At 39.2% G+C, this 60948-nt stretch overlaps 2 protein-coding genes across 3 annotated transcripts; one reads left to right on the top strand and one right to left on the bottom strand.

Annotated features, from left to right (window-relative positions):
• Positions 1-402: 402 nt before the first annotated feature.
• Positions 403-27414, bottom strand: LOC139468657 (uncharacterized). 2 transcript variants are annotated; one of them, XM_071250779.1, is made up of 7 exons: positions 27322-27414; positions 18095-18218; positions 12136-12227; positions 11789-11890; positions 7083-7774; positions 6045-6124; positions 403-2035 (listed from the first exon to the last, which is right to left on the bottom strand). In XM_071250779.1, exons 2-7 carry the CDS (start codon positions 18180-18182, stop codon positions 1866-1868), a joined length of 1224 nt encoding a protein of 407 aa, XP_071106880.1. In that variant the 5' UTR covers positions 18183-18218; positions 27322-27414; the 3' UTR covers positions 403-1865. The 2 variants fall into 2 exon arrangements, with proteins under 2 accessions (XP_071106880.1, XP_071106881.1); XM_071250780.1 differs by lacking the exon at positions 27322-27414 and adding an exon at positions 22720-22770.
• Positions 27415-29089: 1675 nt separating this feature from the next.
• Positions 29090-29497, top strand: LOC139469645 (protein FAM133-like). Its single transcript, XM_071251873.1, has one exon. It carries the CDS (start codon positions 29090-29092, stop codon positions 29495-29497), a length of 408 nt encoding a protein of 135 aa, XP_071107974.1.
• Positions 29498-60948: the final 31451 nt, after the last annotated feature.

The raw sequence follows: 60948 nt of genomic DNA, 5'->3' as shown, positions 1-60948 counted from the left end.
TATTGCTAACAGCGGTGAGTGAGTGAGTGAGTGAGTGAGTGAGTGAGTGAGTGAGTGAGTGAGTGAGTGAGTGAGTGAGTGAGTGAGTGAGTGAGTTCCGGTTCCTGGAACGCATCACTTAAGAGTAAATAATGTGAATCCTAACTTCCAGATACCTTCAATCGATTGTGTTGCTTTAAGGTAGAAGCAGCAACACTGATTACTAGTGTAAAAGTCAGCATTATAAGCATCGTAAACAAGTAGGATCACAAAATGCTAACTGATAGCTAAAAACAATACAAAAAAATGTTATTATTTAGATTTTTTTATTCAAAACAAAACATTATTTCAACATTTCAACAATCATTACAACATTTGAACATACATATACATCTTGTAAATAAACAAAGTTGCCACAAATAATGAAAAAATCATCAATAAGTTGCTAACATAAACGATTGCACCAAAATGTCATGGCCTTAACAAATGCAACAATTCTGATGGCAGTTTATTGCACTTGCATTGTAAAACAGGAGAAGCAGTTTATTGCACTAGAATTGTAAAACAAGAGAAGAAGCAAGGTAAACGAGAAGATTACGCAATGATAAAAATGTTATTTATTGTGATTCAGAGCTGGCAATATTACATGAAAACATTGATCTTTTCACAACTGTTAATACGTTTATACAATTTTAGATTATGTAAATGCGTATCTATGGAACCGCGTATATTTATGTGTCAACGTTGTTAATCACAGAATTTAAAATTCTATTTTTAAATTACGACACCCCGAAGTCGGCGGAAAAAAATTCTCAAGGTAATAAACATTGTTTGCATCAGTGATTTAAACTGTCGCTCCAAAAAAGTATACAGCCAAGTGGTTAAAAATGAAAAAAAATAAAATAATGGTTAGTCGATGGTGATGTATCTGGACCTCATGCTTGCAGTGTTACGGCGATCATTTCAGCCTAGTAACATTTTAATAACTTTTATAATTGTTGGGTCAAATCCAATTTTGTTTCCAAAGTGTACAGTTTCATTTGCCCGGCAGTGTATTTCGGCAATATGAAATAAATATAATATTAAAGGATTATATAATATGAATTTTGAATAATGTGTTTTGTATGTAATCAATCTTGATCATGTCTTAGCGGAATTAAAATGTGTGTTCTTTGAACTATCATAACCTCGTATGTCCAAATAAAATCATCAAATGATTAAAAGACAACAAATAGAATGAAATATCACAGCGACGTTGCGTATTAATACAAAAATATGAAAATCATAATAAACGCTGTTACAAAAGGAGCATATTTGTGGGGAAACGTTTACCAGTTTCTTACCAACATTTACACGAAGCCAAAAGCGCCCCCCACCCTTAATATATCGCTCTAAACATAACGGTAATCATCGATACATACACACAGACGCTTCATATTTACACTGACAATTTCACATTCAGACAATATTTTTATATTCACGTGTGATCAGTCATGGGCTCAGAGGGTTCAAATAATACATTAAAGACTTCTTCATCCCCACGTCTACAGATCATGTCATTTTGCATGACATGTATTTACATATGCGTATTAATTAGTGTAACATTTATGTTTTTTGGCCTGAATACGGTAATCACTATATACAAAACAGCACTATTTTGACCGTTCATGACGCCATCTTGGCCATGTGAGGACATTTTAACTTCCGGTCACATGACATGTCCACATATTTCAAACACGTCCATACGCCCACATGATAAAATGGCCGTTTCTTTGGCTTCGTATTTAGGACAATGAATTATTCATCTGTCATTGAATTAAACATATGCGGCATGGTGATCTTAGTTTACAATGCTATCAGTCCTTGATATGATATTTTGATCTTGATCACTCGGGTTTGAATAATCGGTCAGTTGAACTGCCAACCATGGCCTCCGCATGCTCACGCGCACGCCGCCTCAATTCCGCTACAGATGAGTTCCGGTGCTCGTGCATCGCTAGAAATGGCGGCCATGTTGGTCGCGAGGGGTTGGAACACAGGCAAAATGGCATACAACCTGAAAATGAAAATATCCTTGTAAGTACATGTTTAATGGAGTCCTGGAATACATAATGCATCAATTTTGTATATAATGAGAAAAAATATCGAAATTGCAAAATATGGATCCACTTATTCTAATATATATTCTACGAAATAATAAAGATTGACCGTCAATGTCGTTAAGCTCTATCGGTTCTGTCCTGTGATGTTCACACTTCTTTTTATAACGTTTGAAGTTCTTTCAAGATATTCAAAAACCTCTATCTTGTCTTTTCAAAGTTGCGTTTTGGTGATTATTATAAAAATATCCCCCATGATCAATTCAAAAACAGATATAAACTTCATTCGTGCCACTATAATTTGATGATGAGTATTCTCAATAACTAAAAAAATTAATATTATTTGTCAGCATGGACATTTAAGTCATAAGAGCATTAAAGGCACCTTACAAAAGAACTTTACAAGGCATATGTTCAAAGGAAATGCATGCCATAATCGTAAATGATGCAGGTTCTGTCACTACATAGAAAACTGTGGTAAATGAATGTTTGATGTGTCAATCTCCTTTGGATGCGGGAGTGTCTGTCTTGTGTCAAACAGTGGTAACAGAGTAAGGAGTCCACGCGGTAACATGGGGGTAACATGTAGGTATCAAGGTGAAGGACGATAAAGGCTTCACTAACAACATTTCCTGTCAGTTATAGCATCAAGGTTGATACAACCATGCGGATTGGATATTTTTGCAATCTAAACATCCACCATAATATATACAAGCGACAAAAATCATTTCCATAATCATAAGAAATCGTATTTTGAACGATGCCGACTATATCATATGCAGCATGTTTACCATAGTTATTATAACATGTGTTCGCGCAAAGCCTATTGATCTACCTATCTATCTATTGATTACCGTTCTAGATTTATATTTTCTGTACAGGAACATCCATATTTATCCAAAGGATCATCACCCCGAACCAGAACTACGTCAATGTCACTTGTTAATTTTAGTCCGGATTAACCAGGTTGAGCTGTATATCGACTTATTTTCTATGTACACATGTATAGACTTATCGTCTATTTACCATGCAACTATGTGTAGACTTATCTTTTATTTACCTTGTATCTATGTGTACCCCTATCTTTTATTTACCTTGTAACTATGTGTAGACTTAGCTTTTAGTTACCATGTATCTATGTGCAGATTTAGCTTTTATTTACCTTGTATCTATGTGTACCCCTATCTTTTATTTACCTTGTATCTATGTGTAGACTTATCTTTTATTTACCTTGTATCTATGTGTAGACTTAGCTTTTATTTACCATGCATCTATGTGTAGACTTAGCTTTTATTTACCTTGTATCTATGTGTAGACTTAGATTATATTTACCATGCACCTATGTGTAGACTTATCTCCTATTTACCGTGTATCTATGTGTCGACTTAGCTTTTATTTACTTTGTATCTATAGGTAGACTTAGCTTTTATTTACCTTGTATCTATAGGTATACTTAGCTTTTATTTACCTTGTATCTATGTGTAGACTTAACTTTTATTTACCATGCATCTATGTGTAGACTTATCTTTTATTTACCTTGTATCTATGTGTAGACATAGCTTTTATTTACCTTGTATCTATGTGTAGACTTAGCTTTTAGTTACCATGTATCTATGTGCAGATTTAGCTTTTATTTACCTTGTATCTATGTGTAGACTTTATCTTTTATTTACCTAGTATGCATGTGTAGACTTATGATCTATGAACCTTGTATCCATGTATAGACGTGTATTCCATTAACATTGTATCCTTGTATAGACTTATCTTCTACATGTATTTACCCTTGTACCTATGTATAGACTTATTTACTATATACCTATCCATGTATCTATTCTCTGCCTGCCTGTGCATCCACTCATCTTGTATCTGTACGCCTCAATAATCTATCACAATCGCTGCCTGTCTACATACATGAAATGTTATGCTATTCCACTCTTACACATCATATGTTAGTTATTATAGCATCTTAGCCATAACCTTACTTCAACCAACGTTCTGCCTATTTTCATTTTGACCAACGATCTGCCTCGTCTTACTTTAACAAACGATCTGCCTATTTTTAATTTAACCAACGATCTGCCAAGTCTTACTTCAACCAACGATCTGCCTAGTCTGACATCAACCAACGATCTGCCTGTCTTAATTCAACCAACGATCTGCCAAATCTTACTTTAACCAACGATCTGCCAAGTCTTACTTTAACCAACGATCTGCCAAGTCTTAATTTAACCAACGATCTGCCTAGTCTTAATTTAACCAACGATCTGCCTAGTCTTACTTCAACCAACGATCTACCTCGTCTTAATTTAACATACGATCTGCCAAATCTTACTTTAACCAACGATCTGCCTAGTCTTACTTCAACCAACGATCTGCCTAGTCTTACATCAACCAACGATCTGCCAAGTCTTACATCAACCAACGATCTGCCCATTCTTACTTAAATCAACTGTCTGCCTAGTCTTACTTCAACCAACGATCTGCCTAGTCTTACATCAACCAACGATCTGCCTGTCTTACATCAACTAACGATCTGCCAAATCTTACTTTAACCAACGATCTGCCTAGTCTTAATTCAACCAACGATCTGCCAAGTCTTACATCAACCAACGATCTGCCAAATCTTACTTTAACCAACGATCTGCCAAATCTTACTTCAACCAACGATCTGCCTAGCCTTACTTTTCTTTAACACACAACATTGGCGATGTGACGATAAATGTGAACTCTCTCACTCTAATAGCACATTGCTTTGTATAATAGCACCTACTGCATCGCCTCCCACATCAATATAATACATCTTCACACAAAGCATTTCATAACACTAATAATGAAGTCGAGGCACGTCCAATCTCCTTTGTCGGTGTACAACACTAAATTACAGGCGAGTAATACTGCGACTTCACGCAGTGATCTGTGCAACTCTTGTCTCTCTCACTGGCTATCTAGTGAGCTTCTTGCTTCAACATAAAATATTTAGTACGCCAAGCACAGATACATTTGTTTTTTTTCTGTCGAAGAAACTAGCGGCAAATTAGGTTTGGATGAAAATTAAAGTTTTTTCTCTGCTTAAATGAGGTCGCAGCGACACTCAAGCGAATCTGAATGACACAGGTTTGGTGGCAAAGACCAAATAAATTGATTCCGCTATGCTTGGAGTTCCCCTAGGACCATAAGTCACTGACTCTTACGATAACAAGTCTAAATTTAATCTATTTTAAAATGTTTTAGTAAGATATAATTACATTGCTCAAATTGTATTATCGAGAAAAACTATCTAATTTACTCAACTGTATACGTGAGTAGCATGTCAAATATACGTATTGATTGCCAAGGAGACGAGGCGTTTAGAGGATTAGAATTTCATGGAAAACGTTTAACATCAATCCATGTTCGGCGTCACGCCACCTCGACTGAGGAATATATCTAGCACGGTTTGATCACGTTATATACAAGTTGGAAATGACGTTGATTTTTAACGTTAAAATTTAGTTTTCACGCTCCATGTACTAAATGACTCGATTGTAAGTTTTTTCGCAATAAGGTTTAACGGTTTTCCTCTGGCTAAGTAGATTATACGTCTTTTTATTCACAAGATGAGAGCTAATTCCACTTTTTGAACACCATAATAGGGTATTATTGAATCAAATGGTCTGACGTTCGTTTTGCAAACTCTGAGTATAACGTATAGTCAAGATATTTATAACGTAACAAACGTCAAGAAACTTTTTAAGTTTATAAGTCTCTTGCATGGACTACCCGCCGTGATACTGCGGGAATATTGCAAAAAGCTGTCTAAAGGCATACTAACTCACTCTTACATGAACGAAGACATGTTCTTTCGTAAAGCTTGTGTATATAGTTTGAATAAGCTACAGATATATAACGCCAGTTCCAATTGAACAATCATACCGAACTTGTTCTTATACAAGTGGTCCCATCCGGTTTGACATGCGTAGTACATACCTTTAAAAGCCGGATGTGGATAGTGTTGAAGCAGGGGTCTATGGTTAAAATGAGCGTCGTAACAAGGCTTCATGCTGGACCTGATGAAGAAATATAATTTTATAGTGACATAGTAGCACATGATTATTATTTTACACAATATTAAAGAATTCAGATGTAGGTGACCGAGGGAGTATCGTTTCAGACATTCTTAGCAGTATTTCAGCAATATCAAGGCGAATGACACTAGAAATGGGCTTCACACATTGTATACAAGTGGGAAATCGAACCTGGGTGTTCGGCGTGACGAGAGCGCCCTTTAACCACTAGACTACCCCACCGCCCCAAGTCAGATATAAAGTGGGTGACTTAAGTTTTACGCCGCTTTCACAAGTTGTTCGGAGAAAATGCAAATCATGGACACTTAAAGTAACCAACACACAAGGACCTGGTGCCATCAAATCTAGAAACGTAATCGGGGCGATACAAATACACAGCTAACGGATCCGCTCAACACAGCGATTGTTGATGCCTTACGCCACGTTATTTTGTCGTGTAATTTCGTTACATATTGATATGATAGGGACACGTAGATGTTCAACGTGGGTCATATTATTATTGACAAATCGTTATTGATGAAGAACACTTTACACTGGGGTACACAGTAATTTTTGATGTTGTCAAAATAGGAACTTTCTAAATAAAGAAAGAAATCGAAGTACACAGCAGTTTGACATACACAAATTTCAAAATAATCGTTGATGTTGAGTAAATAGGAAATTTCTAAATAAAAAAAGAAGTCAAGAAGACAGCATTCATTGATAAACGGTAAACGCAAATTTACCCCAAGGAACACGGTACAATTTCGTTACATATTGATATGATAGGGACACATATATGTTCAACGTGGGTCATATTATTATTGACAAATCGTTATTGATGTCATAACACAACTTCGATTTCCACGACACAACCGTTACAGTATCAGGGATTCGTCAGTCGGTTATAAAAAGGACAAACAACACGGGTATTGTTTCCGTGATTCATATTTCTGCTTACCCGTCAAACATAGGGAAGAACCCTGGCCTGGAAGCTGAAGCCACAAGTAGGGACTGGGAGAACGGGAGATGACCTGCGCTCACTTTGGCGAAGAAGTCTGACTGAGGCAATCCAAGCGACGGCATGGTGCTGACTGATGTCTTCAGACCTACTGGGGAGGAAGGCTCCCCAGGTGCCAGGGAGTCGAACTCAGACGGCGTGGGTCTGTTAGTATCCTCCTCTGTCTGTGCCTGCTGTCTGTCGTCTGCTGTCGTGCTCCGGTCGTCTGCCCCTTCGTGGTCGTCTGGTGTTTCCCGCCCTTCGGTATCTGACACACACAAATCTCGTGCTTCACCTTTATTGTCCCGATCAGATTCCTCCGTATCGTCTTTGATCACAAGATTTTCTGGAATGTCACTAGTATCTTGCGTTTCTGTACACACAATTGGTTTAGACTCCAAAACGGGTGACGCGACACCTGAAAGTTTTGTTTCCTCAGCCACAGTGATCTCCCCTGTTTCACCCAGTGTGTCCTTCACCTCCTCACTAATTTCCGGTCTCACACCTTCCTGTCCCACCTCTACACCTATATCGGTGTCACTATGCTGTTCTGACTCCTCACCCCCAGGCATATCACCCTTACCCCCCTGGGGCTGTTGTTGTGCAAATCTCTCACTTTTTCTCCACTTGGCGCGCCGGTTCTGGAACCATACCTGTGTGTATAAAGAGATTCACCATATAGACAAACCACTTTACATCGAAGTACAAAAACAATCGTTGAAATAGAAATTCAAAATAATGAAAGAACACACTACATTAGGTACACAGTAATTGTTGATGTTGTCAAAATAGGAACTTTCTAAATAAAGAATGAAATCGAAGTACACAGCAACCGCAGTTTGACATACACAAATTTCAAAATAATCGTTGATGTTGTGTAAATAGGATATTTCTAAATAAATAAAGAGGCATATGTATACCCCAGTTCCAAAAAAAAGAAAGAAAGAAAGAAAAAGAAGAAAGCAAATTAATTCTTTTTACAAATTAAAAAAATAAATATATAAAAATAACAAAAATAGTATACAATAAAAAAAATGAAAAAAAATGAAAACCACACACACACACATATTCCAATCAGTCTATGTTTTAGAAAACGCTCTTCATCACAGACTTGGATGGTGACTTTCTCAACGTTAACAATTAATTAAAAATATGACTGCAAGTGATACTAGAGTTATATTACCGTATATATTCAAAAGTTTTCCAGCAGTTACACTTTTCCAGTAAATATAAAGAGAAACTCCACCGTTCCCATCACAAGTGCCAAGTTATCATATACCTGGGTGCATTTAACTTTTCAATCAATCAGGACGAGGTATATTACCACTGGATCTGCATAATCATACTTCTTATCAAATGTGTTCATATGAAGGAAAATTAGATTTTGTTCATCTCAACATTTTGTTTACTTACTACAACACTAAATGGACAGCGGGGCTAAAATGTGTCAGAAAGGTTGATGTTCAATGTTCTCTGTAAGTGTTTTTGTAATATATGACGGGCCCTTGACCCAAGATGAATTTCTAGGGGATATAGATAAAGACAGCAGACATATATAGAAGTTCATCTTCGTCAAGGACTTGCTCATAGAAATAGATTCGCCAATAAATCGGCCTTTTTCACTCATGTTTTGCCAAACTGATGTATTTGATGATGTCGAAAGACCAACCCTTCCACACGTAAGAAAAACACAAGTTGTAAATAATTGTCAGCCATTTAAACCAATCTAATAATATTTTTAAGTTTTCATAAATAAATAAAAATGACATTTTTTGGTGGGTACAAAAGGGCCCCTTATCCTTCCACGCCCTTTTCTCTTTTAACGAATGTGTCTTGTCACCGTCTAGCGTGATGGGACAAAGTGAAGAGCGAGATAGTCGGGAAATGGAAGAGTTCGACACAACCATACGTGCTGTGTATCCAGGTCACTTGATAATGGAGTCACGTGCCTTGTCGTTTTTCGAATCCCTTTCCCAGCAGCATTAGCCTTGACATGTCGGCTGTACAATAAGATTATTTCCTAAAGACGTGGCGTGACAAAGATTATGCCAAAATGTCACTTTTGTTGACTCTTAATTTATTGATTTGTGCCAAGGAAAACTGGATTTTTATCCCCTACCATGCGTCCTCCCGTGGGCAGTTCCACTCGCGTCATAAGTCTGTATTTGCCTCATACCTCCAAACAACCTGACTCGTGGTCTCTCACAAAGCGCTTCAACTTCTCATCCAAATAGTCACGTGACCCATACCTTTCTCAGCCAAATCCCCAAATCGATGTAATTAGGTTTAATCTGGTTGGTACTGTCATCGGGCAATATTTCATGTGCTCAGGGTCTGAACGGTCTTGATGGGTATTTGTCCCTCAATTTACAAATGCATCTTGCTCATTAATTAGCCATTACCTTCTAATTTAATCAGCGATCCTTTCCGTTGTCATTATGGCGATTACCTCTGTTTCGCCTTCTTGTTTATTCTGACGACTGTGAAGAAGTTCCAAGGATCCTTAAGTTCCGCTGGGGTCTAACGTGAGATCGGAGTGTAAAGCGTGGAGAATTTTAACACTGAATGGTAGACCAAGTGAGCAGGCGTGAAACGGAGACGAAATAAAGCCATTTGGCTGACAAAACCACCTCCCTTCCCTCATCAAACATTAAAGAGTAGCTTGAGACATGTTTTTAGCCTAATCGAATCAAACGAAGTCAGTTTGTCAATTTTATTTTGAATTAAATTCAGGCGTTGGTGGTGTGTGCTTCCGCATCCGGGCACTGAGGCAAAGTAACTGTTTCTTCTAGCGCATTAGCTCCGTTTCGCTACCACAGCGGAAAGCTCTTGTCAATCCAACGTGCTCAATACAGGGGGGCTAAAACTTTTTAAATTGAGTTAATCTATTTGATTAAGACACAGCGAGGATGGTGAGTCGTCCTTCCGCGCATCCCGACACTAGCTAAACTCCGCACACCAACACGCTGTCAGGAGCTTGTCACACGTTCAACCAGTAAATCGAGTGAATCACATAAGGTGTCTACACATTTTGCCTTGCGATGGAAACAAATTACATCAGAGCGTAAATACCTCTTTCAACATCCCAGATTTACACTTCCTAATGGTTGAGATCTAATTGATCATATGAGATAAGTCGAGGAGAACATCGTCTTAGCTCTGGTTGTTTTACTTTCTCGGCACATGAATAAGTTTTCTACATGGTCGCCGAGTGCTATCGCCATACGGTGTCTAGAATTGATTCCACTGTATACAAGAAGGCTATCGGTTTAATGAGAAAAAGAATATCGGGTGCATGTAAAGGAATACAGGTTTTTCAGAAGGAATATCGGATGTATGAGAAAGAATAGCAAATGTTTGAAATGAATATCAAATTCATAAGAAATATCGGATTTACGAGAATGAATATCGAATGAATGAGAATGAATATCGGATTAATAAGAAGGAATAGAGTATTAATAGGAAGGAATAGCGTATTTAAGAGAAGTAATATCGGATTTAAAAGAAGGAATATCGGACATTTTTTTAAGGAATATTGAAAGTATGAGAAGAGATATCGTATTTATCAGAATATCCTTTGGTTTAGAAGGAATATTGAGGTTTTATGTAACAGTGCACCACCTGGTGATAAATCGTTGTGAATTTTTTCGCGATCACAAAAGTGAGTTGGTGTAATATACAATGCTATTGCAGGTCCCCGGGTGACTAAATCTAAATTACCGAATAGTCATAGAATATTATTTTCCTAGAAATGAGTGTTTTAAGTGTATCCACTGTTGAAATCTTATTGATTGTAGTCACATGTATTCACGTGTATTTGTGTTCTTTATAAGTAATATAAATGGATTTTAAAACTGATACCGGTCACCTTGACAATAAATTAATGCAGTTCGTAATGTAACGCAGCTTTTACTTGAACAGATCACAGCAAAAAGTTAATCTCCTTTTATCCTATTACCAGAAAGTAGTCCTTTACGAGTCCTTCCTAACACTATCAAAGACTTAGCTCGTCTTATTCTAAGGCGTATTCTTAAAGGAAAACTATGACCTGGTTAGTCTAAATCAAGCAAATAAAAAAGGTCATGATGTAGAGTGAGATTTTACGCTATTTAAGTTAAATGACGGTATTGTACCGGGGTAAGACAGTATGTCCATGGGAATCGAACCCGGGTAATTGTCGTGACGAGCGAACGGTTTGGAGTTTTACAAATCATTTTACCTCAATTAATCTGTCGTGCTATGATTGAGAATATGGTTTTACGCCGTCTTTAGCAATATTCCAGCAGTATCACGGCGGGGACACAAGAATTGGGCTTCACACATTGTACCCATGTCGGGAATCGAACCCGGGTCTTCGGCGTGACGAGCGAACGCTTTAACCACTAGGCTACCCGACGGCACTTTGATGAACTATAGTAATATGAAAGAATCGGGTGGTCTTTAACTTCTTTTGAGTAGTGTAATTACATTTCATAACGAATGTAAAGGACTCCAGCATCACACTGAACACCGAAGACACACAATTATAATGAAAATACCCACACATGTATTGGTTTAATTAACACATTATTATGTCAACTGCGATTGGTACTTGCTAGCATTGGTTAAGGGTTTCCTCTCCAAGACAGTATGCAAGTATCAGAGTACTAATACGTGGTTCCACTGACCTGAACACGAGCTTCTGTGAGATTAATGCGCATCGCCAGATCCTCGCGCATGAATACATCTGGATAGTGGGTCTGCGCAAAGGCTTTTTCAAGTTCCTCCAGCTGCGAGAAATGAAAACATTATATTATTATATTTATATTATATATATATTACATTTTCTATATTTGTCATTGTCGAGTTACTAATTTCATCATTTTACATTATATACATAAGCTGCCCACGCGGCACCGTTTACCCTCAGACTTCACAAATGAAAGAACGGTCTATAAATTGCGATCGTTGTCAAATTATATGCTAAAAGAATAAGTGCTGACACAATAAGTAACAACGCCGGAAGTTGACCTACCTGTTGTAAGGTGAAGGTCGTTCTGTTGCGGCGCTGCTTCCGCCGCGCAAACGTGTCGTCATGGAGATCTGTATGTAGACCATATGCCGGATCTGTGAACACAACACACGTATTGATAATATTTATGTGGAAATATATTGTCATTGGTTTTAAATTGTATTATGATGTTATTTTTAAGAACATAACAATAAACGCATGATTTTGCATGCATATGTGACAGAAACAATTCTGCTGCGACTGCGAGTGAATGGAGTTGTACGTGCTTTAAGGATATCTGGTATCATCCCTGTTTGATAGTGATTACAAAAAATACATGCCCATGATACAGTCGATATAATCGTACAATCGATGAGCAGAGACTTCTTATGAATGTGGAATGGGGTTTGTCGCTTTTATTGTAATAACATTCAACCATATTGGAAAAACAGAAATAGGATTCACATTTGGTTCAGACATAGGGAATCGAACCCGAGTCTTTGACTTGAAGAGCGGACGCTAAGAGGCTAAAACTCTGCCCAACTCCGGTGCGGCTAAAGGGAAATATATCAAATATTGCACACCACAATTTCATATGCGGCAACTAGCAAATGAACCTCTGAGGACTGTTTGCACAAAAGCCTCTAGTCTAGACCAATATGTGTCACTATGTGCAGAGGCGAGGATAGCATAGCTAACACGATGACATTTGTTGTTCAAAATACCGTGATTTGATATTACAATTTATCAAGTGGGAGGCAGCTTCACTCATTAATCAGTCTTTACGAATATTCAACAATAATTATGCCGTTTAGGACAAAACGTCAAATATCTTTTGAAAATATGTTATTAAATCAGGACTGGCGATAAATCGCTGAATGGCTGTCGGAAATGCATTGTAAAATAGGGAAATCTCATTCAAGACCTGCCTCTAACCCAATACACCGACGTGATAACGCTTCTGTTCCCTGATTATGTCCGAATCGCTTTTAGATACTAGGTAATCAACTAATTCTCACTAAACGAGTCTAACAAATCAAACTAATTTGTGACCCAAAACCTAATATTCACGCAAAAAGAGTCACAAATGACATTCTGTGATTTTTCACTACCTCTTGGGGCGACAGGACGCATCCAGAGGCAGTCGGGAAGAGTCATGCCCCGAATCTTGACGTCTACTATTGTGATAATTGCCCGTCAAGACTAACGCTGTTACGACCAGTACTGGCTCCCATATTAGGTTTATTAATAGCACTTCATTGTTGGTAATTGCTTTGAAGAAAAACTGATGATCGAAGAAGAAAAGAAGCGAAGCCGTACACAATGCTACTAATGAGCTTACAGTTGGGTTAATATACTGTTGAAATGGGCGTATAATAAAAATAAATGTCATTTCTTTTAGTGATGGTCCCAGACGCAAATGTCCCAAGGTGTCTCGAAAGCCGGAAGCGGAAATAGCAGCAATGCCTTCTGGTATATTTCATTGTCGTAACTAGAAAAATATACTTGAAAGGAAAAAATACGAAAGTTTGAACAATTAGCCCTTGACAGTTGTTAGTATTGCGGGAGTAGGTTAAACCCTACAACGGCCTGACAATTCAACGGCTTGAAGGTATGTGTTTGAACTTTCATAATGACAAGAAAAAACGCATTTAACAGTTATCCCCCGTCTCAGTTTCACCGCTAGAGGGCGTTGATCTGATTCTTGTCATCCTTATAATTAAGAACAACTTGACTCACGCTTTTTTCATTCTTTGTCTTTGAAACAATTTAAACAATTGGAAGAATACCATTGTCACAATTTTAGGAATTACATCAATCATTTTGAAACTGCTACAGCCAATGGCGATATCCTGCCATGAAGAATATGCCATAGAATGAAAGGTTTTATTTGTTCGTAGAATTTGACATGAACGTTAGAATATGAGATCCGGCTTTTTTTACAAAAACGAATGATGATTTAGAATTGAACATTACGCAATACACATTATACATTTAATTATTCCTATCATACAAATCGTCAGGAGATCGAAAATATTAACAAGGTAATATAAATATTGGTTACTATTGACAACCGGTTCGGGTTCGTCAGAAGCGTGTTTGTACGTATGCCTGTCGATTCCTTTAAACGACCACCTCTGATGGCAAGAACAGACTAAAACTAGATACAGCTATGAATGAAAGGCATGAAATGTTCCTTTAAACATACCCTAGAGGGATAATAAGAAATATTTTCCCACTAACCATACATCTTATGAGATATTATAAAATACAAATTAAAATACCCTCCATGGAACGAGATTGTAAGATCTAACATAATTATATTATTAATTATTCCATATCGGAATTATACCATGACTAACGTTTGACATTAACTATCGACAATATAAATATGCGTCATTAATGATAAATGCATCTTGTATGACTTTTGCAGGTGATAATGGTCCGACACGTTCCGACTATGGAGTTAATAAAGTGTCACCTGTTTTCGTGACACATTGAAATGAATTAACTTTTCACGTTCACGATTTACCCATTTCAGATATATGTATTCTTTACGATACCCCCATTCATACATTAAAAAATACACTTTGTTAAATTGATATTTAAAATAGAAATACATAGTAATTGTATTATACAATTTGTCAACGTGCATATACAGCTAAAAGATGGACTGTGCATTTTAACACTTAAAAAACACGCCAAATGTCATGAGTGTATTTTAGATACCATGACTCCATTTGCATGAGGCAAAGTATGTGAATAAACTACGTTGTGCAATAAGTCTATATATATCGTGAACTCGGTACCACATTCTGAGACGTCAGCGTTCTATGTATACATCGAAAAATTCAGATCTTTTCATCTCTGCTTTCATTAGGATGTTGAGGGTTTAAGAAACCATTATTCCAAGAATTTGGCCCCGGTGCCTAAGGAAACTTATTCCTAACAACATACGTCGTTTTACTCATCTAATAATGTACCAGAATAATAAACCCCTTCAAGACACACTTAGCATATAGAAATTGTTTATTTCGCGAGAGTATATAGACACACTCAAACGGCATAAAGCATTTGTTTCCGCAATCATCGCGCTAACCAGAGGAAGTCCTCCGTATCGATTGGAAAAGCTAATGCTGTCTTCCTAACAAGTTATTGTAGTTAAAAACACACAGCAGTCAAAAGATGCCACTTCGCCGGCAAAAAAACAACGACGGAGGACATTAGGACGTCAACGCTTTTGTGTATGTTTCCTTAACGAGAAACGACCGAACTAAGTAGAAAATTAGCAGAAAAACTGCTCCAGCAGAGCTTTCACGAACACATTAATGAATCAAATAGCATTTCCTCTCGGCCGAGTATCTGCAATTATCAGCTTACAAAGACTAAAATACCCACACTACGTTCAGATATTTCTTGTAACAACAGAAGCGTAGCGAGTCCAACCACCACACAAGGTTCTTAAACAGATAAAATAGAATTATATCATCATTGAATTATTTCTGGCTTAAAAAGCCCTTTCCTTGCGTCAGAGTGTCCATTAGGGGCCCGGTATAATAAACTTAGAGATAATTATGTTCTCTCTGGCATTGTCGTGCCTTTTGATCTCGCCTTTTGCCCACGGAGATTGTCGAAGGATGCCGACTGTCGAGGTTTTCTGGGCAAGAAGAACTATCGCCTCATGACTTAGTACTTGTCAAGAGCACAACACATGTAGGGTCGTTTGTGTGGTGAGACTGAATGAAATCACTTATAAAATAAACAATTTACTCTTTGTGTATTTTATCCGATATGAGCCGGATATTTTTCTATTGTGTGGGAGTCTTTATTTGTTGGGCTGTAACAACATGTAAATATAAGAAGTCGTGAAAGACAAAGCATTGCACCACGAGCTGATGGCGCTTATAATCGCCTTCAGGAGGTCTAGAAAAACATGCCAGATCAAACAACGGTAATGCTATAATTACTGCCCGATCTCAGGGTATTTGGTAAACCTATCCTAACCTTATTGATATTGATGGAATTTTTATGACAGTTTTTCACTATGGAATTCGAGCAGCGGATGTATTTACATGCCAAAGACCGTCGACTTTGATAACCGAAACACGGGCCTTGAATAACCTTGAATGTGGTCAGGTTAAATTATTGCAAAGTAACAATGTGATGTGATAATTTGAAAAAAAAGTCTCATAATTATGGGAAAATAACACTCGTGAATGCATGTACACGTCCAATTAATGTTTAGATAATGAAATATTTTTGTTTCTTATTTTTTAAACGACGCACTCAGCAATATTCGCGCTATATAACGGTGTTCTGTAAATAATCGAGTCTGGACCAGACAGTCCAGTGATTGACATCACGGGCATCGATCTAAGCAATTGGAATACAATGACATGAATCAACCAAATCAGCGGGCCTGTCCACCCGATCCCGTTAGCCGCCTCTTACGACAAGCATGGTTTCTGAAGACCTATTCTAACCCGGATCTTCACACTGTATTGAAATATTAGTCCATGCGAAGTGGGACACTGTTGATCCTGAAACCCTACATTCTAGACAATAACGTTCAGAAACATTTATCGGGGCTGAAATGGTTTGTCCGCTTGGTCAGCTGCTGCTTGTCTGAAGGACATCCGTGTATTAATACATGTATATCTTTGTCACATGTTTCCATGTTTTGATCAGAGTGTTATCAATAACGGTATGTTTGTGGGTGTATCACGAAAGAGTGTGCATGAGGTTGTGCGAGATAGGTACTGGAGCATGTCGACATGACCGCAGTGCGCTGATGAATGATGATGGTGCTGTCATAGACACGGACACTGCCGACATCGGACAGACTTGCACTTATACTGACGGTGTGAAGTAAGTACAGTAAACTACTGTTATAACGAACTCAAAGGGACTACTAAGTTTTGAATTCGTTATAACCGTAGTTCGTTATGAATACATATACACCATGACTACAGCAAGTAGTCGGGACCAAAAGCTAAGTTCGTTATATCCGTCAGTTCGTTATAAGCGTGTTCGTTATAACCGTAGTTTACTGTAGACTATGCACCCATAACCGGGCGAGGTACACAGACGGGGTGTACAGATACTGACCCTGGGCAGGGTTTAACAGCTGACATCCAGGACTTGCACACAAATGCAGAGATGTAGTGTTTAAAGGGTAGTGAGGGTGGGTGGTGGGGTAGATTGGGGTGGGGGCAGGAGGGGAGAGTGAGGGAGTTATCGTTGCGTTGGCATTATTTCTGCCATATAGCTTGAGGAGAGGAAGATGATGGGTGTGTGAGAGGAAGAGAAGAGTGAATGAGAGAAGAAGTCGGGAGTTGCTTGGGTGGTTGAGTGAGTGAGTGAGTGAGTATTGTTTTACGCCGCTTTTAGCAATATTCCAGCAATATCACGGTAGGGGACACCAGAAATGGGCTTCACACATTGTACCCATGTCGGGAATCGAACCCGGGTCTTCGGAGCGAACGCTTTAACCACCAGGCTACCCGACCGCCCCGTTGAGTGAGTGAAGGAGGGATCAGGTTGACGTGTGGGTGAGTGAGGGAAGGTGTCGAAGGATGGTTGATTGAGGGAAGGGGGGCGGGGTTAAGTGGTTGACTGAGTGAGAGTGAAAGAATGAGTGAGAGAAGCAGGGACGGGGTTGATGGGTGGCTGAACGAAGAAACGTCGCAAGCAGTGCGTGAGGAATTGAAGTGAAAATAATGAAGGGAAGAAGCGGATGTGTTATTGTGTGAGTGGGGAAAAAGAAGAGGAGATGCATGTATATGACAGAGAGGGGAGGGGAATGGGTGAGACGGGAAATTAACTGAGCCAATGGGTGGGTCTGGTTGGACTTATCGGTGAGTGAGTGAGTGAGTGAGTGAGGGAGCGAGTGAGTGGGCGAGCGAGTCTGGACACTGACAGGAAGACCAGTTAAACTGACACCCATATATACAGACAGTACAGTGACAGTCAGGGTACTTACATGGCGTGTGGGGCTGGCAGCTGTAGTCAAGCCCCAGGGGTCGGACTGCCGGGTGAAGCGACGGTGGACAGTGAAAACACGGGAACATGCTGCCAGGCAGACCTCGGTTTGAGTTGGGGAAAATCTACAATCAAAGACCGATAGTGTTACAACGCTTGACGCTCACGAGCCTGCATCCAGCCCTCCGTCACACTAGCAAAACCGGTAAATCACACTTAACCTGATATTGTTTAAATTACACTTTGAATTTCAAATGAGATATTCTGATACTAAACTTTAAAATATAGTAGCTATTTGTTATTGAATCATTTAGAAATCAGTTTTTTTGCCTTTATTCTATTTACAAATTTTATAATAACTGTTAGTGTGAAATACGCCATTAATAAATACTGGGAAAAGGATAACATATATGCCTAGATAATTTAATTTTACTTCTTTACTGGCAGAAATTCTGTAATTCTTAGTATTCTTATAGATAGACGTTGGCTAATATAGAAATAAACTTTTCCAGCGTCACATATTCATTGTTGCTCGTCAGAAATCAATAAATGAATTATATATCAACGAACAAAAGGCCCTCGTGGAAACAGGTTTGAAACAGTTTCCCAAAGGACAATAAATCCGAGATGAAATTAATGCCTGTCCCAAACACGTAACATTCCTGAATAATGTCCTATTGGAGAGACATATTGCCGGTCATAAAAAATACAGATCCGGTGTTTTCGTTTGCTTTTTTTAACCAGCCGTGTGCAATTAAATGATCCATTTCTAAATGCCTGCATTTCATTTAGGAGATACGTGTTGAAAGTTTCCCGAAGCGTTTCAGGTAATTGTACAGGTAGTAACGTTTTCCCGGATCTCGCACCTGAGAGGAAGGGTCACACCTGGAGCGAACAGTACCACGAGGCCGCAACCCCAATATTGAGTTTCCAATGAGGAAGTTGGTATAATTGATGTCACACGACTGTGACATATGTGTTAAATTCTATCAACCGCATTAAGGATTATATTGTATATTTCAGCTGTGATTGTGACTGCGGGATACAAACGTTGCACACCTGTGATATTCGTATAATGACAGGTGAAGTAAGAATTGGCATGAAGCGCATACAGAGATGCAATTACTGTTATATTAACTGTACTAATTCAGTCAGTGAGTGAAGTACACTGTACACTGGTTTAATTGTTTCAAGAATGATGTGGTTACTGTTATGTCTGTAGAACACAAACCTACATATGTTTATCACACTGGTTCATATTCGAGTGTAAGAAAATACAACCCAAATTTTATTTTAATTTTTGATTTAATTTCACGTTAATACATGGAATCTTGCTTCAAAATTTAGCTACACTTTTAATCGATAATCTCCATAAAAGAACATATTCATGTTCATCTTTTTACCAAAAAAAATAGTTTCATTTTAACACATATTCGGCTTTATAAATAAGCAATCGAAAACGTGTTGTAGATCACAGAAACATGGGATGATATTAAGGCTGCTCGTGCATCAGGTAATGCCATATCAAATGTCTGTTCCCTGATCCTGTACGCTATAGATGTTGGAAATGGGCCAATCCGCTGTTGACAAATCTCTTTCCCGTTTCCTAATAAATAATGTTTAACTCTCTTCATATTTTGAGTGAGCAGCGATTGGTGTACAACGCCAAAGGGTACAAACATTATTTAATAGATTAACAATATATCCACTCCCATTGTGCTACTTGCCTACATAGTGCAAAATCAATAATTATTTATGAATACGCTGAGAGTATTTCTGAAAAGCGAAATGTAACGGAACGGTTATCAATATCCCGTCTCGTCCTCCAAACATATTATATCGAAGCAATGTGCAACGCAGTTTAACGGTTTAAGAAGAACAGTTATACGCATAATACCCAGACCGACATTTATTCGAATTTGAACGGTAATAATCCACATTTGATAATAATAAAATTACATTATATAACTCTTAGTGTAAAGGGGGGATGCATACATTTCTTAAATCCCAAGTGGGGAAATTAGCGTTTTGGTCTATCAGTCATGTATAAACGAGATAATTCGAGAACAGTTCAAACGAATGGAGAAATATGACAAAGTCGACACAAGACTTGCTTGACGGCGGTATAAGGATCTATACCGAAATGTTTCTCGTACAGTATAATAACGAAGTTGTTTTCCACAAATTGTGTCTACTTTGTCATCCGTCACCTTCTAAGAAATGCCTATCAAACAAAGGAAATGTATGTCTTGCTTTTATACAATTCCTCACTATGCTCCACATGAGACATACTTAAGATATAAAGAAATAGGTGAGAAATAATATTTTCTTTCACCATTTGAGAAACACATTAGGCAAAGAGCAGATTCTAAATTTAAACTAAAATTGGAAAACACATGAGTTCCTCAACACTGTGAAATATTTAGCGTAATATATCTGTAGGATTATATGTCACATAATTGTTTTAATAATTTTGATTTTGAATTGCTTGGGGACACAGTCGTAAATTTGTCGAGTAATGTCGTCTTCATAATAACATTCTAATTCAACATAATGAGCCTCTTGAGATACTAGTAGAGTATTATATACTTGAAAAAGAGTCAATTGATTAATATAATCCGAAAATAGATTTTTCGTAATTGAATTTTAATTTCATTTTAGAATTTTTAATGCAAAATAAATCTGAACTGACTCGGGTTATTTGATAAAGATTGTGCAGATTTAATGATTTTTTATAACAATTTGGAGCTGAATATTAGCGTAATTCAAAACTCGTTAATATCGAAAAACATCAGAATATTCAATTATGTGGCCATCATCGTAGATCCACTGACTCTTTGATTGAGATATATGATACCAAATCAGATAACTACTTTGGAAGTAAACTGTGACATACATATGAAAATATAGATATAGTTTTAGATATTAAAACGTTTTTAAAAATATATTGGTGTTTTGAATATTTATTTTAAATCGGTAAAATAATATCTAACACTTTGCAGACTTAGTAATAGAGATATGTAGACTTTACAAACGTTTAGGCGGATGGTTTTAATCTTTGGTTCATGAACTGACGGGCATGTTAAAGCAATACTAAACACTTAAAAACTGGATTGGACCTAACAATAACAAAAGTTTAAAAAACAGTCGCCGAAACACTGCAAAAGCAAGGTCCAAAACACAAATATGATACCCGTTCAAATACTTCACCATCGAAAAACAACGCTTGATTGTTTCATTTTTAGAAACTGTCAAACATGGGTGCATACTTTCTTCCGCCCGGCAATCTACGTGATAACTTTGATGATTTCACTATTACCTCGTATTTTATACATCGTGCAAACTGACATAATATTAAACTGCATAAACACATTTTATATAGCATGCATATTAAACTTATGCACTAGTTCCTACATATTTGATACAACAACGAACTGATATCATATATGCCTTGCTAGAAAAGTAATAGAATGAATGCAATGTCTGTCAAAGGTCAGCAATTCAAGTGATACCAACATTTCACGTGAGACATGTATAAAGTTAAAAACGTGGCATTTTCTGTTTCCGTGTGCATCTCTTCCACAGAATTAATGAACAGTTATTTAAGGATCCCTTTTATGAATAATTACGCATATCTTAATACATTCAATGTATATGTTTTGTGTCAAAAAACCTCAACATTATTTGGTTTCCCCAAAACAACTCTTTATGATTTATTATGAAAGTTGAACAGTGTATTGAGAAAACATAAACAAAAGAAGCTTCAAAAATGAGATTTAAAAAATATGTTTGGCCGAAACTTCATATTCTTTGCTAAATGAATATTGAAGAGTACCAACTTTATAAGAGTACACAAAGATGTATAAAAGAATACATGTTCTATAGGCCAGTCTTTACGCATCTTGGATCCGTTCTATGCTGTAATATACGTGCAGTCAAAGGTATTTTATAACGGGCGTTGTAGAACAACGTGATTTCAATCTTCTGAGTTTGAATTATACATGCAAAAAACGAAGTGATTGCATAAAACAGAAGTCCCCCCCGGATATGGATGGCCTACCTTAACAGCAGTCGCTACACAATGGTTGTCAAATGTGAACTTCGTACGAGATGATAGCATTCATATATCAATTCACGTTTAGTCAATAAGAAAATATTCATTTGACTGGTAACACACGCGTCTATTGAGGTAACTTACAACAAATAATAGCCTTAAGAAATATATAGCGGAAACCCAGATGCTAAAGTTCAATGTTAAGGAATGGACAGATGAAATATCTGTCAGTGGACATGTCTGTCAGTGGAATTGTCTGAGATGTTTGCCGTCATTGTAGTCAGCTTTTTCACAATACAGCTACGGAGTGCTGTGCTGCAATTTCTTATACAAAAATAACTCAAGTGAGGGTTTTCCTATTAAAATCGTAATCCAAAAAGAGAATATTAAAAATGAAAATGAAAGTTTACCTGCTACAAGAAACGAATCAACACCATGGATGACGACACCCGTAGAGCTATGTCAAAATACAACAAAACAAATTCTATCACTACATGTAATGATTTAGTAAGTATTAAATCTAGTACAAAGTTTCAAAATCAAACTATGTACATGGCAGCGCGAATACTCACTGTGTTTCAAGTCAACCAATGGGATCGTAAAGACTCCTATATCTGCGGTCCTGCACCCTGTCGCGTGCGGAGCTCGTGCGGTCTGTTCTTTGACGAGACTTAAACTGACGGTATTATGTCCCTTGCCTGGGCAGCGGGCGACTGGGCCCGCCGGTCGGAGGTAATGCAAGATAGCTTCGCGTAATGTGATTTGGCAAGCATTTGCAAGCGATAGTGGCCTGGGCGTTATCACAAGCCAATGCGCTTTATCGGCGTTTGTTACATCGATGTAATCCCTAACGCCGATTTGGGGCCACTTTTCCTAATTCACTTTACTTGGTGTAAGTCTCGATTAATCAGCTAAATAGAGCAGTCATAATGAGAAATTGCGTTTGCCGCGGGCAAGCCTGCGCTCTCTCACAGAGTCAAATGATTAACCGGGAGCAAATTCGAGGACATGGTAATATAAACATATAATATACCAATTGCGATCACTAGCTGAGGCCAATTTTCAAATTTGTCATCAACGGTAGGTTTGTCTGAGACCGTGGTAGGAGGCTGACATGAGATTACGGGCCATAAATATTGATGACGTTAAAGGTACTATACAGGCACAGATATCTCACCCACTTTGATTTCGACCAATCCACTGCAATTTTATCACGTGCAAATTGTTGTATTGCTCTTAAGGTGATTTCGTTTCCCCATACTTTTCACGTAATTTCATCTTTAACTGTCGAAACCGATCAAAGGACATGAATAATATATAGGGATGTCACTCACGAGCCTTAATGGTGACGCTTAGTGAATCAGAGGCCCCTAATGTTTGATATTCTACTGATCAATTCCCCATCGATTTAAACATTGATGTGTACATGGTTTGACACGTGTCATTCGTCTTGCAATAGACACCTCGTCACACATTCAGTGATACATGTTTACGGCTGTACTTAAACATCGAGTGCTGATAGTCGTTAATATTTTATGGACGAAATAAGCTGTCATTCTTTGTTCATAAAATATAACATCTCGTACTTTACTCTCATTTTATATCTCATACAAAAGACAAGAAAGTTAAGCGTGTTTAACACATGTGAAACAAACGTTTATATTTCACCACAACATATAATCAAGTATTTAACACCTGATGAAGGAGTAAGCATATACTCCGAAACGTTGTGATCCTCATAAGAAGTTGGCATCCATAAATTCTCTTCCCTATGTGTATCACTTCTAAATGCCCTTAAAATCTGGATGTGTATTTATATTTATCAATACAGTTACATTTTTCGTTAAAACTTATTGAAATTGGTCTTTTATTTAAATTCAAGATAACATGTCATGCTGTACGATACACAACGAATATCATAAAAGGTTTGAACAGCGGATATGATTTGCAGGCCAAATATTATGAAGGCATAAGTTGACAACATATGAGACATGCTCCTGTTGTATTTGTCTCAAGGAGTGTGCTTTCATAGACATTTCAACAATATTTATGCAACCAATGTCTTTCGAATAATAATTATTATCATTCATATCATATCAGATTTATTACCCAGTAGGATATGGCTGAATCATGTTTATAGTACCCTAAGAACATTACTGTCCGTATCTACAGGGAATGTCTAAAATACACGGTTTTCGTTCTCAAAGAAAACTTTGAACATTCAAAAATGTAAAACATTGTAATGCGATGTCACAAAACAAGATACCTTCTGAAACGTTTTTTAAAATATTATTCTATGATTACTTATCTTTAATTGTTTAAAATAAAACATATACCTTTACAGCGCTACATTTAAGGATAAGATGCGCTGAGAAAAATAAGTCGTGTTGCAACAAGAACAAAAATAATTTAGATCCATTATGTTAGCTTCCGTCTATAAATAACTTTCCTTGTTTTTGATAGAAGATTAAAAGATTGGACCATTAAAATAATTAATGTGGAGGGAAGCGGTGTCTATTTCTCCTCGCGATAGTGATTCATCCTGGAATTAATTCTGGTCACAAAGAATTAACACATCTTCCATATTCTTCTCCATAAATATTTTCCATGTGTCCTTTATTCTTCCTTCCACCACTCTCCCTTGTCCCTCCCTACCTTCTTTCTATCACATATATATATATGAGCTTTAGTCTCCATCCATCACTTACGATGTCTGCCTGGAGAGAGAGAGAGAGAGAGAGAGAGAGAGAGAGAGAGAGAGAATGGGGGAATTGTGTATCTATTTGTATATTGTATATTCATACAAACATAAAACTATCCATAATTTTTTTAAAAACCATATGTACAATGGCGCCCTAAAAGGGCTTTATCGCAACTCTCAATCTCTGATTGTTCCCTTATTTCAGTACATGTGTATTCATCCTTTCTTCTTTTCATCCTTAAAATATAACTAATAACTTATACCTCCATCCCCATTATGATATTCTTTTTTGCTGTCCCATCGATGTTCTCCTCCCCGACCCCTGTTTCTGCCCCCCCCCCCCCCCCAATCACCTCCAATGCTGTGTACCTGTACACATATAAACAATCACAAATTCTATCTGATCAATACCAGTTTGCTCCCAAATGTTACATAGCACATACGATCGCTAACAAAATACAAATTTGTGAAAGGTTGTATTTTATTGCTTCAAGAGATCTGCATAAATGCTGTTTGCTGTCTTAGCGCTGCTTGTGAGATTTCATTCAGCGACAAGCCAAACCACGGTGAAGCCATCGAAAAAGACAAAAGACCGACTGAGACCTAATTCAATTTGCTTATTTAGCGATGTAACGCATACTGGCGATTGCCCGTAACCTAATTTGCGTGATAAATGACGTACTTACAAGTCTTGATCGAATTAAAATGATGCAAGCCTAGTCGTATCATTCATCAATTAGGAAAACTTAATAAGTCAATTACATTTTGAGATAAACACTTTTCAGGGCGCGACTTTGAAACTTCAAGATTTACTTTACCTCAAGGCTTGTTTTCGAGCAAAATATTCTCTCAAGGAAGCGAACTTCGGATTTTTAAAAATTCATGTTTTGCATTGCCCCATCTTGCAATAGGAGCTTAAACTGGATAAATGCAATTAACGTCGTTCGTTTCGATAGGTTAGCTTAAAAACAACATCTAATTGAATAATTAGATATAGTTTTTCATAAAATGGATTTTTCTTGTCGGCAGAGAAGGAAATAATCGTGTAACTGATATGACCGGTTTGGAGGAGGGATGTCTATTATTCCCCTTTCGTTTTTGTTCACTTGGGGCTTTTAACTAAATTATATATGCCAGGCCCGTCACTAAAGTAAGTAGAACGCTTTGCGTACCAAAGAAAGAAATTAGTCGCTTATATATCTAACAAATATGTTGGTCAAACATATTTCGGTGTGTGCTTATATCCGTATGATATACCATACTGCAAGTATATGCAAAAATATGAATCTAAACTAAAACTAGAATATAATATTTCTCTGCAGGTACTTTTAAAAGGAACTAATTTTCGGGAATTGTTAACGGACACATATTGCTTGGAAAGGTGAATGAAAAGGTGAGCGAATATATTTGTGTATATGCTTTACAGATTCTACTGATATATATATATATATATATATATATATATATATATATATATATATATATATATATATATATATATTATGAACAGACTTTAATGTGGATATAAAACAGTTCGGATAAACCTTTGAGTATAATTTACTTCTTATGGTTCTTCTAGTACTTGATATTAATTATATTTAAGTTCTATATTTTATCAACTGTCAAATTTTAATATGTATAAATCTTTAACATTAAGTACAACATAATCAAATCAATTCATGTTTGAATGTCATGTCATCACTTCACAGTGAAATCTGTGTGCCATGGCCAGGATTACGCTCCACGTATAACGGTATATAATTACACCGGTTCTTTTACTTTACGTCATAAAACTAATTTGTATAAACAGCTTATCTCAATAACCAACCCCCCTTTATTAAGCATTTATTTGTTAAGTGTTATTCATATGACAACTTGTTAAATGCCCCTTTATATACATGATATCTTAATTTGCTTTAGCCTCAGAGGATGTTGCCATTGAAATCAGCCCGATTGTTGTTCGACAGGCTATACCATACACACAATCATGAAATGCGGCTGATATTGATCGGAACAAATATCATGTAAAATGTGTATATCCGCCTTCACGCACGAAACAATAACGGTGAAAGTCTTCATCATGCCACGAGCTCGTTATGGGGAATTTAATGCTCTCTTCCTAGTTTATCTCCCTTTGTGTTCTCTGCAAAACTGCACTAGCAACTATTGTCGGTAACAGCGTATGAAGTAATGAACGAATTAATTCTACGTTCTCCCGGATCATATTTGTTGCTAATTATCTGTCATTAAACATCTGAAATTTATCATCAAATAGAGAAACAACGGAAACAAACAGTAGTAAACATAATTTCTTAAGAAGGGCGAAATTAACACCAATAGACACCCTTTTCTAAAAACGTGTTTTAAAAATTGAAGTGTTAAATATCAGCTGAAAGAAAAAGTTATAATTATTACCGAATGAAATATAACGAAAGAGTGCTGTATTAGAAGTACGTTATAGACGTGGTCTCACCTTGACAGATTATGATGTCTGTTTCAGTGTAAAAGGAAGTGACGCCTGTCACTGGTGTCCGAGAAGCCGTGTACACACGTTGTCAATATCAGCGATGTGCTCCTACTCGCGACGCGACGGATACTGACAATATTATATATCATCGTCGCCCGTCAACCCCTCTTTGATGTCTGGACACATGACAACAGGATTTTAATTAGCATAATGAGGTTTTAAACGCTCGCCGCGGAGGTCAGAGTTAAGAGGTCAGAGGTCGATTGCGATCGACCACTCGCAATGGAAACCTCTCCACGGAGGGATATTAGCCGAAGTTGGAAAACAAGGCCAGGTCGTCAAATTAGACTTGATTATGTCAGCCTGTAATCTAATATAGTCGGGATGAATCTTTATCAACGAGCGTTACAACAAGCCATTCGGTGGCGGTTTGGTTCGGTGATGGAAATGCGAAAATAATCTTGCGAACTGGGAGCTTATTGCACGCGTGTCATCCGTCAGGGTACAAGAACTCTTCACTGCTATTAATATCGCTCCGTGGGGAAAATTAGCACTAATCCCTCAAAAGAAAGAAAGATTCTTTGAGTTTATTCGACCCTCGGTGGAAGGAAAGCCGATTTACACGCGCATTTGTGTATAGTCGGTCTGCGATCGATAGTGTCCACTTCAAATTACTTTGTGCATAATTTATATGCGAGTAAGTCCCTTCCTCTCTCCCGGAGACATCTAACGTATGGTCATCTCACTGGACATGGCCCGCACGGCCTGATAACTCGGGTCCAGCGTTATGTCGTTCGTTTTCGGAGAGACGTGCGGTCGTCACAGCCAGTACTTTAATTGAGCTGTCACATTGGCGCCCACGGCTTCTCACTGTTGTTTTCACATAAAAGTGAAACATATTTTGCTTTGCCACGTTAAACAATCGCTAGAGGGAAATATGATCGAAGCTGTAGAAAATTAACTTATCATATGTTTAATTTATGCTTCACGTTGCCCGGGGGGTAATTTGCAATGAATCAACGCCCCGACCCAATAAATCAACAATTTTAATACGCACAAATGAAAGATTAATAGAATTTGAAGGAAAGTTTCATTCCGTTTGGCTTCGTGTGATCTTTTTTAAAACGACGTGACGTTATGAATTATATATTTTAAGAAAAAATATTATGTTATTTCTGAAACATCTGTTTTTCATTTACTGAGACCTCTGACAAAACACTTTCACGAAACTACAAGCTCCATGGTTTACTTGTACAGTACATCACGTGTAGGTCCGCGAGTACATGCACATTTATTGGTATCATTTCGTCCAATTTGTTTATTTAGATAAATTTTAAATTAAAATAAATGAAATGTATCACAAACTGTTATATAGTGTTATAATGTTAACAATGTTCGCGCAAAGCGAAGGATATTAGTTAGTGTTGAAAGAGTGCCCGTCAACCCGTGGCTTGTAATATACTAGGCGGACTATACTAATTACTTGAGTCTCCTATCCCATGTCTAGAATATATATCCAGGTTATTTCGCAATGACCGCACTGAAATCACTCATGAAGCTCAATTTTCACAATTGATATTCGTGTGTTTATTAAAGGCCATATTTTAAATGCAGGTGACCTGATATGATCGGTTCTCAGAACCTTTAAATTAATTTTAATGTTCTTAACTGATACTTTTCCTGTTTGTAAAAAAATATTTGAGAAACGATAATGCCCGATTATGTATTTCTAAAAAAGAACTACAACATTGCTACCTCTCTCGCAGCACATATAATGCGTTGTTCCCTGGTGATTGTTGATAATGTAACTATTCAAGCGCTACTGGTCACTTCGACCAGTTACAAGAAGAAGAAGAAGAAGAACTGGTCACTTCGACCAGTTACAAGAAGAAGAAGAAGAAGAACCGGTCACTTCGACCAGTTACAAAGAGAAGAAGAAGAACTGGACACTTCGACCAGTTACAAGAAGAAGAAGAAGAAAAAGAAGAAGAACTGGACACTTCGACCAGTTACAACAAGAAGAAGAACTGGACACTTCGACCAGTTACAAGAAGAAGAAGAACTGGACACTTCGACCAGTTACAAGAAGAAGAAAAAGAAGAAGAAGGGGGAGGAGGAGAAGAAGAAACAAAATATGATATTGATGTGTCATACTTTTCGTTTACAGTGTATAAAATCATGATAATAACAAAGGAAAAACTACCAAAGCCTTTCTGCTTACACAGTCGTACATAGGCAACATCGAGTACTAATAAAATAATGTACATGCATTTATACACATACATAGTTCAGGTATTTCGAAGGATGTGCTTGTGTAGTTTGCACTATAGCAACTATTATTTTGGACAATCCGTAATTTTTTTTGGTCATTATTTCAGATTAGTGCCCCCTAGTCGGTCTGCACTCCAAAGAGTTTTCTATTTTTTATCAGTTTTCTGAGCACGATGTGCTTATAAAAATACACTAAATAATTTATCGATACATTTAGGTGTATTTTTAAAACGATAAATAGTGTTCCTAGTATATTCCTCGTGTCTCACTTCGTTCAAACATTTAGCGATATTTCAGGAAGCGTTATAGGGAATACTTTCACAATGACTACAAAGTACAGCACAATTTATGGTGTCAGAATACAGAATACAGGTGTCATATTCTTCCAAATTGAAAACGGTAATATAATCTGTCGTTTGCTTCCAAATTATGGTGATAGTATTTTTCAAAGCAGGTTAATGTATTTTCATAAACACGCTAGCTATAAAGGATTATGTTAATCGGTTTAATGAAAAATTCGAAAGAATTTTTTAAAATATTGCGACAATATTAAAGCGATTCTGCAATGTTACAGGTATTGTTTAAACTGACGACTACCACTCCATCAAGAATTTCTACAACACTTCAAATCATACATAGCAAAAATGTTATCCCAGATAACTGTGACAATAACATAAAACCTCCATATACCGGGCGTTACAATATTAAAACATACAAAACAAGAACTATTTAAATGGCTATCAGAAACAACCCACAACATAAAAGAATGTATAAAGGACCTATTCTGTTATGGATGTGAAGATTAAATAGGTGGACTAACGAAAGAGTTAAACAAGTACAGGGACAACAATTAATTGTTTAGCAACACGGTGATAGGTAACACAATATTGTTACACGATACTAACGAAGCGCCATACAATCCGCTACGGTCGTTTACCACTACAAAACTTCTTTATCGACAACGTCTTGGCTTCTGGTTGGGTTGAGTTACTTGGAGTAGCCATATCGTCTCGCATCTAATACAAAATACAAGACTCGTTATCCTACTAACAATAGTATTCCCTGCATAAATATGAACCTGATTTTTTAATACGAAAACCTGAAACTGGCTACAATGATGCCTCTAAAAATATGTGTTGTTAATCATCATTATTTTCTGTCCCAAACGAAATTATTAAAAATACAATTTAATGAGGATAATAATTTGCATCCTTGCAATAACTGCATTTCGCGGACTTAAGTATTCTGTAAAATGGCAGAAACTGAATTCGCCAGTGCCTGTATCTTATCATTCCTAGTGTTTATAATGTATTGTTATTTATCGTAATATCTTTTTATGGTTCAATACTAGTTTTAAAATATACATCTATGATAATCTAGTTGTTTTACTGTCCTTTGCCGACAGGTTTTATAATAAGACTGTATGTATTATTACTGTATAACTTGATTTAGTCACGATATGGCTGAAATATTGCCGATGTGACTATAAATAATCACTCACTCACTCACTCACTCACTCACTCACTCACTCACTACCATTCCAGATCATACACACATAGGTGAAATCACGTATTGTTAAACAATAGAGCCAGCGGTTTGAACATAATGAACTTTGAAAATACATAATTCATGTGCATTTTAGTATTACATACAACAAACCCCATATGTTTCGTTTAATTCGCAATATATGTTTTGTCTACATTGCAAAGATATATGATTAATTTCATAAGAATGTATACAAAATTCGACTATTGCAATCATAATTGCCTGTGGTGTCTGGTATTTCGGAATAACCCATTTGCTTTATGAAATCTGTCAATTTGTAAATTTGAATTTTAGAAAAGATTGGTGTAAGTACTGTTGGCCGTTCAAGGAAATGCCACAAACATGTGTTTTCTGTCAGTCCTACTATCCCCCTCCCCGTGTCGCTTTGTGGTAAAGGGCATATGATCTACGTAGAATAGACAATAATACGTTACACTGTCATACTATCTGGACAGCATTCCATTCTCGCGCGATGTGGCCACCATTTTTCCAAGCTGCCATCCAAATTGTATTATGTCACTGCGTTGATCACAAGAGCGGTGTGCCTCTGCACTTTATCAAAATTATTAGATTATTTGGCGGTTCGTGGATAAATAATTTAGCTGCCATCTTTGTTTCATATCTATAATAATGTCTTGCATCAAACATAATCATATTAAAACATTTATCGTATTATTCAATTATATCACGTTTTATTGATGCCGCCTTGCTTGCCAGCCGACTTTGTATGAAGGGAATGGCTTGGAGATTGAACTTCATCGGTCCAGCTTGCTTTCTTACAGATAAGAAGGCCCTCCCGCTGCAAGTTTGACACGGAGCAGATCTCGCTTCTACAACGCCGTATAAACGAAACCATGCGATAGCGTGCCAAATTATTCTCTCAGCTTTATTATTTGATTAAGCGCAATTACGGATGATAAAAATTTGATTAGCTCTCTAGTTGAGGCACTGTCTCCGGGCTTAAACGAAAGACGAAGTTTGTCCCTACGACTGAGAAGCTTCGAGGGTAAATAATCTCTAACGCCTGACTCCGAGGGGGAGAGGATGGGAGGAAGCTCCATGCAGCGACAAACAACGCAAAACGTCGTCGTGAGTGATGATCAGACTGAGCTCGACTCAGACAACAGAAAGAAAGCGTCGCCCTGACTGTCAGTGATCGCTACCCAGGCGTTGCTCAATTACAAGGCTAATTGAAATGTCTCCTCTTATATCCGGGTGTTTTTCTGAGCGTTATTTCCGTGCAATGAAGTGTATGTTCGATTACTGGCTTTGTTCAAACGCAAAATAAAATGTTTAGGAAATTGTGAAACAAAAACCTAGTTGGATCGGAAATGTTTTGCAGGTAACTCGTGCTAACACATTAATTATTTGTTTCTTCTGGGAAAGATCACAGAACTGGGTTTTTGTCTCTGTCAAGACCCTGATGGGATTGCCCAAAGCAGTCTGCAAAAATAAACATCACCCGCAGTAGTCTATCTACCGCAGAAAGACAAAGGTCAACGGGTGGGTGACGGACTAATTTCACAACTGGCCAATCCCAAATTTCCTTTCTTGATGCCGAAAAAATACTATATGCGACTCCTGTGTCCTGCTGACAGCTAAGAACGCTATCGATTTGATAATTTGGGTTATGAAATCAACATGCAATGCGACATGGTTGTAGCCATCAGCAGACTGCATTAGACATGATATACGCAATTAAACCGGTATAACCGGACTGCGTTATATTTCTTTAATCAATTATGATTTATTGGGAAGATATAATTCTGTATACAATTAGTTGCGTGTTCAGAGGATTAGGATTAGAGAGAGAGAGAGAGAGAGAGAGAGAGAGAGAGAGAGAGAGAGAGAATGGGGAGATTGTGCATTTATTTGTTCATACAAACATAGAACTATCCATAATTTAAAAAAAACACAATTTGTACAATGGCGCCCTAAAAGGGCTTTATAGCAACTCTCTCTCTCTCTCTCTCTCTCTCTCTCTCTCTCTCTCTCTCTCTCTCTCTCTCTCTCTCTCTGTGTGATTGTTCCCTTATTTCAGTACATGTGTATTCATCCTTTCTTCTTTTAATCCTTAAAACTTATATCTGAGAGAGACTGTGTTGGCAAAAACTACATGCGTTGCAGTTCTTGTAGTTTGATTGAAGGGCTTCCTATTTGTTAGGTGAGGTGAAATGGGGTTTGTCGTCGTGTCCAAGATTACTGCACTAATATAGCGTCATTGGGGTACGAGTGCGTATGTGTGGCTGCTTGCACTGGTCCGATTTTATAGTGCTGGCCCACGGAGGTACCATGCCGCAGTTTAACATGAATACCCCACTCAGACACAATGTACTGACTCCGAGCCGACCAGTCCTTTTTTAGCCTCCTTAATGCCGAGCGCCAGACATGGTAACAACAAGTACCATCTTTTAACGTCTTTTGGTATTTGGTATTTGGGTTCGAACCCGCGACCTAACGCTCTCATGTTGGACACCTCTACCCTAGACCACGTAGGCGGTCGGTAATAATTCAACATTCGTTATGAACACAAGGTCTTCCCAGCTTCGCTGAATGTTTGGGAGTAGTTGTAGTAAATGAACCTGGCAGAAAATACCATTTTGCCCATGTTGGGAATCGAACCCGGGGCTCCGACGGGACAGGCCAACGCTGTAACTATTGAGCTACCCCACAGCCCCTTGTACATGGATTAGTTGAAGCTTTCGCCCATCTTGCAGTGTTCACGATTCGATTGCGGACACTATAGTCTATCCCTGGGATGTATTGCTGCAAGCTTGTGAAACAACGGCGCGACACCCGCTGTTCACTCACTGACCCACTTTTCCACCTTATCCCACTCGCTGTCATTCCCTCAGTTGGCAGAAGGTCGTGCAGCTGTCCACACAGCTGATTCCGGGGCCGAACTTACCCGAGGCGAGTAATGCTCATGATGCCCTTCCCGTGGTTAGACACCGACAGGACAAAGCAAGACCACCCCCGACAAGCAGAATAAACCTCGACAAGCAAACCAGCACCTGACAACCTGAACAGCCCCCGACAAGCAAAACAGCGACCGACAAGCAAAACAATCCTCGACAAGCTCAACAACCCCCGACAAGCAGAACAACGGCCGACAAACGGGTCGACAAGCAGAACAGCGGCCGAAAAGCAGACCAACGGTCGACAACCTGAACAGCTCCCAAAAAACAAAACAGCGACCGACAAGCAGAACAAGGGCCGACAAACAGAACAACGGCCGACAAGCAGAACAATCGCCGCCAAGCAGAACAAACCTCGACAAGCAGAACAAACCTCGACAAGCAGAACAAACCTCGACAAGCCGAACAATCGCCGACAAGCAAACCAGCACCCGACAACCTGAACAGCCCCCGACAAGCATAACAATCGCCGACAAGCATAATAACCCCTGACAAGCAAACCAGCACCCTACAACCTGAACAGCCCCCGACAAGCAAAACAACGGTCGACAAGCAAAACAAACTTCGACAGGCCAACAACCTCCGACATGCAGAACAACGGTCGACAACCTGAACAGCTCCCGACAAGCAAAACAGCGACCGACAAGCAGAACAACGGTCGACAAGCAGAACAACGGTCGACAAGCTCAACAACCCCCGACAAGCAGAGCAATCGCTGGCATGCAGAACAACGGTCGACAAGTAGAACAGCGGCCGAAAAGGAGAACAACGCCCGATAACCTGAACAGCCCCCCCCAAAAAAAAACAAAAAACAAAAAAAACAAAAAAACTTGTTTGATAGGCATTACTTAGAAGTTGACGGATGACAAGATAGACACAATTTTTATGGATAACAACTTCTTTAATACAGTATTAAAGAAGTTGTTATCCATAAAAATTGTGTCTATCTTGTCAAACAAAAAAACCACAACAAAAACCAGCGACCGACAAGCAGAACAGTCGCCGACAAGCAGAACAACGGCCAACAAGCAGAACAACGGCTGACAAGCAGAACAACGGTCGCCAAGCAGAACAAACCTCGACATGCAGTTTAACGGCCGACAAACAGATCAGTCGCCGACAAGCAGAACAAACCTCGACAAGCAGAACAAACCTCGACAAGCAGAAAAACGGCCGTAAAGCAGAACAGCCGCCGACAAGCAGAACAACGGCCGTAAAGCAGAACAACGACCGACAAGCAGAACAACCGCCGACAAGCAGAACAACGGCCGACAAGCAAAACAGCGACCGACAAGCAGAGCAATCGCCGACAAGCAGAACTTCCGCCGACAAGCAGAACAATCGCCGCCAAGCAGAACAACGGCCGCCAAGCAGAACAGCGACCGACAAGCAGAACTACCGCCGACAAGCAGAACACCAGTGCCCGAGTGTACAGGCTAGCAACTTATCAGTAAACAGAACAGGCCGTGGGACATCTTCACGCATAGTCTGTCGGCTCGTATAAAACTCTATCAAGTAAATCCCTTATCTCCGGCCTCCCGGGCCACATGCTTTGTGGAAAGACTTTCCATCTTATCTGAGCGTCAGTAACAGCATTAGTGGTTAACATTAATTCAATCTATGTACATGGCAGACAAACACGTTCATAACAAACAGAACTATGCGAACTATAAAATCAAACTGTTTGATATTTAATGTAAATCTAGATCTAGATAATATCTAATTATAAACGACAACCATTGCTTCAATTATATTGCAATTTGCACATGTTGCAGATATGGACAAATTGATAGTCTCTGTTGCCTCCATGTGTAAATATTCTGATAGTCTACAGTTCCCTGTGCCCGGCTCTAACTAAGCTATAATTACTGCCTTTTGAAAATATATATTTATGTCTAATTAAATCCCATGACTACTCTTTTCAGTCAACATACGGGTGGTCAAAAAGTTCTAAACCTAACAAACAAAACCAACAATTGTGAAAGTGTTTTTAATTTTATTTCACAACATAATCTCCCTGCTTTTCAATACATTTCTCATATCGATAGTGAAGCTTTTCAATTCCTGACCGGAAGAAGTTTTCTGAAGCCACCCTGAAATAACCCATTCAGCTGTCATAGCGCATTCTACGAAGGTGTTCTTCGGTTTAGGAAACAGGTGGAAATCACTTAGAGCCAGGTCTGGCGAGTATGGAGGGCGAGGAAGCTCTTCGAACCCACATTGTCGCACTGCAGCCTTTTAAAGTCGAGAGGTGTGAGAAGAGGCATTGTCATGATGTAGTAGAACTCCAGCAATCAGCATTCCTCGCCGCTTATCTTTGATAGAATCTCTCTGGCGATGAAACGAATTAGGATAGTAGGCACCGGTAATCGTCATTTGACTTTCTAAGTAATCAACAAGGATCACACCCTTTGCATCCCAGAATACAGTGGCCATAATTTTCTTCGATGATCTTGAAGACTTGAATTTCTTTGGTGCCGGAGAAGTGGAATGGTGACGTTTTGTCTCAGGATTATAGTGGTAGACCCATGTTTCATCACCCGTTACTAATCTCTTTTAGAATTTGACGAAATCCGCCTCAATTAGCTCTAAATATTCTCTGGCAATGTCAGTTCTTTTTTCCTTAAGATCAGAATATAGAAACTTTGGCACCCAACGAGCAGATATCTTATTCATCTGTAAATGTTCATGAATAATAGTTTCAATAGATCCATGGCTTAAGTTCGGCAATGGTAACACGTCTATCTCACAGTATAAGTTTTTTTCAGTCTCCTTGATTGAATCTTTTTTGATGGAAGTTGAGGGACGTCCAGACCTAGGGTCATCATCAGGGCTTGTTCCCCCCGCCTTAAACATAGCTGCCCAACGTTTAACAATGGAATAGCTGAGGCACTTAACCCCATACACATGCGGTGATGAATTGTTTTGGGAGTACTTTTCTCTAAAGTCAAACACTTGATGACTGCTGGGTACTCGTTTCTTCTTAATGTCTGTGTCCATTTGGACCCCTATCACATTCAACTTACTGTCACTAATATTCAAACGCCCTCAACAGATCAAATACACTTGCAATGAACAACTCACACAATGTTCACATTGACTAGTTCACTTTGTTATGGCCAATGGTTGAAAGTTGGTCAATCTGAGAACCTTTTGACCAGCCCTTATATGCAACTATTTAAAACCTAATCCATCTAAAACTCCATATAGTGTAACATTAAATGTTACATACATTTTCTTCATCAATAATGTAACCATACCACCATGTTGGAATTGAACCCGAGTCTACTGTCTTTTTAGCAGCACAGTTACACACAAGGCTACGCTCCATCATGCTTTGTCTGAACGACATCCGCAAGTTCCGCTAAAGTGCTATTCCTACACAAAAATATACCCACAATCCTAATATGATAATTTCTGTGACAGTTATTTTGATAAAGCACGTCTTGACAAGTTTATACTTTTGCTCAAACGTTCCCCAACGACACAAGTGTGTTTGAAGTTCATCCACAAGCTAATATCCCTCCCAAAACAATATAAACCTAACGCGTGGTAGTAGTGGATGGGAATAGTCACCCTAACTAGTTTAGGGCAATTACGTGTGCTGCTACTACGACCGAGACGTATTTATCACAGCGTCGTCTTCGCAATTTTTTACGCTCTGGGAGGCGAACAAGAAAAGATTGCATTGATTTTTTCAAACTCTGTGTAGGGTTGCAATTGGACGTTGGCTGGGTTTCATTACTTCGTGTATTGTAGCAACGACACAGTATCATGTCGCACCGTGAATGTATAAACATATATGCCTTGTCGTAAGCCCCCGTGTTATTATTCTTGCATCAGTCCACGCTGATGTTGTATAAGTCATCGAGGTTGACTGACGCTGTGGCAACGTTGATGGGTGGGATGAGTTAGGTTTAACGCCCTCTTGAAACGTATTTCAGTTTTTTCACGGCGTGTGAGATTGTTGTGGGTGGTAAGTCCGAAGCGTTGACGTTCACGCATTCGGAGAAATCCACGAACAAGGCACGGTGCTGGCAAACTAATGATGATCATCAGGGAGGGTCTGGGATTGGGGATGTAGTCACCAGACAGTCCTTGTATTATCCTCGTAATGCCGAGCGCCAAACAGGGTAACACGTATCATCTCTTAAAGCCTTTCAGTGGGGCCTTTTGCTACCCGGACAGACGTTCTCTCCACTAGGCCGCGGAGGCGTTCCTGTCCTTAACGTCTTTCACCATGAAGGTTGTCCATCTCCAATGTCCTCCATACTGAAGGTTGTTATCTTGAACGCTATTCATCATTAAGGTTGTTACGTTATTCATCATTAAGGTTACCATCTTCAACGTTATTCATCATTAAGGGTGTTACGTTATTCATCATTAAGGTTATTATCTTCGACGTTATTCATCATTAAAGTCGTTACGTTATTCATCATTAAGGTTACCATCTTCAACGTTATTCATCATTAAGGTTGTTACGTTATTCATCGTTAAGGTTGTTACGTTATTCATCGCTAAAGTTGTTATCTTCAACGTTATTCATCATTAAGGTTGTTACGTTATTCATCATTAAGGTTGTTACGTTATTCATCAGGAAGATTGTTACGTTAGTCATCATTAAGGTTGTTACGTTAGTCATCAATTGTTATCTTGAACGTTATTTATCAATGAGGTTGTTAATTTCAACGTTATTCATCATTAAGGTTTTTACCTTCGACGTTATTCATTATTAAGGTTGTTATCTTCAACGTCTTTCATCATTAAGGTTGTTATTTTCAACGTTATTCATCATTAAGGTTGTTACGTTATTCATCAGGAAGATTGTTACGTTAGTCATCATTAAGGTTGTTACGTTAGTCATCAATTGTTATCTTGAACGTTATTTATCAATGAGGTTGTTAATTTCAACGTTATTCATCATTAAGGTTTTTACCTTCGACGTTATTCATTATTAAGGTTGTTATCTTCAACGTCTTTCATCATTAAGGTTGTTATTTTCAACGTTATTCATCATTAAGGTTGTTACTTTCGCCTTTATTCATCATTAAGGTTGTTATATTCAACGTTATTCACCATTAAGGTTGTTACCTTCAACGTTATCCATCATTAAGGTTGTTTGATCAACGTTTTTCATCATTAAGGTTGTTATCCTCAACGTTATTCATCATTAGGATTGTTACGTTATTCATCATTAAGATTGTTATCTTCAACGTTATTCATCATTAAGGTTGATATGTTCAGAGCTATTCATCATTAAGGTTGTTATCTTCAACGTTAGTCATCACTAAGGTTGTTATCTTGAACGTTATTCATCATTAAGGTTGTTACATTCAGCGTTATTCATCATCAAGGTTGTTACCTTCAACGTTATTCATCATTAAGGTTGTCATCCCCAACGTTAGTCATCACTAAGGTTGATATGTTCAACATCATTCATCATTGAGGTTGTTACATTCAACGTTATTCACCATGAAGGTTGTTTCCTTCAACGTTATTCATCATTAAGGTTGTTACCTTCAATGTTATTCATCACCAAGGTTGTCATCTCCAATGTAAGTCATCACTAAGGTTGTTATCTTCAACGTTATTCATCATTAAGGTTGTTACATTCAACGTAAATCACCATTCAGGTTGTTACTTTCACCGTTATTCATCGTTAAGGTTGTTACATTCAACGTTATTCCCCTTTTAGGTTGCTTCCTTCAAGGTTATTCATCATTAAGGTTGTTACGTTATTCATCATTAAGGTTGTTACGTTATTCATCAGGAAGATTGTTACGTTAGTCATCATTAAGGTTGTTACGTTAGTCATCAATTGTTATCTTGAACGTTATTTATCAATGAGGTTGTTAATTTCAACGTTATTCATCATTAAGGTTTTTACCTTCGACGTTATTCATTATTAAGGTTGTTATCTTCAACGTCTTTCATCATTAAGGTTGTTATTTTCAACGTTATTCATCATTAAGGTTGTTACGTTATTCATCAGGAAGATTGTTACGTTAGTCATCATTAAGGTTGTTACGTTAGTCATCAATTGTTATCTTGAACGTTATTTATCAATGAGGTTGTTAATTTCAACGTTATTCATCATTAAGGTTTTTACCTTCGACGTTATTCATTATTAAGGTTGTTATCTTCAACGTCTTTCATCATTAAGGTTGTTATTTTCAACGTTATTCATCATTAAGGTTGTTACTTTCGCCTTTATTCATCATTAAGGTTGTTATATTCAACGTTATTCACCATTAAGGTTGTTACCTTCAACGTTATCCATCATTAAGGTTGTTTGATCAACGTTTTTCATCATTAAGGTTGTTATCCTCAACGTTATTCATCATTAGGATTGTTACGTTATTCATCATTAAGATTGTTATCTTCAACGTTATTCATCATTAAGGTTGATATGTTCAGAGCTATTCATCATTAAGGTTGTTATCTTCAACGTTAGTCATCACTAAGGTTGTTATCTTGAACGTTATTCATCATTAAGGTTGTTACATTCAGCGTTATTCATCATCAAGGTTGTTACCTTCAACGTTATTCATCATTAAGGTTGTCATCCCCAACGTTAGTCATCACTAAGGTTGATATGTTCAACATCATTCATCATTGAGGTTGTTACATTCAACGTTATTCACCATGAAGGTTGTTTCCTTCAACGTTATTCATCATTAAGGTTGTTACCTTCAATGTTATTCATCACCAAGGTTGTCATCTCCAATGTAAGTCATCACTAAGGTTGTTATCTTCAACGTTATTCATCATTAAGGTTGTTACATTCAACGTAAATCACCATTCAGGTTGTTACTTTCACCGTTATTCATCGTTAAGGTTGTTACATTCAACGTTATTCCCCTTTTAGGTTGCTTCCTTCAAGGTTATTCATCATTAAGGTTATTACATTCAACGTTATTCACCATTAAGGTTGATTCCTTCAACGTTATTCATCATTAAGGTTGCCATCTTCGACGTTTATCATCATTCAGATTGCCATCTCCAACGTTTTTCATCATTAAGGTTGTTACGTTGTTCATCATTAAGGTTGTTATCTTCGACGTTATTCATAATAAAGGTTGTTATCTTCAACGTTATTCATCCTTAAGGCTGTTATCTTCAACGTTATTCATCATTAAGGTTGTTATATTCAACGTTATTCATGATTAAGGTTGTTTATCTTCAACGTCATTCATCATTAAGAATGTTATCTTCAACGTTATGCATCATGAAGATTGTTATCTTCATGTTTTTCTTCCTAAAGGATATTATCTACAACGTTATTCAATGTTCGGTAAACTTTTTTTATTTGAGGTATTTATATTCCACAATATCCATCACGCATTTTGTAATCATTACATGAAAACAGATGGAAAATCATTAATAAACTGAATCTGTCAAAAAAACTTGAGATGATTTCGATATTGTTATATACATTCAATTCCTTGTACCAGCGACGGTAGGGTAGCCTAGTGGTTAAAGCGTTCGCTCGTCACTTCGAAGGTCCGGGTTCGATTCCCGACAAGGGTACAATGTGTGAAGCCCATTTGTGGTGTCCCCCGCCGTGATATTGCTGGAATATTGCTAAAAGCGGTGTACTTACTCACTCACTCGCCCGGTTGTTGTTCTTGGGCTGAAGGCACTAGTGGATTACACGGTGATCAGGCTCAGGAAGGGTTGCTGAAAAGTTCTTAGCCTAACTGCGAAGGAGTGAGTGAGTTTGATTTTAGCAATATTCAAGCAATATCAAGACAGGGGACACCAGATATTTGCTTCACACATTGTACCCCTGTCGGGAATCGAACCCGGGTCTTCGGCATGACGAGTGAACGCTTTAACCACTAGGCTACCCGACCGCCCTAACTTCGGTAGAAATGTTGATGAAAATGAACAGCGCTGTCTACTCCGTCTTTATGGGATAACTTCAACAGCCATCCATACTGACACGGTGCCGACTTTAAAGGACGATGGTCCTTCCTTTGCCACTGTTAGGAGGTGCCAGCGGAGCTGAAGATGCGAAGATAGGACTCGAAAATGTTCCAAGATTAGGAAGACCTTCAACCACCACTACTACAGTCAAAGCTAAGGAACACCTATTCCCTCAGAGAAGTGGAAGGCAAAGTCTGTTCCATCAGCTGGCAAGGTGATGGTTTCGGTTTTAGAGGATTCCAAAGGAATCCGTCTTTTGGAATGACTTACCCACGAAAGGTCAGACTATTAATGGCCAATATTATGCTTATTATGCTTATCAAGGCTAACTATTGTGGACAACTGAAGGCGTGTTGTTTCACAAAGACAATTCAGCTGTGCACAAGACTGTTGTCGCCATGGCTGCAATGTAGGAATTCGGTTTTGAACTCATTGAACATCCTCGTCTTGGCAGACTTGGCAGCGATAGAGTTCCATCTCTTCCCAGAAAGAACTGCCAGGTAAGTGCTATGCATTTTCTGGGACAATTTAGATTTTACGATAACATCTCCCAGAATATCAAATGGTCGGTCCCACGTCTTTCCAAACAAGGTGGTGTGGTGTGGTGTGGTGTGGTGTGGTGTGGTGTGGTGTGTGTGTCATGGTGTGGTGTGGTGTGGTGTGGTGTGGTATGGTGTGGTGTATGGTGTGGTGTGTGTGTCATGGTGTGGTGTGACGTGATGTTTTGTGACGTGCTGTGTGTGTGGTGTGGTGTGACGTGGTATGGTGTGTCGTAGTGTGGTGTGTTGTATCGTGGTGTGGTGTGGTGTCGTTTTGTGTGGTGTGGTGTGGTGTGGTGTGACGTGGTGTGGTGTGACGTGGTGTGGTATGGTGTGTGTGTCATGTTGTGGTGTGGTGTATGGGGTGGTATGGTGTGTGTGTCATGGTGTGGTGTGGTGTGGTATGGTGTGTGTGTCATGTTGTGGTGTGGTGTATGGGGTGGTATGGTGTGTGTGTCATGGTGTGGTGTGGTGTGGTATGGTGTGGTGTATGATGTGGTGTGTGTGTGTCATGGTGTGGTGTGACGTGATGTTTTGTGACGTGCTGTTTGTGTGGTGTGGTGTGACGTGGTGTGGTGTGTCGTAGTGTGGTGTGTTGTATCGTGGTGTGGTGTGTGCGCGACGTGGTGTGTGTGGTGTGGTGTGGTGTGACGTGATGTGATGTGACGTGGAGTGTGTGTCATGGTGTGTGTGGTGTTGTGCGGTAAGGTGTGGTGTGATTCGACGTGGTATGGTGTGACATGGTGTGGTGTGAGATATGGGTGTGGTATGGTGTGTTATGATATGGTGTGGTGTAGTGTGCTGTGGTGTGTCGTGTGTTGTATCGTGGTGTGGTGTCATGTGGTGTGTGTGCGACGTGGTCTGTGTGGTGTGGTGTGACGTGATGTGATGTGAAGTGGAGTGTGTCATGGTGTGTGTGGTGTTGTGCGGTAAGGTGTGTAGGGTTCGACGTGGTATGGTGTGAGATATGGAGGTGGTATGTTATGATGTGGTGTGGTGTGTCGTGTCGTGGTGTAGTGTGGTGTGGTGTGTTGTGGTGTGGTGTGAGATATGGGTGTTGTGTGTTATGATGTGTTGTGGTGTGTCGTGTCGTGGTGTAGTGTGGTGTGGTGTGAGATATGGGTGGTGTGTGTTATGATGTGGTGTGGTGTGTCGTGTCGTGGTGTAATGTGGTGTGGTGTGTCGTGGTGTGGTGTGAGATATGGGTGTTGTGTGTTATGATGTGGTGTGGTGTGTCGTGTCGTGGTGTAGTGTGGTGTGGTGTGTCGTGGTGTGGTGTATCGTGGTGTGTCGTGGTACCGTGGCGTGGCGTGGCGTGGAGTGGCGTGGCGTGGCGTGTGTGTGTGTGCGTGTGTGTGTATCTTGGACACAAGGAGTCTATCACATCCTTACCGGTTACCTACGTAACCGCTACTGTCGTATTTAAGTTATTGGCACTTACAAAATTGAAAGTGTTTCCAAAATCATCGGGAAAAGAATGTTTCTGGAACTCTATCTCAACTATTGCTTTCTTTAGAATTTCTAATCTAAACTCTCTCCGAAGACTTTCATCGCCTGTCATACAATCGGAATGGAAATATTCTTTGCCAAAAAACTGTTAAACTAAATTGACTTGATCTACAATTTCATAAACTGAAGATCATTTGTCAACTGGAGACGTTGCTTCAAGTATTAAACTTGCCTCACACTGGATTCAGGCAAACGTATAATACAAAAAAGATTGTTGTAGTTGTATTAAGTGCCAATATCGCCTTAAGACCATTTAGCGTACGACATTTTAACTTAAACCCTCAAGAATCTAAAGTCATATTTCAAAAGCCAGAGGGGATATAAACACACAAAAAATACATAAAAAATGAAGGATTTTCAAATTCAACTATGAAAGTTTATCATTTGTCTAAATATTTTTCTTTTTGCGCATTTCACATTTGTCTCAGCGTGGTTTATCTTAATGCACAGAAACAAATCACCCGGGCTATCATTGATCATCTTTGTAAGTCAAGGCTGCCACAAATTGAGCTTCAAGGCAATTACAACTATATGAATATTCACATTTCATGAGTTCAATTAATTTTTTGAAAAAGGTTGTTTGCAAGTTTCAAAATTGATAATAATGGGCCCACGTAACAAAAGTCTAAGTGTGTGTTTAGTGTAAAATTAAGACGCCATGAATGTCTTTTCTTTCTTGCTGAGATTAGACCATAGTCACATTGCTTGCTGTCTTTTTCTCCAACGTGATAAAATGTGATTCATTAAGATATTTCATCGACAATTTACAAAAAAATGCGATTAGTTTTAAAGATACTAACTTTGTTTCCAATAATTTGAGCGTCACATTATGAAAAGTTCCCCGCTTGAATACCTCCCTTGCTATTAAAGCTGATTCCGCGCAACAGATTTTCCCGCCTTTTGAGCGAGTGTCAGATTTGGCGCGAAACTATCTCAAACTTCAGTGCACGTACATCCGGGAAGGGTGATAACTCCTCTCTGACTTTAATTACCGGACAATTTTCATACGGATTCAACATCGGACCCCTATCGATTGACCTATTTCAATAATTTCCAAGTGCAAATGTAATATCATAGGTGAAGTCGTTACCGTAAGGGTTGCACGACTGTTTATCTAGCAACAGATTGTGTGAATATTTATAGCAATGACCAACGCAGGGACTTTTCACTGAAATCGAATAACACGTCGATAATGCCAGGTAACCATTTGTGCAACATATGCTGATCTATGTGCATGTGTCAGGTGCACTCTCTGTCAAAAGTTAATTATTCGCTGATATTTGCTAAACATGATGCACTGTCTGGCTTTGTCATCCCTGTCACTTCTCCCGTATAACTTTCAACATATCACTCAGAGTTCGTGCAGAAGTAGGTAACAGGCTGTGCATCCATCAAACATACATTGTGAACCGTTATCTTTTGTTTCATCAGCACATTTTTAATATATATACATATATGTATATCCTTGTCATGAGTTGTGGGACGTATAAATGTTATAAATCACAAAGGTAAAACTTTGAAGTTAATAATATATTTACCATATAACGCTGTTCATCCTTCCGTTTTAAGTCTTTGAAAGACATTTAGAAGTGATACACATAAGGAAGAGAATTGGTGTCAATTTCTTTATTATAAGGATCACAACGTTTCGGACCATATGGACATCAGGTGATGAAGGAGTAAGCATATACTCCGAAACGTCGTGCTCCTCTTAATATAATACGTTGTGTTCCTCATAACACAACGTTTCAGACTATATGCTTACTCCTTCATCATCTGATAATGGAGTAAGTATATGCTCCGAAACGTTGTGAGAAGGTGACGAAGGAGTAAGCATATATTCCGAAACGTTGTGTTCCTTATAATAAAGAAGTTGACATCCAATTTTCTCTTCCTTATCCGTCCGTTTGTTTATCTATACATCAGGTTCAGGTCGTGTCTTCGAATAGAAATAAATAATAGTAATAAGGATACTAAGTGAGTTTTATCCATCACCGCGTTTTGAACTTCCGGTACTTCATTTATATCATGCAGCTTGATGTGTGTTGTAGGGGGGAGGGGAGTGGAGTGGTGCAGGTCATTAAATTTTACCATTGGTAAACCCACAAGCACAAGTAGGGTGCTGAGAATTCGAACCCGTGATCATAGGTTTCAGGCACGTCTAATGGAAGCAACTCGGCACCCCTGCCCCCGATGATGATGTTGATGATGATGATGATGATGATGATGATGATGACTATCACCATCGGCAGCAGCACCATTATCATAAACTGGCTGTGGGTAACCAGACATTCATTACCTTCGTACTTCGCAGTGAACATACAGTGAACATAACTATTACGCACAAGTACCACCAACAGGATAAACAGATACAGTTCCTGACCTGTCTGTCTGTCTGTCTGTCTGTCTGTCTGTGGGATTTCGGGGCAGAATACATATACATCCCAGTGCTCCGTACATTTCATGGAAGGAATCGTGGTTACACGCTGTCAATCATCGGTTTGTCTGGCCCAGATTCGACTGTTTACAGTAACAGAAGCAGTAACAGCATCAGCAGTAAATGTTATGACGCAGTATGGCAAATATTGTAGTCGTGACTACATTTCGAAAAATAGTGATCTATTTGTATTGATCATTTTTATCACGGTATTTGTAGTGGTAGTAGTAGCAGTCATATTATAGTAGTAGTAGTAGTAGTAGTAGTAGTAGTAGTAGTAGTAGTAGTAGTATAGCAGTTGTAGTTATTGTTGTTGTTGAAACCTCAGCAGCAGTAGAAGTAGTAGTGGTAGTAGAAGTAGTTGTATTAGTTGTAGTTGGTGTAAGGTCAGCAGCAGTAGCAGTAGTAGTGGTAGTAGTAGTTGTAGGAGTAGTAGTGGTAGTAGTAGTAGTAGTAGTAGTACTAGTAGTATGTGTTCTTGTAACATTGGCAGCAGTAGAGATAGTAGAAGTAGTAGTAGTATTAGTTGTAGTTGGTGTAAGGTCAGCAGTAGTAGTGGTAGTAGTAGTTGTCGTAGTGGTGGTGATGGTTGCTGTAGCCATCATCTTCACACCAAGGCTTCTATTCAGTAAACACCAGTGACAAGTGTATGCTTGCATAACGGGCAAGGCTCTTTGCCTCCAATATGCACGTAGATTGTGAAGAGTACGTGAATAAGGGTGACCTTTAACTCTATCATAATATTAGGCTTCCTGCCGGGACGACAACAAAAACAAATCAATAATCACGGTATCAATCAAAGAGGAAGCAATTACCTCCGATTCTTTACGCCGGAATCTGAAGGATATTGTCATTAATAGTTAAATAGCTCGGACCACGCATAACCTGCCATCCCTAATCACGTGACAACCACGTGACCGACACACATGTCAAAACCTCCCCCGGCACAGCAACCTTTGTCATCAACGCATCACAGAGCGACGATAATGTGATTAGTCGTGAAAAATTCATAGAATAAATTGCTGGAAATATCGTAATTTCTCTATTAAACTTAAGTTGTCACGGACCGGACGTTTGAGAATACGAACTAACCATTTTGTCTCCCCCTACATCACCCAGGGGCCTCTCGTGTCCCGGGGGTCAGGTAGACTAAAGAGGGAGCAAAAGGATGGGAGTTGTGGGTCGGGGAGAGGGGGGCGGTAGGGGTCGGGGCTACAGGGGGCTAAAGCAGTGTGTGTGATATTGTGCTTCTGGCGTTTTTGGGTTGGTTTAGTGAGTGAGTGAGTGAGTTGGGTTTAACGCCGCTTTTAACATTATTCCCGTTATATCACGGCTTGTCAGCTTAATGTGGGAGGAAAGCCCGAAGTGATGCAGGTCTCAGACGTTTACCACTTCGGTGAAACCCACGAGCACGGGTATGGTGCTGACAAACCTAGAAACATAATTAGGGCGAACCGGGATTCGAACCAACAATCATAGGTTTCTGGCGTGCCCAAGGGACGCAACTCTGCACATCGAATGGCGGCGCCTTAGACGACTGGGCCACCCGTGCCCCCTGGGTTGGTTTAAGTGTAGACCCGGGGGACCAAGTGATCTAAGGCACTGTGTATGGCCATGAAAAGTTGTGCCCCTTGCCATGCCAAGATAGGCTGGTCATGTGTTCGAATCCCAGTTTCTTCGAAACTATGACACTTTCCCGTGCTAGGCGGGTTTCACCAAAGTGTAAAACGTCCACGACCTGAGTCACTTCGGCATCTCCATCGAACTCCCAGCTGACACGCTGTGATATCAATGAGATACTGTAGAATGTGGTGTTAAACCCACTCACTGTGGTCTGTGAGAGGAGCCTGAGTGAAACGTAATACGACCGTCAATAATGACTCCCTGTCTGTCCAGACGGTTTGTGGTCAAGGCACATCTACTCCCACAACGTAGCTTTCCATGAAAATATAAAGCCAGACAGATTTCCTTCACAACCACATACTGCAGACTCAGTTGATAAAATCGATCTTTCCAAATGTCCGGAATGTAAGGTATCCACATTAACCAGGTCCGTTATAACGGGTTCAACGTAACACATGTCCACACAGTGCTAACAGCGTATGTAACCCATTATCAGAAAACAAGCTTAGGTTCTATGTTCAGTATTTTCTCATAAACCCAAAGCGGTTTAACGAAATTCAGTTTAATCAGGTTCAACTGTATGAAGTTGTTATCGGGGTAGAAGTGTGAGGGTGGGTATAAAACAACCGGGGGACGAAAACACTCGGAACCCCCAACACCACCAACAACCCAGATCAAGAGGGCATATTAATAATTGTTGACGAATACAAAACATATAGCTGCATCCTTTGTATTGGGGTAAAAAAAATTCAACAAAACTACAATTAATTGACTCTGTGTGGGATTATAAACACACTTTGTTTCCGAAATGAACTATTTCCATTTATTTCGGAAACAATTTGCGTTTGTAAGACCATATTCATTCATCTTGCATTTTTGTATTCAATGCACCCCATTCCACCTCATTGTTTCCTGATGTCTGGATCAGCGCATGCCTGGTACTTTGATAACGTAATGTCTGTAACGGAGGGGACGGCAATGCATTATGTCAGGAGAATATTGATGCGTACACCTGAGCTGTCTAACATGCACGCATGTCCAGAATTATTAATGTGAGTTAATTCAGTTAATGGGTGGAAACACTAGTTATTGCACGTATCAGTGTCAACCGCGGTGTATAGAACAACGGGCCATTGAGCTGCCATTCAGAGCTGATAATCAATATTCTCTCGTGTTTCTTGTTTTGTTTTGTTCTTAGTGCATTGATATGTATAAAGTTTAGTGAAATTATTACCATCCCAATTAGTTTTATATGAATATTTAACATTAATGCTAAATCTCACACAGTTATTATGTCGGATATGTTATCATAATCCCTTTTGCTGATCTTATTTGCATCATACTGATTAAAAGTAGGATTGCCATGTCCAAAGGGATTGTAATTATGTTATTGGATGAAGTTCTTTTAAACTGGTACTGTATGAATAAATAAGTCAAGATATATGTACCGTACGAGGTCGAGATGTGTCACTCTGTCTCCGTGTCAACATAGACGCTTCGATATGCTCTATTCCTCGTGACTATTAATAACATGTCCTCTGCGTACTTCCATTAGCCCTTAACAACCAGAAAAAGAAGGTATCTATAAATAATAAATAGGTTGATGCATATATAGGATAACAGAAACAGCGCATGAATATAAGAGTAAAATCGATGGGTTTAACTTTAAACTATATTTCATTACACAAAAGTGCAAAAGACTTGAGTTCTCTTATCCGTCAATGTCTGTCTGACGATAATACTTCGCTGATGAGGATACATTTACTTCAAGGTATACGTTGAAATTATTATTATCTTCAAGTATGAATGGCTTAAGGCATCATAATCGAAGTTGTGCCTAGATTATGCCAAAAAGAACTCCGTTCATTACATGTTAATGGTAATTAGTAAGTTTGGCACTACATAGGATACACTGCACGGTTTAGAAATATAGAAGGATGGCGGAATATCAGTTTTCCGTATTATAAAGTTTACGCTATTACAAGGTTAGTGTAATAAAGGATAACACCGTACGGGTGTCTTCTCTCATCACGGATAAGACTATGACAAGGATTTGCATTATTCAGGATTTACGATATCGATGTTTGGCAATGTAAAGGGTTATACGATAGCCACGTTTGGCATTACTAAGATCGCACAATATCGATGTTTTGCAATGTAAAGAGTTGTACGATAGCCACGTTTGGCATTACTAAGATCGCACGATATCGATGTTTTGCATAACTAACTACTAAACGATATGGTATCTTGGTATCATAGAAGGATTACACCCAGTGAGGTTTGGTATTATATCGGATGAGACAGCGGGCACTGTTTGGTATGTAAAGAAGTGCGCGAAAGCAGTGTTTGGTATGTAAAGAAGTGCACGAGAGCAGTGTTTGGTATTTAAAGAAGTGCTCGAGAGCAGTGTTTGGTATTGAAGGGAGTGCACGTAAGCAGTGTTTGGTATGTAAAGAAGTGCACGAGAGCAGTGTTTGGTATGTAAAGAAGTGCACGAGAGCAGTGTTTGGTATGTAAAGAAGTGCACGAGAGCAGTGTTTGGTATTTAAAGAAGTGCTCGAGAGCAGTGTTTGGTATTGAAGGGAGTGCGCGAAAGGCAGTGTTTGGTATGTAAAGAAGTGCACGAGAGCAGTGTTTGGTATTTAAAGAAGTGCTCGAGAGCAGTGTTTGGTATTGAAGGGAGTGCACGTAAGCAGTGTTTGATATGTAAAGAAGTGCACGAGAGCAGTGTTTGGTATGTAAAGAAGTGCACGAGAGCAGTGTTTGGTATGTAAAGAAGTGCACGAGAGCAGTGTTTGGTATTTAAAGAAGTGCTCGAGAGCAGTGTTTGGTATTGAAGGGAGTGCGCGAAAGGCAGTGTTTGGTATGTAAAGGAGTGCACGAGAGCAGTGTTTGGTATTGAAGGGAGTGCGCGAAAGCAGTGTTTGGTATGTAAAGAAGTGCACGAGAGCAGTGTTTGGTATTTAAAGAAGTGCACGAGAGCAGTGTTTGGTATTGAAGGGAGTGCACGAAAGCAGTGTTTGGTATGTAAAGAAGTGCATGAGAGCAGTGTTTGGTATTTAAAGAAGTGCTCGAGAGCAGTGTTTGGTATTGAAGGGGGTGCGCGGAAGCAGTGTTTGGTATGTAAAGAAGTGCACGAGAGCAGTGTTTGGTATGTAAAGAAGTGCACGAGAGCAGTGTTTGGTATTGAAGGGAATGCGCGAAATCAGTGTTAGGTTTTTACGGGATTCCTCTAGAAAAGTGTTTGGTATTTAAGGCAGTGCACGAGAGCAGGGTTCAGATCAATTGACGCCAATTACGTGACGTCATTCACCTCGTGTCTACCTAATTCAAATGAATCGGATTTTCCTTTGTTTACAATAATCGATGGTATACAATAAATTACAATTCCCAAATGAATCCAAACAATTAGAACTGACCACGAAGATAACAATAAATTAAAATAAATTTCACTAAATAGCGAAACGTTTTGTAAGTGGTAGCTACACCCGGTGGCAAGTAGGGCTGAATCCTGTCTGACGGACACGTGATCGGCAACTGTCACCCTCTGTTAATGAATCAGGCCCAGATTCAATTACAGAATTATCTCAAATTCGTTCTATTTTCAGAAATCTATCTTTGTATCTTTATTCTATTTGAGTGGATCCATTAGGAACTATAAATTAGTGATGTACGGTACCATGTACCGAGACACGGCAAAATGCTATCGAAGCAAAACATGCATATGTCAGAAAACACAATAAATGAAATCTAATATCAAAGGGCACAATGACACACAGTTATTACTTGTAAAGAAGGTCAAACGACGGACACTGGTCGATGCTGGAACTAGGTTTAACGGTAAACTACGGGAGCCGGTTCATTAGATTTCTCCCGTGACTCCAACAGACTTTATATCCCGACTACAATTAAGGATCACAAGGGCCGACTGCCCCCAAGCACATACACAGTATTTGTCGTCCATTTACTTTTGAAAACTAATTCACTTTAGAAAAAATGGAAATTGAATTTACAATAAAGTGCCACCTTACCTGCCCGCATGCGGTAGTGTAGAGCTATTTCGCGGCTTGCACACAGCGCTTCCCGAAAGAGGCGAGCGCTTCGTGGGCTTGCGACTGTAAACACGATTAGCGGAAAGGGAGAAGCACTACCTTAGCGAATATCAAAGTTCATTGGATTCAATTAGCAATTGTTTGATTTGATGTAGTTGTCTCCAATTAGATTAAAGTCGAACCAACGCAGGACGCAGAATTGGGTTAGACGCTGTTCATCATTAAGCGGCAGTAACGGCGGGCGTCGGGCGGAGACGAGGGGGACCGGACTCCCCGGCTTTCCTCCACGGACCCCCAAGCACACAGGATCATGTTACTTTTCGCCACGCTAATAGGCTTGACGATCTCTATACAAATTACCCGGCCATAATGCAATTTGCATTCTTTGCATTTAATAAATTAGTATGTAGCCTGACTGTGGGTTGGAACCGATGTGGGAATTCCTGGCAAACTATATCAAGATTCACGTGGCTGATTGGTCCCGGCTCAGAATTAAAATCTCATTGAAATAATGTGATGCGTGTATTAGATTAAATAGAATCTACAAACACTGGGCGCATGCCCGATAATGCTTTTCCCATCATAAGATCAGGCCCAGAAATCCCCTATCAGATAAGCTTGTTTGACTAGCCCAACACAGCGCCCAGTTGCCCGTGGCTCTGAACCATCCACGATCCTTCACTAACGGTCTCGTGCAACTAATTTTACAGGGTGATTTACCAGCAAATGACTCTATTACAAGCATGCAGTGTCTCTCAGTAATGAAATTACTGCCTGATATACTCATGGAAATACGCTTATAAGAGCTATGATCAAACCCCTAGTGAGATTTAATTTTCTACATAGGAATATCGCCGTTTTTATTCCTCAACTTGATGCTTTTAGACATGGTCGTAAATGCTTTCTCTAGATTTTCTTGTAATTCCTTTACAGGAGAGATTAGATATTTATCTGAGCAAATTACCGTATCCTCCAAACAAAGGAGCAGCTTAATCCAAGTAGATACCAAAATACATTAAACACTGGTTCCAATAACAGCCAAATACAGACAAACAAAGCCGATGTATTTGCCAGTCAATGCCGAGATACTTTGAGCCGCTTTGGATCCCGTGTATGCCGAAACTTGCTAATATAATTTGAAGCACAGTTTCGACAGGGACACCAGACTCGGCCTTATATAAACTTTTAACCAGTATTTACTGTTTTCATTAGGTTGCAGAACAGAGATAGGGAAAACAGATTTTAATAAAAACGGCATTACATACATAAGTGAAACTTTTTAAAGGGAAAAAGTGTCGGGTGAGGTCATGAAAGATTTTGGATAAAATATTAAAGCATTAAGCTTGAGTGTACATGCAACTCGAGAATATCTCATTGCATCCTTAAGAAAGTTGTTTACTAGAAAACTGTTTGTCTGTAATGACAATATGATGTTTAACACAAATTACTTTCACGTTTATCGGCTAGTATTTACTTTCAGCTTCAGTTTCAATTGGGCTTACTGAGTATTAAACAAAACATTAATAGTAAGTGTTATTTTGAACTTTCATGAGATCCCCTTCATCCCTGATCAACTCGACTTTGTTCTTTTACTACACGGGGGTGGTTGGGTAGCCTAGTGGTTAAAGCGTTCGCCGGTCACGCTGTAGACCCGGGTTCGATTCCCAACATGGGTACAATGTGTGAAGCCGTGATATTGCTGGAATATTGCTAAAAGCGGCGTAAACCCATACTCACTCACTCACCCCATATAAACACGTACCTGTAAACATTACATTTCCTGAGAAACTTGTTCCAACTGTGTGGACTCTCATGCATACAGTCTCCGTGTTGATAAAGAGTCTTGTATTGAAACATTGAAATGTATCAAGAAATAAAAGTATTATATTCTATACCGACAGACGAGGAACAGAAATACTCAGTAGAGTGGAATGCTCAAAACCGTACGGATTAACTTGCTTCAGGTTGAATTTGACACCAAGCGTTTGGGAGCTGTTGGCAGCTTTTGTGTAGTGAAGAACAGGGAATTCTATAAACTTGTATTTATAAGCCTGCGAAAGGGACCAAAAAAGTTGGACCAAAAATTATGATTTTTTAGTTATCGATTCGTTGGCTCCTTTTGTCAGCGACCGAAAAACTATTCTGCTCCAACCAGAATCCCAGCCCACGTTAATGCATGGTCCGTGACTAACTACGTCACAGCGTCTTTTGAATGAAAGAAACAGATTCCATTGGGCGTATAAGGTAATAGTTGCGATGAAAATTAAACGACTGGATCACTGAAAATCACCGGGTGCCCAGTCGTCTAAGGCGCCGCAATTCGCTGTGCAGAGTTGCGTCCCTTGGGCACGCCAGAAACCTATAATTGTGGGTTCGAATCCCGGTTCGCCCCGATTGTTTGTCAGCACCATACCCGTGCTCATGGGTTTCACCGAAGTGGTAAACGTCTGGGACCTGCTCCACTTCGGGCTTTCCTCCCACATTAAGCTGACACGCCGTGACATAACTGGAAAACTGTTAAAAACGGCGTTAAACCAAACTAACCCACTCACTGAAAATCACTGATAAGGCCAGGTATTCCCGAAAAGGGTAAGCATCCCCTACTCTACCGGTAGCACCCGCCATTCGCAAATGGCTTCACAGTCTCTAAAAACAATGTTGGGCTGTGCATATATTTTTCACGTGTATTAATATTCACGTCATGATATGGAAGATAGTCTACATCGATACTTTGAAGGTCGCAGCAGGGTTACCATTAAGCAGTAAATGGGATTCACACACAAGCGTGAGTCACGTGCATTTGTGATCAAAAGGTCGTAGCCTAATCTTTTATTAATAAATGAGCGCGTACGTGTTTCAGAGTCGATTGTGGTGATAGTCCACAGCGTTAATTTCGTTTGTGAAAAACGTCATATGTCAACAAACGGCATTAAAGGTGTTATCAACACCCACAAGACGAACATTAGGTACGCCATTTCTCACTTAGTGTCCCGAAACATAATTCTAAGTTTGGAGAGTTCCTTTAAAACGTATGCCCGAGGCTGTTTTGATTCCTCGGTGTATATTTAATGGTCGAACATGGTGAGTGAGTGAGTTGGGTTTAACGCCGCTTTTAACAGTTTTCCAGTTATATCGAGGCGGGTCAGCTTAATGTGGGAAGAAAGCCCGAAGTGATGCAGGTCTCAGACGTTTACCACTTCGGTGAAACCCACGAGCACGGGTATGGCGCTGACAACCCTAGAAACATAATCGGGGCGAACCGGGATTCATAGGTTTCTGGCGTGGCCAAGGGACGCAACTCTGCACAGCGAATCGCGGAGCTATAGACGACTGGGCCACCCGTGCCCCTTGGTCGAACAAGAGAAGTGCTGAACAGTCTGTAATCTTGGCGTTCAGCATGTAGTTCCCTTGTATCCGTACACTGTGTATCCGAGCTGCGGTCAAGCTTAGGGACTACCTGAAGATCCGGGTTATATTCGGTCTTAGCAAACCATGCTTGCCGTAAAAGGCGACTATGCTTGTCGTAAGAGGCGACTAACGGGATCAGGTGGTCAGGCTCGCTGACTTGGTTGATGCTCATGATGTCAATCACTGGATTGTTTATTTACAGACCGCCGTCATATATCTGCAATATTGCTGAGTGCGGCGTTAAACAACAAACAAACAAACTTGAGTGAATGTTACTGAAACAAGGTATAATATTTTGCCAATATCACATGAAGTTGATTGTTTGTTTGGAATATTCCAGCTATATGACAGCTGCCTGCAAATAATCAAGTCTGCACCAGAAATCCAGTGGTTGATATGATGAGCTTCTATCCACGCCGTCGGGTACAGTGAAACGCTTCAACCAAGTCACTGATCCAGACCACGACTACCATTGGTTGTTGGAGACCAATTATAAACCGGATTCCCATGGGCTAGAAGAACATGATGATAATTCAGCAGTATGACACAACTCCATCAAGAAAGAGGGATATTTTCATTATGTAGAATGCTCTTATGTCACAAGTATTATGTTTGTTGTTTAATGCCGCACTCGGCAATATTTCAGCTATATGACGACGGTCTGTAAATAATCGAGTCTGGACCAGACAATTCAGTGATTGACATCACGAGAATCAATCCACGCAATTGAGATACGATGACATGCATTAACCATGTCAACGAGCCTGACCACCCGATCCCGTTAGTCGCCTTTTACGACAAGCAAAGTTGCCTTTTACGGCAATCATGGGTTGCTGAAAATCTATTCTAACCCGGATCTTCAGGGGTCCACAAATATTTACTCTTTGTCCTTGTCAAGTAATCGAACATTAGTCTTTGAAAAATAAATGCTTTTGTTGAATGTCAGACTTGTGCTTTTCAAATTGTTTCAAAATCGTTTGAATCCCATGAAATCATTTGTTCTGTTTGTAAACTCAGACATAAATCCATCAACAATGAACGTCTGTTAAATCAAGTATCATCAAAACCCTTTGCTCGTAAACAGTTTATAGCGTTTGAGCTCGTTTGTAATTTTTTCGAGTGAAGGCTTTATAAATTGAACGCTGTTTTTGCACTATTAACACTATTAGAAATAGTTGCCAGCATCATGTGTTGGACATTTGAGATGTGTAATCTGTTTAATTTTTCTCCTTTGTCATTCATATATCGTTTAAGACATTAGACTCGGTCTTTCCAAAATATCTAAACATTTATTTACAAGTAGTATTTCTATCAATTGATCTCCTTTGTCAGATTTGATTCCGTTTGAGACTGAATACCCTTTACAACAAAATGGTACTTTCAAAATAGAACCTCATTTTGTTTCATAAAGTTGATTATGATTAACTGCCATAGACACCTAATACCATATACGACGAACTGATTCTTTCAAAGTGAAAATTATCACAAAGATCTATACTCTTAACAGCTTGAGTCAATTCAGTTCTTTTGTCACAGTTTTCCATTTGTGGCTTTATGAACGATTCTAATTATTTTACAAATGAACAATCACTCTTCAAATCACTATTTCATTTCCAATTCATTTACCAGGCACCATCATATCAAATTTATTTACGAAACTTTAGAGTCTAGATTGTATATTACCTACCAGTACTCTACAGACTCTCCAACAAGGCGTCTCTGTTGATTGGGGGAACATTATGACTATATTTAATGAGAAAACTAATTGAAACACAAAACATACTATATCTATTGCCAGCAAGAGTTTCCAATTTGCAATGTAAACATAATTTGGTGAATGGCACCAGCCCTACCCAAATATCTTCTTTCTTTCGATTTATGGACATCGGAATCGGATAAGGAGAATGTCTGGCTTTAATAGTTGTAATAATTCCAGTAAAGCTAAACCTGTCGCGTGAAATATTATAACAATTTAATGTGTCGACTCATCACTGAAGAGGACAATGCGTAAGAGTCAGGTGAAAATCACCAAATTTGCCAAATGGGCAGAGAGAATGATCACCAGGAGTGACGGCAATCTATTAGGTCTGTTATGGACGCGATTTGCTTGGAAAGATGATGGATTTGATCAATGATATCTTGGCATTACCTTGGCAAATTGATTAATTAGATTTTATTCAAAGGTATGGAGATACTTAGAATTACATTAAATGACACATTTCTTTGGAAAAACTGAATTACAAAATAGTTTATTAAATGTTATCATCTCAATAACTGATTCAATTCCATTTATATCACAGCCGGTGGCCAAAGTAGGTTATTTTTTTAAAAAAAAGACATTTGAACTTTCAGTGAATTTAGGTAATTTAGTAGCTGACCTGTTAACCTGTTCCTGAGATCTACATTTGACCTTGGCGTTGTTTAATATTGATCAAATATTTGGTTTTGATTTCTTTCTTAAAGGCAAACATACAAACACATGCCTTTGTGTTCAGACAATGCGTCGTCTACCGCTGGCAAAGGCTTGCGACCAAGAGTCTCTGCAATCACTCTACTCAGTCGCGTTTGATCATCGATAGTTGACATTTCAACGTATATTTAGGTACAATTTCAAACTGTGTCTTTCTTTCTGTGAAGTGATGACAATTCGCGTGAATGGCACATCTTGAGAATAGCCAGAATGAATAAAAGGTTTAACTAGTCAGCATTCAATGTATAGTCTAAATGGATACATTGGAAACTTGAGGGAATCCACGCCCAATAGACTGCTGAAGACACATGTATTGCCGCACAGACACATACTACATTGCTGCAGACAAAGGCCATTCATTGCCACACACACAGGTGATACATTGCTGCAGACAAAGGCCATTCATTGCCACACACACAAGGTAATACATTACTGCAGACAAAGGCCATTCATTGCCACACACACAGGTGATACATTGCTGCAGACAAAGGCCATTCATTGCCACACACACAAGGTAATACATTGCTGCAGACAAAGGCCATTCATTGCCACACACACAAGGTGATACATTTCTGCAGACAAAGGCCATTCATTGCCACACACACAAGGTGATACGTTGCTGCAGACAAAGGCCATTCATTGCCACACACACAAGGTGATACGTTGCTGCAGACAAAGGCCATTCATTGCCACACACACAAGGTGATACATTGCTGCAGACAAAGGACATTCATTGCCACACACACAAGGTGATACGTTGCTGCAGACAAAGGCCATTCATTGCCACACACACAGGTAATACATTGCTGCAGACAATGGCCATTCATTGCCACACACACAAGGTGATACGTTGCTGCAGAAAAAGGCCATTCATTGCCACACACACAAGGTGATACATTGCTACAGACAAAGCCCATTCATTGCCACACACACACACACACGTGTCATACATTGCTACAGACAAAGCCCATTCATTGCCACACACACAAGGTGATACATTGCTGCAGACAAAGGCCATTCATTGCCACACACACAAGGTGATACGTTGCTGCAGAAAAAGGCCATTCATTGCCACACACACAAGGTGATACATTGCTACAGACAAAGCCCATTCATTGCCACACACACACACACGTGTCATACATTGCTACAGACAAAGCCCATCCACTGCCACACACACAAGGTGATACATTGCTGCAGAGAAAGGCTATTCATTGCAACACACACACGGTGATACATTGTTACAGACAAAGGTCATCCATTGCCACATACACATACACGTGTCATACATTGCTACAGACAAAGGTCATTCATTGCCACAGACACATGTAATACATTGTTTCAGACGAGGGACAATCATTGCAACATACACATGTAGTACATTGTTTCAGACGAGGGACATTCATTGCAACATACACATGTAATACATTGCTGCAGCCATGAGGCATTCATTTCCACACACACAGAGGTACTACATTACTACAGACGAGGGACATTCATTGCCACATACACACACAGGTAGTACATTGCTACAGACGAGGGACATTCATTGACACACACACACATGTAAATGAAGCGAACAAAAACTTACCATATCCACTAGAAATATCTGCATAAAGCAGAGTCAATTTACCGATTCTGTCAATATCATGAGCGTGTGTTTATGAATCACTATCAAATAGAAATGACACCATGTGTACGCGAAAAGGTGAGCGTATCCTACACCCGTCACAAACTAATGCAAAGACATGTCAATTGTTCACCAGAAAAAACACACGGGAACATATGGTACAAGTAAAAATAAAGTATTGCGTCGGACATAATTTTTGTCACTGATGCGTCAAATTTGAAAATGTTCTCCACATTGCGATAGACAAGGCTTATTCTTTGACACACGCACGCACGCACGCACGCACGCACGCACGCACGCACGCACGCACGCACGCACGCACGCACGCACGCACATGTTATACATTTATACATCCAAGAGTAATTCATTACTACAGACAAGGGTCATTCATTGCCACACACACACATGCAACTCATTGCTACAGACGCAATGATTTTTTGCCACAACTACAGGTGATACATTGCTGTGAACAAAGGCTTCATCTTTAAAGCAGGGAAACTAATAACATTAAACTTGGCCTCTTGCTATTTGATCTTTGTGCTGTCATTTTGTAATGTGTATAGAAGTATGACGTTCTCATCCCCCTTTCATCTCCCTTGACAAGCATCACACGTAGGTCTACGGTATGTATGTACTCAGACATTAGCTAATTACGAGACTGGTACGCCGGGAAGTGAGATGCATTTCAAGCAGGTTCAGTGCAACAGTCTAGAATCAATGGCACTGCCACACTCACACTCACACCCATAGTTACTGTTACACTAACACCACACTCAAACTCACACCCATATTAACTGTCACACTACACCACACCCATAGTCACTGTTACACTCACACTCACACCCATAGTCACTGTCACTCCACACCCATAGCCACTGTCACACCACACCTATAGTCACTGTTACACTCACACTCACACCCATAGTCACTGTCACTCCACACCCGTAGTCACTGTTACACTACACCACACCCATATTCACTGTCACACTACACCACACCCATAGTCACTGTTACACTACACCACACCCATAGTCACTGTTACACTACACCACACCCATATTCACTGCCACACTACACCACGACCATAGTCACTGTTACACTCACACTCAAACCCATAGTCACTGTCACACTACACCACACCCATAGTCACTGTGACACTACACCACACCCATAGTCACTGTTACACTCACACCACACCCATAGTCACTGTTACACTCACACCACACCCATAGTCACTGTTACACTCACACCACACCCATAGTCACTGTTACACTCACACCCATAGTCACTGTTACACTCACA

This window comes from Haliotis cracherodii, unplaced genomic scaffold (assembly GCF_022045235.1).
Source record: "Haliotis cracherodii isolate W230 unplaced genomic scaffold, xgHalCrac1.p SCAF_2, whole genome shotgun sequence".
NCBI lineage: Eukaryota > Metazoa > Mollusca > Gastropoda > Lepetellida > Haliotidae > Haliotis > Haliotis cracherodii.
The sequence above is the reverse complement of the archived record's forward strand: the minus strand, read 5'-3'. Positions and strand labels throughout refer to the sequence as shown.

What these genes read in the sequence shown, in the direction of transcription:
- LOC139468657 (XM_071250779.1), bottom strand. Translation starts at nt 18,182, where the DNA reads ATGTTCCCGTGTTTTCACTGTCCACCGTCGCTTCACCCGGCAGTCCGA. An exon ending in CTGCCAGCCCCACACGCCAT is followed by an intron (nt 12,228 to 18,094) that starts GTAAGTACCCTG and finishes TTGTGTTCACAG; the next exon opens with ATCCGGCATATGGTCTACAT. An exon ending in TCCACATCCGGCTTTTAAAG is followed by an intron (nt 2,036 to 6,044) that starts GTATGTACTACG and finishes TTTCATTTTCAG; the next exon opens with GTTGTATGCCATTTTGCCTG.
- LOC139469645 (XM_071251873.1), top strand. Translation starts at nt 29,090, where the DNA reads ATGCGTTGTTCCCTGGTGATTGTTGATAATGTAACTATTCAAGCGCTA.